The 66,471-nt window shown below is 46.0% G+C and overlaps 10 protein-coding genes across 17 annotated transcripts; 5 read left to right on the top strand and 5 right to left on the bottom strand.

Annotated features, from left to right (window-relative positions):
- Positions 1–3,202: 3,202 nt before the first annotated feature.
- LOC120656902 lies at positions 3,203–4,639 on the top strand. Its single transcript, XM_039935129.1, has one exon. The coding sequence runs from the start codon at positions 3,318–3,320 to the stop codon at positions 4,482–4,484; it is 1,167 nt and encodes a 388-aa protein (XP_039791063.1). The 5' UTR covers positions 3,203–3,317; the 3' UTR covers positions 4,485–4,639.
- Positions 4,640–5,202: 563 nt separating this feature from the next.
- Positions 5,203–7,622, bottom strand: LOC120656901 (phosphoribulokinase, chloroplastic-like). Its single transcript, XM_039935128.1, has 5 exons — positions 6,931–7,622; positions 6,578–6,662; positions 6,386–6,470; positions 5,862–6,106; positions 5,203–5,709 (listed from the first exon to the last, which is right to left on the bottom strand). The coding sequence occupies exons 1-5, from the start codon at positions 7,470–7,472 to the stop codon at positions 5,458–5,460; spliced, it is 1,209 nt and encodes a 402-aa protein (XP_039791062.1). The 5' UTR covers positions 7,473–7,622; the 3' UTR covers positions 5,203–5,457.
- A 1,180-nt stretch (positions 7,623–8,802) lies between these two features.
- LOC120656903 (secretory carrier-associated membrane protein 5-like) lies at positions 8,803–13,130 on the bottom strand. Of its 2 annotated transcripts, none has more exons than XM_039935131.1 (12): positions 12,921–13,130; positions 12,633–12,767; positions 12,469–12,531; positions 12,331–12,364; positions 12,095–12,217; positions 11,909–11,971; positions 11,616–11,709; positions 11,290–11,335; positions 11,119–11,186; positions 10,711–10,759; positions 10,467–10,532; positions 8,803–9,070 (listed from the first exon to the last, which is right to left on the bottom strand). In XM_039935131.1, the coding sequence occupies exons 1-12, from the start codon at positions 12,972–12,974 to the stop codon at positions 9,038–9,040; spliced, it is 828 nt and encodes a 275-aa protein (XP_039791065.1). In that variant the 5' UTR covers positions 12,975–13,130; the 3' UTR covers positions 8,803–9,037. The 2 variants fall into 2 exon arrangements, with proteins under 2 accessions (XP_039791065.1, XP_039791064.1); XM_039935130.1 differs by lacking the exon at positions 8,803–9,070 and adding an exon at positions 9,294–9,760 and having other exon boundaries at positions 10,363–10,532; positions 12,921–13,118.
- A 1,932-nt stretch (positions 13,131–15,062) lies between these two features.
- On the top strand, positions 15,063–17,068 carry LOC120656900. The gene is made up of 3 exons (XM_039935127.1): positions 15,063–15,238; positions 15,790–15,972; positions 16,595–17,068. The coding sequence occupies exons 1-3, from the start codon at positions 15,179–15,181 to the stop codon at positions 16,823–16,825; spliced, it is 474 nt and encodes a 157-aa protein (XP_039791061.1). The 5' UTR covers positions 15,063–15,178; the 3' UTR covers positions 16,826–17,068.
- Positions 17,069–17,316: 248 nt separating this feature from the next.
- Positions 17,317–22,305, bottom strand: LOC120656899 (ATPase family AAA domain-containing protein 3-A-like). Its single transcript, XM_039935126.1, has 7 exons — positions 21,928–22,305; positions 21,742–21,837; positions 20,389–20,809; positions 19,984–20,074; positions 19,104–19,440; positions 18,870–19,018; positions 17,317–18,188 (listed from the first exon to the last, which is right to left on the bottom strand). Exons 1-7 carry the CDS (start codon positions 22,255–22,257, stop codon positions 17,672–17,674), a joined length of 1,941 nt encoding a protein of 646 aa, XP_039791060.1. The 5' UTR covers positions 22,258–22,305; the 3' UTR covers positions 17,317–17,671.
- A 2,561-nt stretch (positions 22,306–24,866) lies between these two features.
- Positions 24,867–27,295, top strand: LOC120656898 (pentatricopeptide repeat-containing protein At1g31920-like). 2 transcript variants are annotated; one of them, XM_039935125.1, is made up of 2 exons: positions 24,867–25,713; positions 25,812–27,295. In XM_039935125.1, exons 1-2 carry the CDS (start codon positions 25,216–25,218, stop codon positions 27,168–27,170), a joined length of 1,857 nt encoding a protein of 618 aa, XP_039791059.1. In that variant the 5' UTR covers positions 24,867–25,215; the 3' UTR covers positions 27,171–27,295. The 2 variants fall into 2 exon arrangements, with proteins under 2 accessions (XP_039791059.1, XP_039791058.1); XM_039935124.1 differs by having other exon boundaries at positions 24,890–25,713; positions 25,806–27,295.
- A 5,638-nt stretch (positions 27,296–32,933) lies between these two features.
- On the top strand, positions 32,934–36,163 carry LOC120656896 (probable 4-coumarate--CoA ligase 2). The gene is made up of 6 exons (XM_039935118.1): positions 32,934–34,325; positions 34,994–35,192; positions 35,273–35,418; positions 35,506–35,573; positions 35,657–35,759; positions 35,859–36,163. The coding sequence occupies exons 1-6, from the start codon at positions 33,240–33,242 to the stop codon at positions 35,976–35,978; spliced, it is 1,722 nt and encodes a 573-aa protein (XP_039791052.1). The 5' UTR covers positions 32,934–33,239; the 3' UTR covers positions 35,979–36,163.
- A 10-nt stretch (positions 36,164–36,173) lies between these two features.
- Positions 36,174–40,803, bottom strand: LOC120656897 (TOM1-like protein 1). Of its 4 annotated transcripts, none has more exons than XM_039935123.1 (5): positions 40,688–40,803; positions 40,388–40,611; positions 39,242–39,765; positions 38,318–38,563; positions 36,174–36,846 (listed from the first exon to the last, which is right to left on the bottom strand). In XM_039935123.1, the coding sequence occupies exons 2-5, from the start codon at positions 40,557–40,559 to the stop codon at positions 36,433–36,435; spliced, it is 1,356 nt and encodes a 451-aa protein (XP_039791057.1). In that variant the 5' UTR covers positions 40,560–40,611; positions 40,688–40,803; the 3' UTR covers positions 36,174–36,432. The 4 variants fall into 4 exon arrangements, with proteins under 4 accessions (XP_039791057.1, XP_039791056.1, XP_039791054.1 ...); XM_039935122.1 differs by lacking the exon at positions 40,688–40,803 and adding an exon at positions 40,037–40,159 and having other exon boundaries at positions 40,388–40,545; XM_039935120.1 differs by lacking the exons at positions 40,388–40,611; positions 40,688–40,803 and adding exons at positions 40,037–40,209; positions 40,243–40,362.
- A 5,280-nt stretch (positions 40,804–46,083) lies between these two features.
- LOC120656895 lies at positions 46,084–49,975 on the bottom strand. 3 transcript variants are annotated; one of them, XR_005668033.1, is made up of 6 exons: positions 49,784–49,975; positions 49,366–49,472; positions 47,624–48,132; positions 47,346–47,520; positions 46,980–47,112; positions 46,084–46,467 (listed from the first exon to the last, which is right to left on the bottom strand). XR_005668033.1 is itself a non-coding variant. In XM_039935115.1 (6 exons), exons 1-6 carry the CDS (start codon positions 49,856–49,858, stop codon positions 46,428–46,430), a joined length of 1,035 nt encoding a protein of 344 aa, XP_039791049.1. In that variant the 5' UTR covers positions 49,859–49,975; the 3' UTR covers positions 46,084–46,427. The 3 variants fall into 3 exon arrangements, 2 of the variants coding, with proteins under 2 accessions (XP_039791049.1, XP_039791050.1); XM_039935115.1 differs by having other exon boundaries at positions 47,350–47,520; XM_039935116.1 differs by having other exon boundaries at positions 47,401–47,520.
- Positions 49,976–53,150: 3,175 nt separating this feature from the next.
- Positions 53,151–54,257, top strand: LOC120653708. The gene is made up of 2 exons (XM_039931391.1): positions 53,151–53,606; positions 53,706–54,257. The coding sequence occupies exons 1-2, from the start codon at positions 53,151–53,153 to the stop codon at positions 54,255–54,257; spliced, it is 1,008 nt and encodes a 335-aa protein (XP_039787325.1).
- Positions 54,258–66,471: the final 12,214 nt, after the last annotated feature.

The following is a 66,471-nucleotide window of genomic DNA, read 5'->3' as shown; positions in this document are numbered from 1 at the left end:
ATGATGTTTTGAGCTATACATCTCATTTCATCCAAACACCAAAATCCAAAATACACCCTGTTTTTCTAGATTCTCTGGGTTAGCTTTTCATCAAACATTAGCATGCATTTTCCCAAACAAATAGATCCTAAAATCATCTCGCAGTTCCCCAATAAACATCTCCCAATAAGATAGTATTGTGATATTCCAATACCACTTTCACATATTATTAGGGAAGATGTTTTACAGTTCCCCAATAATCTTATCCTAATACAACCAACATTTTGGGGAGAGTAGAATTTGTTTCTTAATTTAATTTGAGAGGAGTTGGGGGGTGAAATATTAGAAATTTAGGACAACCCAATAATTATTGGAGAAAAGGAGAGGTTTTGGGAACTGCTGGAGTATATCTTTTCATATTGACATAATATTGAAAAAAGGGAGACTATTGAAGATGCTCTAAGTACTCTTATTACTGACTTTTAGCAATTTATGTAAATCCCGTCCGGGAGTACTACCTCTAGTCATCCCCGATAAGTGATGTTCTGGACACTAACACGGAAGGAAACGCGATTTTGACTAGTATATTTTTATTACAAATATATGTAATAAGGTACATTAAAGTATGTCTTTATGAAACTACATTATTTCAAAGCAAATCTGCTCGTATCATTTTCTCAAGTATGCTTGAAACACATAGAAAACAATATGCAACCAAAATTTACTTTCAAATGTTTGACTTAAGATAACCTCTAAACTTTACTTGTGACGAGCAGTTTATAGGAACATGTATCACCTCCCTTGATTCACGTATGTTTAATTTTACCATCATCAGATCTAGCAATTAATACGCAATATTTTGGATTAGTAAGCTACTAGAGGTGGCCAGCATATATAGGCAATCGTACTGTAGTAGTTTAATTAGTGTCAAGGATAACTGTCTAGCTAGCTAGCTAGCTAAGCATCACATATTATACATACTGAATATTTAGATTATCCCTTGCTAGTAGGTAGGGAGTATAAAATAAAACTAACGAGTGGGGCACATCACCTATCCTGTCCACGCGTCGATGCCCAGTTCACACCTGACTGAGTGCACGGGTTGTCATGCTAGCTGCGTGTTGCTTCCGTGACATTGCTCGATCAATCAACTTAATTGCGACGCCAATTCTCAATACGTGTAGCTAATTAAAAAAACAGGTACTTGAAAAATAAAGTTATCAAAACTACCCATGAAGTCTCGCGCGTACGCGGCATGCGCAAAGACTCGGACCGATGGATCGATCGATCTGTCCCTGTCCGTCGGTCCTTGGAATTTTCGGTGTGTGCGGAACTCCTGATTAATACGACGACGCGTGGATCCAAGTGCCTTGTGACGAGACAAATCCAGGCTTGGGAGGCGTGTGAGTACATGTGAAGCACGCACTTGATTTTACTAATGAGGTAAGGTAGCCGGGTTAGCTAGCAACAGGACAGTGCGGATCACCTTTGCTTCCACTGACAGGCATCTTCCCCCCTCGATTTCAGCTTCTCGAAGTGAGCACCCGATCCTTAAAAATCGTTGACTAGGCGGGCCGGGAGCAGGAGTCAACCCAAAAGTTCATCGGGCTGGGCTTTCGCAGGTGAACCCAACCCAAGTAGTATTATCATGGAACGATCCCGGCCCATGTATATATAGACAACCGCGGCCAGCCTCACGGCCCAAAACGTGACCTCGGACGGGTTTTTTTTTTTCATTTTTATATTTAAAACAATACAAAATTTCAAAAATATATGTCAAATAGGGAAATTTTTAAAAATGGGTGCCTGTCGCCCCCCTAATGGCCCCCTAATGGTCACCCTGTCGCCCATCCAGTGGGCGACAGGACCTAAATGTAAAAAAATTTACATTTAGGTCCTGGCGCTCAGGGCGCATTAAACAGTGAATTTGTAAAATCGATATAAAATCGTAGAAAAATCAAAAAAATACAAACTCAACTGTTATGGATTCTATGAAACAATATCTACAACTTTTGTTACATAAAGTTTTTCATTTGATCAATGTATCTTGCTCTATTTTAAATACCAGTTTAATGCATTTTTATTTAAATCTCAAGATCCATCTTTTGGATGTATGTCATATTTGGCCAGAGTGTTGCATATGGTGAGCATAGGCTTGTAAAAAATTGGTAGGACCAGAAAATATTTCTAGAATAAGTTTTTAAATTAGATCTTGCAATATGTCTAATTTAAATGGGTTATTTATCCATGCTGCTATACTGAGTATTAGAATCCATAACTTTTAAAGTACCATTATTTTATTTCCTAAGAGCTATAAAAAAGTTTGGTAAATTTTAGATAAGCACAACTAGACCAAATGAATTATTTCAGATTTTTTAGGTACAAAAACTATTTTTCTTGATTTAGATACATTGATCAAATGAAAAACTTTATGTAACAAAAGTTGTAGATATTATTTCATAGAATCCAGAACAGTTGAGTTTGTATTTTTCAGTTTTTTCTACAATTTTATATCGATTTTACAAATTCACTGTTTAATATGCCCTGGGCGCCAGGACCTAAATGTAAATTTTTTTTATATTTAGGTCCTGTCGCCCAGACACCCTGTCGCCCACGGGCAACAGACACCCATTTTTGAAAATTTCCCAATTCGATATATATTTTTGAAATTTTGTTTTTTTTTAAATATAAAAATGAAAAAAAGGCCTCGGACGGAGTGGCCAGTTTGGCCCTGCACCAAGTCGTGGCCCGCGCGCGGCGGTTGTGCTGTGCTGGGGATGTCTCCAGTGCTCCCAGCCCACGAGGTGCTCCCATGCTCCCATTAAAAAAATACAAAGAAAAAGTTCTTGGTAAATTCAACAAAAAATATGTGTGGATACATGATTACAGGTTCTACATTGTTGCAAAATTCCAAATCCAACGAACTTTTGTGTAAAGAGTAACAAAAAAGAAAAAATCAGCATGTTGTTAGCGGGCACGATAAACAGTAAAAACGGACCCGTTTACATGCTGATTTTGTCTTGTTCCTTGCTCCGTGCACGAATATTCATTGGATCTGAAATTTTGCAACAATGTAGAGAATTGAATCATCTATCCACATATATTTTTGGTTGAATTTACCGTGCACTTTTCCTCTGCATTTTTTTGTGGGAGCATGGGAGTACCTATGGGTGCGGGAGCACCGGAGACGTTCTCGTGCTGTGCTGTGCTGTGCGTGGTCGTGGTGGGCAGTGACGACCGCGGGCTGCACCAAACCCGGCTCGTGGAGACCATCGGCAGCGTCATCCCCGGCGGCCAGATCCTTTTTACACTCCCCCGCGACGCGATGCCACGATGAAATGAAACCGCCGGAGGCACGCCCGCCCGCCGCCGCCGCCGTGCCCGCGATGCCGGAGTTCCGCGACTGGGGCGGCCTGCCGGAGCTGCCGCTCTCGGAGGTGCTGCGGCGCCTCCTCCCCTGCCTCCGCTCCATCTACGCCTTCGCGGCCGTCTGCCGCCCCTGGCGCCTCCTCCTCCGCGCCTGCGCCGCCGACCTCCTCCGCCCCGGCCTGCCCCCGCTCCTCCTCAACCCCAGATCCAGCGTCGTCTCCGCCTTCTACAAGCTCGTCCTCGCGCAGCCGCTCGCCTATCGCACCGATCTCCGCGCGGAGGGCGCGGTCCTCCTGTCAGCCTCTCGCGGCCACCTCCTCCTCCGCCCCCGCGGCCCGTCCGCCCGCATCATCATCATCGACGCTTTCACCGGCGCCGAGCGCCGGGAGATCACGCTCCCGTCCCCTCGCTTCGCATGCCACCACGCCGCCCTCTCGCCGACCCACCTCCTCGTCTTCCACTCAAAGCACGCCTTCTTCTCCCTCCCCTTCCCCAACCCAAACCCCAATCCCAGCTCCTCCAGTCCCCACTGGACCAAGCACACCCTCCCCCGCTCCGCCTCCTTCGTCACGGGCGTCCTCGAATTCCGCGGCCGCTTCCTTGGCTTGACCGACCGCGCGCAGCTGCTCGAGTTCCGCCTCTGCACCAGCCCTCAAGGCCAGGGCCAGACAGTCCAGATGCTTCCCGCCGCCGGCCTCCCAGACGCCACCACGTTCGATCGGTGGCACTTTGGGCCCCGTCTGGTCGCCGCCGGGGATCGGCTACTGCTGGTGCTCTTCATGCTGGAGCCAAAATCGCCCTCCTTGTTTCAGAATACAAGGGGAGTAACGAAGGTGGCCGTTTACGGGCTTGACATGACACAGATGAGATGGGAGGAAGTGGAGAACATTGGTGCGTACAGCTTGTTTGTGGACTGTGCCAGCAAGAGTGCTGCTGCGTGCATAGGTGTGAGAAGCTGTGGCGTGGAGGAGAATCGAGTTTATGTTGTGGCTCCTGGGTGTCCCTGGAGATCATTTCCACCAGGGTGGGAGGCGTCTCTCGATAATGCCAACAATGAACTATTTAGCAGAAGAGCGATGATGGATCGGCATCCGTGGCCGTCAAACATATGGGTTTATCCACAGCTCTTCTTTTGATTATATGTGTGTGTCAATGCTTGCATCAGATGTAGAACAGCAGAAGAGCGATGTTCAGCCGCTGTTTCGATTGCTGTAGATGTTTGCTTATATGGTATGTGATTTGTGATACTGCAATAATGAGCAATGTAGCAGTTTGTTGCTATGATCCAACATTTACTGACTTAAAACACTACTAATAGCAAAGCTATATTATAACAACATACTGAAACACTAAAACAGTATTAGACATGCTATTAAGTTATTTGTGTGCCTATATGTGATTTTGCTCTCCTGTTCTTTTGGAACATTTTTCTTTCACATTTAATTTGTTCTAAAGTTCTCTTATGGTTTTCCATTTAGGAGAAAAGATCACCTATACTTTTGTTGTTTGAAATAAAAACAATTAGCCACACTTGTTTGACTCCTCTTCACCGAACTCGAGGTGCTTTAGTCCTTTATCTGAAACATATTGTGTTCTGTATGACCTCTGTATGGAGGGTAACTCCATAAGTTTTAAGCCTTTTGTCACTAATGATCCATGGTTGGTATCCATCGTTATGCTGATTTACAAATAGGATGTGTTGGCCAGAACACCATGCTCCTTATTGGGCCACTTATAAATTTACTCTATGTAATTCATCAAAATAGATGTTCTATCTCGATCCCTCTTGACTGTTCTTGCATGAACATTGGGTCCTGGTCAGATAAATAACCGACACTAGAAGCACACCTACACTTGATAGTAGCAGGCAGCTGTATTTCTTTCTGCATAAAAGCATGGAAGAAGATATACATTTGAACATGTGAAGAAGAGATGTAAGAGCACCCCCATGGCGAGGTATTTCTAGAAATTCCATTGCATGTTTTCCTGAGTACTGCAATGACATTTCTACCTCCTAGTCGTGATATATCCGAACTAATTACAAGAATTTCGAGGATTCTCATTCTCATTGAGTTTGAAGAGGTGTAGGAAATCTGAATGTGTAGATCATTAAACTTTCGCTGCTTCAGCTGGTACACCAGCCCTCTCAGCAACTATCTGCTCATAGAGATCTCTAATCTTCAGTCCAACAATGGTCTGGAAGAGACCTGTTCCGTTGTTGCTTCCTGGGAAATCTGCATGCTTTAGCATTTGCTGTGTCACTTCTCCGTAGAATTTAGTTGAGAGGTTGCTTAGATGGCTCTCCACATAGATGAGCTCATCTAGTCTGTCGAATTGCCCATCCATCTCCAACACTGATACCTGAATACATCAATCAAATGCTAACTCTTTAAAACTTCGGGTCAGTTAGAGACTGATTAACAGTTATAGTTGGTCAGCCAAGCAAATTCTTGACCACAGAACTAACTTTTTCCTGAGGGACTGAAGAGGATAAATAATCAGGGATGAATTACCTCGTGGCCGAAGTAACTGTCTGGGCCATAGGCAAATTTGATGCCAGGGTAAGAGCATGTGAGCTTTCTTCCGCAAGGCACCCAGTTGATACTTGATCCTTCATCGAAGAGGTAAACTGGGTTGAAGTGCTTCACGCCTTCTTTCATGATCAATTTAACACGTAGCACCTTTCCTTCATTGTCATCGGGAATCAACTGTGTCGGCAGAACTTCAATCACAGCATCAGCATATTGCTTCTGCGGATCTGTCACACCGAATGGTAAGCGCGCTTAGTATGTCTTCATTTGTTTTTTCTTTTTTTGAAGGAAAACTGTGGGGGAGTTCGCCACAGCAATTTTGTATTAAAAAAGGGGAAAATCTGTACATGAAGTATGTCTTCATTTGTTGAGTTTGAGTTTCATTAGTTGTAGTGGCATTTTATTGTATAATCTTTGCTTGTTCATAAATAACTTAGGCTGATCTTATCATATCAACATAGTTAGCGACCTCAATTAAAAATAACATAGTTGGGAGAATGCTATACCAATGAAGGCATCAAAATCTGGTTTCCTAGCTTCGATACTAGCCTGGATGCTTTCAAGGCTGTGCCCGCGCTCTGCCATGTCCCGCTGCCAAAGTACCGGTGATATTTTAGAGGATAGAAAACAGCATACAATCCTTTAATGACTCATGAGGAACAAGAAAAAAAATCTATAATTATTGCTGTTCAGCTGACCTGAATTTTCCATGCAAACTTAACCTCATCACTGATGTCCAAGTAGATACTGAAATCTAGGAGGTCTCTCACACGCTCATCAAACCTGGTTGAAACATATAAAAGTGGTAATTATATATTATAAATAGAAAATAATTCTGCTTGTTGTTATGGCTTATAAAAAAATCTTGTTACTTTGACTTGTTCTTTTAACTCTTCAAGGCGCCAGAGAATTAAAATTTGTCTAGGGAAAAGCTTATCGTAGCCATTTACCTGAATACAATGAAGAAATAAAAGAACAAACACCATATAGCATGAGAGAATGAGACAGAGTAGTAGCACATGTGGAGCATAGGCATAGAATGTGAGCTTACATTGGGTGCAAGCCCTCAATGACAAAAATCTTTGGGGGTGTGATAACCTCCGGTGGGTCGAGGAGGCCAGTGACATGGTTGTAGATCGGCTTCTCAATTGTCTGGCCTTCTTTCATCGCCTTCACCTGCTCATACATGAGATCAAAGTTGTTCGCCCTTGGGTCGAGGGCGGTAACACCCTTCTCCTTTCTCCCGGTTCTGTCCAAGGAATGGTAGTCATCAAGGCATATCACCGTCGTGGTGTCACTGATGAGGGTGTTGGAGTCCGGGTTACCACCCTTGGGTGGCTCTGCAGCACCACCAAACACACTGGTGAGACGGCGCATGAAGGTACTCTTCCCGCATCCTGAGTCTGCCGCCAGGCCAATCACCACTGGCTTCTCCACGGAGCATGAAACCTGAAAGGTTCTTGCCCCTCCATGCCTTCTGCCACTTCTCCTGTTGCTGGTGAAGAAGATGACTTGCTTCTGCCTGAAGCCTGTGTTTGAGACTGTGCATGGGGAGTGCAGGGAGGTGGTGGTGTGCGTGCTGCAGATCGCCATTTTGCTTGCCGGCTTTGGTTCTGGGCTGCTAAGCTCTCTCTTCTTCCCTCCAAGCCTTATGGGTGGGACTTGAAGAGAAGAGGGAAAATGGGATGCTGGATGTGGAGCTAGAAGAACATAAGAAGGAAAAGAGGGTGGCGATCATGTGATGTGATGTCCCTATTTTTCACTCTTTTTTTTTTATATAATATCAAGGGCAGCTTATACTGAGCTGAAAATGAGTTCTCCCTTTCAGTCTTAACCAGTGTATTTTGTCAGTATTCTTCCTCCGAATGCTGAAGTTTCTTCAGAATAGTTAAAATGTTTTTTAGTGGCCAGTATTCCCGGTGATGTTCTTAACATGCCACAGCTGGTTTTAGAATGTTCTTTATATGTCTAAAATTATTCCTTTTATTGCTCGTCTGCAAAAGCTGCTAAGATACTACGTATTTGAGATTTTCATACATGTCTTGGATTTTGTGCCTTGGAGAAGGAATACTTGGGCTTGTTTTGTCGTTGCTGATTGCTGATTCCTGAGTTGTGAGATTCCTGACTTGATGATCAGGCCAGGGGGCGCACGAGCAAAAGCTTGGTTGTGGTTCCATGATTTTAGATATGGTTCTGCCACGTGACGGCGCAAGGATGGCTGGCTGCCGATGAGGGAATGATGGGTGGCTGGAGATGGACCTGGGACTGGGAGGGCTTCGGGAGGCTGCTGATGATGATCCCCACCGGTACCATGCTGTGCACCAGTGTACGTTCTTGGTCTCAGAACGCAGGTAAGCAGCCGCGTCACCGTCACTCGACAGCCAGAACTAGTCAGCATCCACATCGCCTCATGTCCAAGTCCAGGACCAGGACCTGTGATTGTGAGGGATTTCCCTCTCTCTTTCCGAATACGCCAATCAGAAACATATGTGCTGTCTTCATCGAGGGAAATGCATTCATCTGGATTCATGAGCCCAAGCAATATTCGCTACTACACTGCCAATGCGTCACAGAAAATCCTCAAGAACAAAAAGGTTGCATAATTGTGTCTCGGCAGTGGACAGCTATGCTGACCCTGTGGCAATAGTTGCATCCATGCTGCTGGCATAAAATGCGAGAACCAGAATTTTACGGAGGGAGTCTCACCTGACTGGCAGACTCCTTGGTGGTGTTAACAAATAAGTACAGTCGGAAACATTGAGAAGCACGACCCTATGCTGTTTGGCAGAAGCTGAATCTCCAAGAAAGACTGGGAGTTTCGTTCAACGTCACAGAACACATAAATGAGATCCCAGGAGGCCAGAATGGCTGCTGTCTTGGGTTCCAACAAGTCAACCATGGCTCTTGCTGTAAGGTACCAACAGACCAATCAAACCGCTCAGCCACATTAGCAAACATAAGTGGACACAAAGTGCAATTTGTATATGGGTACAAAAATAAATCAGTCAGAAACGACACTACTATATAATGGTATACCCCTCAACTTCAAAGTCAAAAAAATATACATTGTCATAACATACAACAATGGACATGTACTTATGTGTATGCACAGAACCGCAGCACGATCAGATGGTATTGGTAGTAAATCCTTCCATGGCCTACTTGTGCCCTCTGAAGTACATGTATACTTTCTGCATGCACCAAATGAAACGAAGATCAAAAAAAATTTCAAAAAAAAAAAAGAAACGAAGATAAAAAAACTGTTGGTCCTGGTCTAAACTCTAAAATGAACAGTGTTGGTATTAGCAGAATGTATCATACAGACCAAAGATCTTCACACATGTTGACAGTTTAAACAAAAAGGCAAAGTTACATAACATTTTTCACAATTCACTCCTGATGTGACAAGCTTGCTCAACCTTCAATTTTTCATGACAATATGTGTATTCAATTGTGTACATTTGTACATTCCTTTGTTGAAACAAATACAATGAAGAAAAACTAACATAGAAACTACAAAGACAAGGATTAGAAACAGATTCGCTGACTAAGAAAAGCAAAGGCACTGATACTCTATTAGGAACTTATGTGCCATCCAAAAATTGCTTGTGATTGTGAGAACCCACAAATTCATAGATGTAGAAACTATAGCGATATTTATTTTTTCTGAGAGAAACTGTAACTATGTAGGAGCCTATTTTTAAATTTTTTTAAGGAGAATAGCTAGAGCCTGGAGATAAAGGTAGTCATAGATAACAAAAAGGATACTTATCCTACATAAGTTTATATTTAAAAGGAACTAAGGATTTAAAATTCGAACATTTCCAGTAGTTCAGTGTGCAACTATATTGATTGAAATGCCCATGTAGCCCACGTGCATTCCAAGTTCAGCTAGGCGGCGCCTAGACGGTGACTAGGCGCGACTAACCGGTAGTCGAGGGGGTTCCGCCTCGCCTATGGGGGTAGGCGGACCCCTAGGCGGGCGGAGGTCGCCGGTGAGGTCGGACGGCGGGTGCGGGCGGCGTTGGACGGCGGGCGCGGGCGGCGGCGGGATCGGACTGAGGGAGAGAGATGCGGGAGAGGAACTGGCGGCGGGGACGCGGGCGCATGGGTGCGGCGGCGGGGACGCGGGCGCAGGGATGCGGCGGCGCGAGCGCTGGGATGTGGCGGCGCGGGATGCGGCGCTGGCGCAGGGAGCGGAAGTGGCGGCGTGCGGGAGAGGATGCGGAAGAGAGATGCAAGTTGGGCCTTTAAATGGGCCTTTCCCCATTCTTCTCATTTCATGAGCACTGATCTTCTATTTTTTTTCTTTTCTTTTAAGTATTTGTGCATGTATTCTACTAAAAAAAATATTTGTACATGTATTAATCACCGCCTAGAAAAACGCCTAGGAACGCCTAGGCGCGATTAATCCCGCCTAGGCGCTAGGCAGTGGGTCAGCGCCTAGAATCCGCCTAGCGCCTAGCTGAACTATGCGTGCATTAATTACCAAGAGATAACCGAACCATGAAAATTGAGAAAGAAAAGGAAAATGCATAGGAGGGAAGGGATGGAATGGCAAACATGCAATGTGGATAAGTCACAGACCTGAAGAACCCATATGCTCACAAGTGTCTCCAAGCAAAACAAGGCAAATCCGACAAAGTAAAAGATCTGAAGGGAAAGAAAATTGATTTATATGTCAGATACTCATCTTTGACCTCCTAAACTGTAATGAAAACTTTTGCAGACTAAAAGTGTAAAATTGCTTCAGAAAGCAAGTGAAACAGCTCTTTTATAGCTTTGAGCTGCAAAAGGAGAAAAATTATATATAAAAAAATGATGTACTCACCCCAACTATCGCATGATCAGAGAAGGTGTCAATTGCAGCCAGTATACCCCTGATGGCAAACAAAGATTATTTTTCTTAACGAGACAGATGAACTAAAAATCATGTGAATCTTGCAGAAGTATAATGAGATAAATAATCCATATGAATAGTAAGGACTAAGAAAGGCAAATCAAGATTAAGTACATATAGAATACTAGAGCGGAATGAAGTTCAAAACTTAACAAGCACGGCCTAGTTTTGGAAAGCTCATGCCAAGGCCTTTCATGGGCATATAGGTGCCCTAATTGCACTATGTAACAGCGAACATAAGCAAATACTGCTAGTGTTTATTAAAGAAAAGAGTCAAATGATGGTAGTTAATAAAAAATTCTTTACTCTAACAAATGCTAAATGTGTAAGGAAGCTTACGTTAATGACTTTCCACGGAATATAATTGGAGGAGCAATGGCAGCAAATATGCAAAAGCCAATGTGGAGCTGTGCACAAACAGAGATATATAAAGTGAATAAATCAGGTTCATAGCAGAAATAGCATTTCAATATCAAGAACGCAGAAGCCATGATTTGATCAACAAATTACCAGGTAACATAGGAAAAACCATCCAAAGCTGAAAGCACTGTCAGTTCTGTTAAACAAGTTAGCAGAGAATTAGTACAAAACCACTGTTAGAGCCAGAAAACATAAAGCAGAAGGTCTGTCCGGTAACTTAAAGCTAAACACATCTGGCGAGATTTGTATCCTACTTCAGTCAGACAAGAATATGAACAATGTTTTACTGCCTATTAATAATGCTATGCATGCTCAGCTGACAGTAAATGAAATACATAAATTAGCACTGACAACTAGAGTAGAGCAGTAGACTAATTAGTATTTATAGCACGAAGCATTAACCAATAGCCACATACCTCATTGCTCGGTAGAGAGGCCTATACCACATCAAGTAGGACAAAGGGATGCCAAGCATACCATAGATTGTAGCCAGGAAAAATAGCTTGGAATCTGCAAGCATAAGAATACCCAAGATTTAGTGGTCTGCTGCACTAATAAAGGATAATAGTACAAGAAAAATGAGCACTGTCTGTGCTTAAACCAGGTCAGGTATGAGCTGCAGTAAATGTGGATGTGTATGGAAAAAAAAGAGAGTAAAAAACAGTATATATGAAGGACAGAAACTAGCTAGAAGAAATGCTGAGCTCACCTCCCCCTCTGATCCAACAGACAATGACAGCAATAAAATTCCAGAAGAGACAAAGCACTATGCCTGTACATCATAAAAAAAATCTCGTTAAGATGGTAAGTACAACTGTACAAGCAATGCAAACTCCTGAAACACTAAATGTGCACATCACGCATTATGAACAACAATTCAGGGATGCATGTATACCAAGCCAGCTCGCGAACGCAAGATACTGCAACTTCTGAGCGTTTGGTGGTATCTCATTGGCAATGTCGTGGTGGATGATTGGGAAGAATGGCGGCCAGTTCTTGTCCTCCATGGGCACCCCAGCTACGACATCGAATTATAAGTCAGTGAAAAAACACGATTAATTGTTCCATGCGAATCATAATGAAAGATAACCATTGAGCTAAGTTCAATTTGTGTATAACGCGGAAGCATACCACTCTTGAGAGCTTCCTCCCTCCTCCTGATATCCTTGACCCCCAAAAGATTCCACCGAAGAATAAAAAATTCAGTCAAGATCCATGTAATGAATAATTAATAGTGAGAATCCAAGGGGACAGCACAGCAACGCGTACCGCCCCTCGCCTCCTGAGATCTGATTCCCACTGCGACAGCTCCTTCGCTTTGCCCTTCGAATCCTTCATCCCAAAGGCAGCCACATTACCACACACGCTCGCTCGATTAATAAGCACGCAACGAAGTACTAGTAAGGAGAAGGAGCAGCAGCATCCTCTCTTACGTTCATGGTGTCGAGGGGGATGTCGACGGTCGCGTCGCCCCTGCCGCCGCCGAACCCGACGGGCTCCGCCGGCCGGAACCCGAACTGCGACTTGCCGCCTCCACCACGCGCTCCTGCACCTCCTCCTCCTCCATTCTACACCGCACCAAACCGGAACCTCGTTCAGCACGCGCCCGATCCAAGCGAGGAGATCTCTCGCGGCCGAGATCTGCCACGCCGCTCGTGCCAAACCCACGCGGAATGGGGGGGGAGGGGGAGAGAGCAGAGCAGGGGGCGGTCGGGGGTTACCGAGAAGGGGTTGTCGTCGGCGCCCTCATCGAAGGGGTTGGGATCGTGGTGCATGCTCGCTGCCGGTGACGGCGGCTGGCGGGCGGAGCGGCGAACGGGCTGCCTTGATCGCGGTGGTCGTTGTTGCGTGGAAACTGGACTAGGGCCTAGGGGGGAGGGAAGCGGTGGGAGGGGTGGGCGCGTCGGGCGTGGTGGGAGTGGACTGACCGACTACTCGAGTCGCTTCCGGTTCAAGTTGCTTTCATCTCTCTGTGTTTTCCCCGTTCATTCGCAGACTTCGCTGGCAGTTGGGACCAGGGTTAAATTTTTCGGTCGAATTTCACCGAAATTCGGTGTTTTTTTTCGTTTTCGCTGGTGACCGGGAAGAGAAATTTCGGTATTTTTCGGTATTTTTCGTTTTCAAATTTAAAAATTCAAAAATATTTATAAAAAATTCGAAAAAAATATGATAAAAAACTAGGTGTTCTTCTGAGCAAATAGGACTAGAACACACTCAAATCTAAAATCATTTGCTAGGCTAAAATTACATTTTAGTTGAAAAACAAGGTTATTTGTAGTCTAATGAGTTAGAATTTATAGTTTTTTAGTATCCGATGCAGCTTGGCATTTCTCCAGACCCCTCCTCGCTCTATACAAATTACATTTTAGGAATTCTCTATACAAATTGAATCAAACAAAAAATTCAAACACTGTCACATGAATTGATAACCAATTCAAATCATGTTTGTCCTGGATTTAAAACAACTTTCAATTGGATCAACTAATGTCCCTAAAAATTTATAGAAATATCCACCATAACAAGAATAATAAAAGTCCAGTTGAGGCCTAAGAGAGAAAATGAAAGTTGTCACATGAAATGACAAGACTTTTAATTGGTAGTTTTTGAAATAATTAAATAACTTTCAAACCATTACTCAAATGAAAAAGTTCCTGAAACAAAAGTTGTAGATCTCGAAAAACTGAACAAAGTTGGTATTCAAAAGTTTTTCATTTGACCTCGGGAACAGTACGAAAATCACAACGGACATCATTTTCCGGTCGAAATCACCGAAATTTCGGTCGAAATCACCGAAATTTCGGTCGGAATTCACCGAAATTTCGTTTTTGAATTTGAATTCTCTTTCCGTTCGGAATTAGCGAAATTCGGCGAAATTTCGGCCGAAATTTCGTTTCCGGCAAATGGCGGGATTCGGAAAAAAAACGAAAAGGTAAACCCTGGTTGGGACCGGACACCTTACCGTCTCTTTGTCAGATCAGATAATTTTGAGGCTTGAAAGGGAAATTTAAAAGACGCGCTCGCGTATGTTCTGTGCCTTTTTCTCTTGAAATTCCGTGTTAAAACGGCAAGATTTCGATTTTGTAGTGCGAATGCAATGGTTATCATGATTTTAATATCGTAAAGATAGCTGGTTTTAAGAGATGTAGGAAAAACATATGTTGATGTTAGTTATTAGATGCGGTAAAGAAGAGTTGGATGAATAATGCCAGAACGAGGCTGAGCAAATATAACCTGATAATTTTATTGAGACATAGAGCACACTAAGTTAAGAGTTAAGACAGAGCAAATCTCGAGCACGATGAGCACAATCTGTATAACATGAATTTTTATTCCTTACTTTGTATAGTCATGTTGTTGGAGTAATAGGCATTCACCTTCTTTTTAACGTAACACGTAGCTCTTCTACCGGTTCATTTAAACGAATTAAGACAGAGCAGAGAGATATGAAAACATCGACCAACCGTTTTGTTTTTTAATGAGAAAAGGAGGGGAAAGATAAGTACTGTAACTAACTATAGCGTCTTTTCTTATCCTTTGAAACCATCTGTGTAAGGGTTAATTATTGAAAATTTATGTTTGGTCTAGAAAGCTCACCCTTTTTTCCCGCAATATCATGAGGATAAGTGGAGGAGCCTAAACAAACAATCAGAGGTCAGCTTTTGTTAATTGAACCGCTAAATGAATGATGGAATTTTTGCATGGCAACTTGGCAAGGGAGCATATGGCGTAAACAAGGGGAGGGTACACCCCTTTTAAAAGCTTACCCACTTATCTGTCAGACTGTCACATACTACTTTATTCTAATGTTAGTTAAGCAATAATCAAACTTAATAAGAAAGAGAGAGAGAAAAATAGGGTCATAATAAAAACCACTCCGACAGGAAAATCACTTCTGCATCGACCCGTGCTCCCGCAACACAAGAAAAGCGGCCAGCTTCGTTCAGCTCCGAGAAAGCTTCAAGCCAGGGCCGAGGAGGCGATGGTCGGAATCTTCTCCAGGTTCTCCGCCGGCACCCATCGCCGCTCCAAGAGCGTAGCCGTGAGTTCTCCCTTCGCCTCCTCCTTTCCCTATGGCGCCCACTAGTACTTTCATGTCGTTTCTGCTGTAATTTACTTCCCCAAGTCCAAGAAGGGATCTGCATATATAACTGTCGGTTATCAGGTCAACCCCAGGTTAGCGTTAGTTTTGTGAAGCCGTCCGAGGCTCCGATTTGAGCTGGTTTGGTTTGATCCCGTTCTCGTTCATGGGTAGATTCTGCTGTCTCCAGCACTCGGTAGCTCGCCTTTTCTGTTCCTCTTCTGATTCTTCAAAATCGGGATGCTTTTAGCATGTTTTTTCTTTCGGTTTTAGGTGATGTTAGTTCGGAAGGATAGAATTAGTATTGATCGACCTTGTTGCTTCCCAAAAATTGGAGAAAGTTGCGAGCTTGTTTTGTCTCCATATTTGTCCATGAGAAATTTACGCAGTCAAGTTGTTGGTTTGTTTGTTTTGACTCGATTAAGCAAGGAATCTCATTTGTTTGTTTGTTTAAGGATCTTATTTGGATTAATCTTGCCTGATTGCTGGGGAATTTCGTTTTGATGGTGCAGAAGGTTGTGGAGACGCTGGCCCCAAACACGAGTACCGGAGAGGCTGACCCAGCAGCTGTTCCTGCAGAGAGTCCTCACGGTATTGAGGTTGGCGTTGAGTTCAAGCCGGTGGAGCGCCCTGTGGAGCCTGTCAATCTCGATCAACCATTGAAATGCCCGCTTCCTGAGCCATCTATACTGCATGTAAGCCATCCTCTTGGTGCCCATAGCCCAAATTGCATGAGAAAATCACATTGCTGACAAAGGCACTTTTCAGTGAACTTCATATGTTGCAGTATTTAGAATTAAACCCATATTAGCTAACTTTCTTGTGGTGCAGGATGTAGTATTAAACCGTATTAGTGCACTTTCTCGTGTTGCAGAATTTAGTGTTACACTAACAACAAGCTTTCAATTCTTATGTTACCTTTGCTCTTATATGCTTGAAGTTCAGCATTTCCCTTTTAGCAGAAGCATCGTACAATGCAAACTTATTGTTGCCTAATTGGTCTTACTTGATCGATGTATGCTAGTATAGGATGGGAGGATATGAAAAGAAACATGTCTTCAGTGTTAAGTAGAGACCATATTTTACTTTCTTGTGTTGCAGACTTCAGTGTTGAATCATATAAGCAAAATTCCTTTTGTTGCAGAATGTAGTGTTACAACAACAACAAACATGCCAGATCTTATCTTACCTTTCTCATTTACAATCTGCTCTCTTATATACTTAAAGTTCAACTTTTCCTTTGTAGCAAAACATCGGATCATTCAAACTTATTGCTCCCTTAATGGTTTTCATTGATGATGGTCTGATGGATGCTAGGATGGGAGGATATGGAAGGAGAAAATGTCTTCAGTCAGCAGCGCGAGGGTGAGGACGGACTTGCCGGTGGTGCAGGAAGGGTTGCAGCTCGAGTCTGACAGAAGCAGTACAAGGTCGAGATCTGCAGTTCCAAGACGCGCGATATTGCCCTCCATAAGTGCCCCTGAGCACAACATCCGAGCTCTTCTTGATGAGTGTGATGTCCCTGTGAGCCACGGTTCAGCTGAATGAGCTTGAGTTGGGCGTTACCAATGATATTGTAGTTTCCATCTTGACTGTGTTGTGCCTCCGGCATGTATCTCTTCCACTTGTCAGGTGGCACCAGCTGAGCTGTATACAGCAATGTTATGTCTGAAAAATCCGGAACTAGACCGCATAATTTTTGTGTGGATTGTATCTATAAAATACGATTAAGGGCATTTGGGGAAAGATACAGCGCATGTATTGAAGGCAATGGTTACTGAGATGCTTTGTGTTGTGTTGGCCTGTTGGGTGATTCTGTTGTTTGTAATTTTACTTTGTTGAGTGCCATCGTGTATGCAGCTCAGTGAAACTCGCCATGTTTTTGCAACCTGTACAAGCAAAATTGGTGCCGTCTTGCCTTATGGCGATGCGGATTCTCGGTTGAGACAATAAGTGGAAACGTTGTTTGTTATCTTTCTTTGTGCTAATGATTCAACCTGCACAACATTGTTGTGGATGAGTGCGCCGCAGAACATTGGTGGAAGAAACTGATCATTCATTCAATGCCTGATCGGTGATACAGCTACAAAAAACTGTAAGACAACGCCCAGACAGAAGTCACAAAACAGCCACTATTGATTATTTGTCAGTGAATTCAGACCATTGCAGGCAAATGTACGTTCACCAAAACTGCCGGCTTGTTGTGCGTGACCTACCGCCAAAGTTTCTGTCACCACATGTAATCCTCATCTCTTATAAGTTACCATCGCCTACCACCAACATACCCCCTAGTGGGGCAAGAGAGTGCAGCAAAGAATAACGGAGCAGATATGCGCCTGCTCCATTAGGCAATCTTATCCAGGGGAAAAAAAACACAGTATGCCATCCTAACTCCTAAGCATTCTGCTTCGGCTCTTCACCAGCCAGTCTTCTCCGCTGCTGGTGCTCGGCAACCTTGTAATCCACGACCTCACGGAACAGGCCTGGAGTGAGCTCACAGTCCTTGCTGCCATACACCGCAGCCTGGACGCTCGCCATCATCTTTGCAATCTCTCTACCAGAGAAGCCCTCAGTTTTCGCAGCTGCCTCGCGGATCAGGTCATCCGAGATGCCCTTCACCTCAATCTTCTGGGGCTGGCCTCGGAAGAACCGGAGCCAGCTCTTCTCGTGTTTGTCGCTGGCTTTGACAATGTACTTGTCCAGGTACAGTTTCAGGATCTTGAATCGCTCGTCTTCCCCAGGCAGGGGGAATTCAAGGACCTCATCAATACGGTCAGCAACAGCAGAGTCAAGATCACCAGGCCTATTGGTGGCCAGTGCAAGGACAACATCCTTGGATTGATCACCTGTGCGGAAGAGGAGAGCGTTCAGGGCACTCCTTTGAGCTTCACTCATGTAAGTCTTGTTCCGCCTGCAGGGTAGAAAAAAATCAGTCTGAGAAAGTATATAAAAAAATCAGTCTGAGATATCACTACAGTTTGCAAGTGAAGAATGAGAAAAGAGGCCTGAAATATAGTAAGATCTTATAACATGCTATATCTAGACAGTTCAATTCTTTTGGTATATATAGGGAGATGACAATATAGTTGAATAGCGCCGGAAAATAATTTGTGCACTATGCTTCTTTTGCAATATACTAAAAGAGGCCTTACAGAGCCACACACAATTATTACAAGTTGCAACTTCTTTTATCTGATAGATAAAGGAGAGCAAATAGAGATATGCTGGTATGCATGAGGCGTTATTCTGTTAACCAATGTGAACTGGGCTACGTTTGACTGTACAGCACTAGGTATTTTCCACAAAACTAAGCTGTGAAAAGACCATACTGGCAAAAGCAAGCAGCAAACTCGTTTATATTGGAAGGTGACTGCGATTGTGATGTGATGAGTGATTACGTACAAGCATTTGAAATATCGATGATAGACTTGAATTATCAATCAATCATGAAAATTATATTGTATCAGCCATGCTATAAGAATAGCATCTTAGAAGAGAATTTCAGGACTCTGAAATAATTATGATACTGCAAATTTAAATGGTGTCATGGAGGTTCAAACAAGAGAAGTATCTGAAGATTTGGTTCACCTACTCGCACAAGAAAGCATCAGCTTCATCAATGAAGAGGAGTAAACCCCTATTAGATTTCTTCGCCCAGTCAAACAACTGATGAATCTTGGTGACTGCTTGTGATCCCAATGGTGCAACATCTCCACCAGTCATTAGTGCATAATCTAATCCCTGTAAATGGTCACAACATTAGAGGGATAGCAATAATAGCAGCATTTTCATTAGTGTTAACATGGGTACAGTCTATGAAGCATACAGATTTGCGAGCTAGTTCTCGTGCTGCCATTGTTTTCCCTGTGCCAGGAGGCCCGTAGAAAAGCATGTTCCTGAAAGGAGCTTGATGAAGTTTTGTATTGGCTGTCGCATTAGCAAGCTGCTTCACTCTCTTTTGGAGAGAGGGATTTAGAATAACATCACCAAACCCATTCCCATTCTTCCCTGGGTTGCTTCCATTCTTCAGTTTACTAGTCAGGGTACTTGTAGCACGTGAGAAGGAACCAGACCAGGGATACCTCCCTCTTGATGACTCCCTTACCAATGATGGCTGACCTAGAATACGGTCAACATAGCCCCAGATTACTCTTGCACCCTCCCTGGGGAATATGCAAGGGTATTAAAATTAGCAAAAAAGAAAAAAAAACGAAAAATAGTTAAGGTGCAAATGAAAAGTAAAAAAATGACTCCAAGAAAAATGATGATACAGTATTCATTAATAATTAAACATGAAGAATAAGACCTTTATCCTTGTTCTAAAATGCATGCCTTGAAACCTTGATGAAAAATGTGGTCAATACAGGAAACCATACAAAGCAAACAAAAGGAGCAAATTTAGTTGAAGCATGGTGAGATGTTACAATGTGACTGTATTTCTAATTCTGGTGTAATTCTAGCATCATAGTTGATATTCCTTGACTTAAATGTGGACTACAGCAGCAGTTCCGTACAATACCTTATGAGCTCTAATGCATATATACATGTAAGATTTCCTTCACTGCTACCTACAAACACTATCAAAGTTATTACAACTAAAGCCTGCTTCAAACTACAGGGCATGCATTAGCACTATGGCTTTTCAGCCTCTACACAGCTAGAATACCAAAAATCACAATATAGACCACACTGTCTATGAACTTTACCTCGTTGTGTATATCCCCGCGGCAAGTGCTGTTAAACCTCCAACGGCTACAGCTAGCTTATTTTGATCAGTCAATATCGTTCGCAAACCACCTGAAGGGAAAAACGGAAAGATATCACATAACAAAGGCATGACCACCACTGATGCTTCATAATATAAGCATATAAAAACCTCTAGCTTCACAAGGTTGTATACAATATAAATTAGGTAACATTATGTTTGTACCCACAATACTATTGCTTAGGTGATACCTGATCCAAATACCAGTTTTAAACTAAAAGTAATAAATCTGGGAAGTTTTATTAAATCACCTTAATTTTTGTTACATAAGCGGTAAAATTAGCTTATGATAAAGTAAGAACTGCAGAAATATCCAATAAGGAACTGTTCGCTGAGTGAGGCATACCTCCTATATGCTCAAAGGTTGTATTTATCACTTCGATCCACTTCTCCCTGTCAGCTTTTATCTGCTCCAAAAGCAATCGCCTCTTCACATCTTCAGTTTGTTTTGTTTCAATTATTCTTGCCTCCGCATCTGCCAGGGATTTTTGTTTAATAGTCTCCCGCACTATGTCTGCCTTTTCCTTCTCTGTCTGTCTTCGCTGTTCCTGGATTTGCTCCTCAGTCGCACGCCGGATCTGCTCTAGCCTAATTGCAGAGTCCTCTTGCATCTTCACAAGCTCCTGGTTCCTCACCCTCTGTAATTCGTGCTCCGCCAGAATTCGCTTCCTTTTAAGTTCATCCTCATATTGAGCCGTCTGTGAATTTATTTTAGCTCGCTGTTGTTCAAGTTTTTTAGTTTCTTCATAATCTATCCGTTTTTTCTCCTGCAAAATGGCTCATGTTACGAAAGAAGGCATCTAATCCACGACCTAACAAGCACAAATGAGAATACAAGTTACACTATTGTAATTGAACTCCCTCCAATAAAAAAAATGTGCTTTCCTAGGATGTTTGCCGCAAAAAAAAACACTTTCACCAAAATATTTTACAAAAATACAGACACATGAAAATCATAGGAAAAAAAAAGACTTCCTGCGTGCAAAATGACACATTAAACATCAATTTACTGTAAACATCAATTTAGCATCTCTGCATCACAGATCCACACGATTCGTTGAATAATTATGCTTGGCATGATCTGAAATATTTTTAATGAGTAAGAGACCAATGCACAGACATGAACTCAATTCAAGTTAATTATGCTAGCATAAGGCCAGACTTGTAAAATACCACCAAAAAGGAAGAGTAATGAATAATATATGTAACATTTCATGTGCTGATTCCTGCATTTGTATGACAATCAGTCAAGAAGCTAAAGCCAAACAGGTTGTACATCTAATATGGTCGCACAAACCAGAATATCATAAAGAATCATTTGAAGCAGTTTGGTAGCTACAACACAAAATAAAATCAGAGCATCAACAGGAATGCACTATGGTGCCCTCAAAAAAAAAACAGGAATGCACTATGGCTATTGGAGTAGATGACTAAAGATTTATCCATGGCGATTACGTACTTGCAACAGTCAATGTGGAGATTCCATGAAGACATAGGATACACTAGAATTGTCCCTTGGCAATCTTAAAACTTCGAAACTATTTTTTACACAATAATCCTCCAAACTAGCTTGCCTCAATTTCCTTGGGACTAAAAGGCTTTGCTTCTGTTAAGTTAGTTGGATGGAGTGCTAATTCGTTCAAATCATCATGAACAACAAATGTAATGGCCAACAGTGATGGGACGAGAGATTTCTCACAATCTCGAGCTGGGCGAGTGCCCTCTGCTCCTCGGCTTTCCTCGCAATGAATTCCTGCTGGCGCGTCTCCTCCTGCTTCTTCAGAAGCTCGAACAACTGCACGACCACGGGTCAGCACAGCCTCGCGTCAAAATCCCGCCACGGAACAAAAAATAAATAATAAAATGAACTACCGAGGAATCCCACCTTTTTGGGGTCCGACGCCTGCTTTAGCTTATTCAGCGCCTCCACCCCGCGCTCCAGCGGCGCGGGATCGAACCCTGCGGCACTCGTGCGAGGGTGCTGAGTCGAAACCCTCGGCGCCTCCTCCGCGGCTTCCTCTCCCCGCCCTCCCGCCGGCGCCGGGGGCTGCTGATGCGGCGGCGGCGCGGCGGGGGCGGGGATGGAGAAGCCCGGGAAGCGGAACGTGGGGCCGCCCCCATCGGCGTGGGCACGCTCAGAGCAGAGCGCGACGGCGGCCCCCGCGGAGATGGCCGCAGCCGCGGCCTTCGCGGCGGCGGCGGCGGCGGCGGCCATGGCTGGTGGTCGTGGGTTTGGGCGCGTAGGGTTTAAGGCTGGCCGTCCGTCTCGATCAAAACCGCGGTGGGGAGATGCGGCGTACTTGTGCCTTGCGGCGGGCGGGGGCGTTCCTATATACCGTCCGGAAGATGTTAAGCAACCTGTCGCACAGCCGTCCACCTGCTGAGTAACGCACAGCCCATAGCGAATAAAGAAACAGCGGGAGAGAGAGGAGGCGGCGTTGCGATGGCCTGAACTGCTGAACAAAGCAGCACTGCAGCATTCGACTCACTCAGAAGCTAACATCTAATAGACTAGTCTAGTATTTTCTAGTTTTACATACTCCCTCCGTTTCAAATTATAAATCATTCCAAAAATCATGGAGAGTCAAAGTTTTTTAAATTTGACCAAATTTATCTAGCAATATAATAATATTTATGATACCAATTAAGTATCATTAGATTTTTTGTTAGCTATATTTTCATAGTGCACATATTTGATGTCATAAATCTTTATATTTTTACTATAATTTTGGTCAAACTTTGAGATGGTTTGACTCTCTAAAATTCTTGGAATGACTTATAATTTGGAACGGAGGGAGTAACTCTTTTAATGGAGTCAACATTACTGACAAATGGATTCAACATTCTAAGAAAACTAATTCAACAGTTTGAAAAAATTAATTCAACATTTTTCTAAAAAAATGTTGAAACAGTATATTACAAATGTTAAAAATCATAAATTAAATTGTTGAACTAGTATATTAAAATATTGAATTGTTAGATAAAAGATTAAAATAGCATATTGGATCTTATTTTCTTGCATTAATTTCAACGGATATTATGGTCCAAACGGATTTTTAATCGGATGTATGGTTGAAGAGAAAAGATCAATTGAAGTTTCGAATATGTGTAACTTTCCATCCTCTCCCTACACTTGCTGGCGTGGCATCCCACCACTGCTAGTCTGTTCCAATCAACACGCCGCTGTGTGCACGGCCCACGCGCCCATGTGCTAGGCTATTCGGATATAATCGTAGCCACTGCACCAATATCAAATAGTGGAAGATATATGGACTAAAAATCTAATGGAAGATGGATAGGATTTCCGGTGCCGGTTCGGCAGGTCGGCTTGCAGCCCAAGAAGGCCGGCTTTTTTTGCTTTCTTGTCTTGGGACCCAAAGGAGGAGCAGCCGAGCCCGAGCAGGAGAGGGGCTCTCTAGAGTTCGCTTCTGATTTTTTTTAAAGAAGAAAAACTTGTGATATTTTTCAAGACTTTGTTGTTAGTGGCATATTGCGTCACATTACGATTCATGGTTAATCTCTATTATTTTAATCATTCAAATGTTTCCCGTATGTAAACATTTTTTACAGTTGATACGCAACGTCATTGCCAGCTTGACTATAAACTGTTCTGTTCTGTGTTGGTATATTGGTAGTAACACTCTGTTGCATAACAAAAGGAACACTTCGTTTGTTTACTCTGTATAAACCTCTTCACCAGTAGTGTTATGTTCGGTTCTCTAACAAACCCAGCGGCACGTAACAGTGTTGAATGATAAAGTTCTGCTCCAGTTATACTTTTAGGTAACTATAATAAATTGACCATAGAGCGTTTTAATAGGACAGTAGTCCTGAAAAAGGAGAAGAGAATGAGAATTAGGGCCAATGGAGCTCTGGTTGGGCTTCTTTCCACTTGTCATGTTTACTACATGAACTTTGTCTAATCCGGCCCATCTCAACAATCCTTTTCACTTTCCTCTAAAAAAACAATCCTTTTCACTATTGCCTTTTTTATTTTATTTTTTTTAGGCTGGGCTTGGAGGTGTGGCATTTTGTAAAGAAAAATGTATGAATAGCAATCCTATCTGCTGACCCCTATCCTAAGGTAGGAGTTTTTTATTTAAAAAACAGGAAATACAACACATTGTTGATAAGATAGCCCATTAACAAACCTCACAAACACATAGCCCACTGATAAATTCTGATCACCCTACCACAAGGCACTGCATGTTGTTACGTCTCTTATTCTTAACATTCTCAGTGAACAGGTTTGCTTTCCTTTTAACATAGGCAAACTTTTGGGTGAAGCCGTGAAAATATGATTCACACGCAAGGATTCGAATTATGAAAGATGTATGTAGCCGTTACTTGGAGTATCAGATACAACCATAACAAAATTTGTTTTCATGAGCAAGAGCGAAAATAAAACATCTTACAATTATGTGATTGGCAGCTAAAATTTGCTGACCCTTTTCTGAAAGAGAAAATAGAGAAAAGAAAACGTCATGATCAATTCGTTTGTCTCTGTCTAAAGAATTGGGAGGGCAATTCAGTGACTGGTGCTTGCACCCGTTTCAGTAAAAGAAGTTTCTAGGTTTCTACTATATTGGTTCCAAATTTGTGCGAAAACTTTCCCTAAAACGATAAAGATGTGCCTAGAACTGTGGCATTCCATCCTCGCAGAAAAGTGCGCCACAGTGTCTAAATAATACAAAGTCTCAGGACTCACAGTGGCAATGGGCAAACATGTCTACTATAGCGCTGGTAGATGGGCCCATATTGTCAGCCTCCAGCCTGGGCTGCTTTTGGTGCTTGCCCCGCTGGCCATGGACCGTACCTTATCCTCAGCCTAATCAGTTCGCCCCGGCGTCGTCTCCGCCCAGCTGCCATTTGCCCGCTCCAACTCCTGGATGACATCCAACACCTCAAGAAAATCCCAGCGCTACTCCTCAGCCACAAATCCCTTGCATGTGGGACCCATGTTGGGCGGTGCCCATGTCTGCAACTCTGCGTCCAGTTCGGTGAGATCGAGCAAGACGACCATGGTGGCGAGAGAGACATGGGATTTTTTTTTTTACTCGCCGCGGTAACCGATTCTTGTGCCCACTAGAGCTCCATGTGGCCACCGGCCGCGGTTGGGCGATGGTAGTTTCGTCACACCGCCAGCGCTGCAACGCACGCCAATGGTGCTAGCATGGTGGGAGGTTTAGTTTTGTCCCAGGCGCAGTCGCACCAGGTCGCCACGCCGAGAACCGCCGCGCCGGCGCCGGTGCCGGCGCAGGCCCTGGAGAAGAGGCTGAGGGAGCAGGCGGCGCCATGTGGTACGGCGGCGGCGGCGGCGGCCGTCTCGGTGCGGAGCGTGGACGATGTCAGGAAGGCGCACGCGCGGCACATCAAGCTGGGCCTCGACCGCTCCCCGCGGCACGCGCGGCCGCTGCTCGCGGCGTGCGCGCTCTCGGGCTGGCCAGGCGGCACGGAGCTCGCGGCCTCCATCTTCGACTCGCTCGACGAGCCGGAGGCCTTCGACTACAACACCCTGATGCGAGGCCACGTCAGCGGCGGCCGCGACCCGGCGGCCGCGCTGCGGCTGTACGCTGACATGCTGGAGGCCGGCGTGGAGCCCGACAACTACACGTTCCCGTTCGTCCTCAAGGCGTGCGCGAAGCTCGCGGCCTTGCAAGAAGGGAGGCAGGTGACGGGTTCAGCTCGCACTCTACCAACCAGCGTGCCCTTCTGCAATCGATGACCAGCTGGGGCGTGACATTTCTTAGTTTCCACTGGCAGCTGCAGGCGCACATCGTGAAGCTCGGGTTCCAGCACGACGAGCACGTTCAGAACAGCCTCATCAGCTTCTACGGCAAGTGCGGCGAGCCGGCGATGGCTCGCCTGGCGTTCGACCGGACGGAGGCCGGGGAGCGGACGGCGGCCTCCTGGAGCGCGCTTCTCGAGGCGTACACGAGGGCCGGGCTGTGGGGCGAGTGCCTCGAGTCGTTCGGTGCGATGGTGCGGGAGGGGTGGAGGCCCGACGAGAGCTCCATGGTCAGCGCGCTCTCGGCGTGCGCGCACCTGGGCGCCTACGACGTCGGGCGGAGCATCCACTGCGCGCTGCTGAGGAACGCCGCGAGGCTGAACACCATCATGGAGACGTCCCTGGTGGACATGTACGCCAAGTGCGGCTGCATCGAGAAGGCCGCGGCGGTGTTCGACGCGATGGGCGGCAAGAACGCGTGGGCGTACAGCGCCATGGTGTCCGGCCTGGCGCTGCACGGGGACGGGCGGAGGGCGCTGCAGGTGCTCGACGCGATGGTCCGGGAGGGCCACGCGCCCGACGCCGCCGTGTACGTCGGCGTGCTCAACGCCTGCAGCCGCGCCGGGCTGCTCGAGGACGGGCTGCGGTGCTTCGACCGGATGCGGCTGGAGCACAAGGTCGCCCCCAACGCGCAGCACTACGGCTGCATGGTGGACCTGATGGCCCGCGCGGGGAGGCTGGGCGACGCGCGCGCGCTCATCGGGAGCATGCCCACAGGGCCGACGGACACGGCCTGGCGGAGCCTGCTCAACGCGTGCCGGATCCACGGCGACCTGGGCCTCGCCGAGCACGCCCTGCAGGAGCTGGGGAGCCTCGGCGCCGCCAACGCCGGCGACTACGTCATCGTCGCGGGCATGCACGCCAGGGCCAAGAACTGGGACGCCGCGGCCGCGCTCCGGACAGAGGCGGTGGACGGGGGCCTCGCGCCGTCCCCCGGGTTCAGCGCCGTGGAGGTGCGCGGCGAGGTGCACCGGTTCGTGTCGCAGGACATGTCGCACCCGCGGAGGCGCGACATCTACGAGATGCTCCACCAGATGGAGTGGCAGCTCCGGTTCGAAGGCTACAAGCCCGACACGTCGGAGGTGGCGCTGGCCGTAGGCGAGGAGGAGAAGCTGCGAGTGGTCGCCGCGCACAGCCAGAAGCTGGCCATGGCGTTCGGCCTGCTGAGCACGCCGGAGGGGGCGCCGGTGAGGATCGTGACCAACCTCCGGATGAGCAAGGAGTGCCACGCGTACAGCGCGCTGATCTCGGAGATCTTCGGGCGGGAGATCGTCGTCAGGGACCGGAGCCGGTTCCACCGGTTCAGGCGCGGCGCGTGCACCTGCAGGGATCACTGGTAACAGCCTGGCTAATCTGATGGGTGGTGTAAATAAGAACAACAATTTCTTCCTTTTTTTCAATTATTATCAGTGTATGATTCCTTTTGCTGTGAATGGATTGCACGGTACACATATCTATTATCTTATTATCTATCTATTATCTTATTATTTGGCCAACAAACGGAGTCTCCACGTTCGCTTTCAAGGCCTAAAAATTCCCACGTTAATCGGAGAAAAATAGAAAAATAAAAATTACTCACCACTGCCATTATGATAAAATTAGCCCAAAATACCCATGTGTCTAATTAAAATCACCCACCAATGTCATTATGAAAAATTAAATATAAAATACCATTTAGCTATGTATTAGTTACAAACATATACTATTAATAAAAACTAACGCTAACAACAATTAATCAAAATAAAACAAAAATAAGAATAATTATATGCATAATATTATTAAAGCTCAGCAAATAAAATTGTTATTATAGATAAATCATATTTGAATGGTTTTAACTAATAATAAGATATAATTTACGATAATGAACAGAGTAATGTATGGTAAAAAATAGTATAATCTTTACGTAAGGATACAAAGACATACGAATTTTTGAATTTTTAATATTAGCCGCGCAAATGCGCGGGCTATACGCTTAGTTTGAAGAAAATGACCATCAGAATATAGTTCTTTTAAGTCTCTTCGATCATTTATAAAGTGTTAGATGTATCCGCATGCATGTCTCCACCGGCACAATGCAAATCACTCGAGAAGCTGAGGCCGGAATGCTTGATGACATCTGGGTTAAGAGAGGTATAACAAATTTCTTTAGCCAACCAAAAACCAGAGCCACAAGATCCTGCTGCTATAAGGACCAGCATTTGAAGGCTGTGTTGGCAAACAGAGCACCTCAAACAGACGCACTGTGTTTGGGCACGACACCTGAACCTAAACTAACCAACCCCCTCGAGCTGATCCTAAACTAACCAACCCCCACGTCGGCCTAGCTACTGTTAGGAGTCAATTTGTGGAGACAATAGAATAGTGACAATGGCTAATTTTCATTGATCTCATAGTTACGTATATATATGGAGATTACAAAGTCACTAACTCCAGGAATTAGTGTAGCCCATTAATTCACTTTGTAACAGCAACAATAAAAACTTTAATTTTATGGCTGTTACAAAGGTGAGTGTTACCATGACCTTAACCTTAACTTCATGGCTGCTGCATTAGTGAGGGGCAAATAATGCTGTGTTGTAACAGCTACCACTCCCACCCCACCTCGATGCTTATGAAAATTAAAAGGCAACCCATCCTAACCCAAAACCCAAACTAAATAAACCACCCAGCACCCACCCTGTTCGATATTTAAAGGTATTGGTTGGCTAGCCCTACTAACTAAAACTCTGAGTAAAATATAAGTCCGGTCCTCGAATTTGTCAGGGTATGTGAGCCCGGTCTCCTAACTTCTAAAATCAGATATTCGGGTCCTTAAACTTGTTAGGGTGTGTCATCCCGATCCCTAAACTTAGAAAACCAAAAATCCAGATCCATGCAATGACTAAAAGTGATTTTGGACCATGTTTTTAGTTAAAAAACAAACCCAACAAATAATAGAGTTTTTAAACCATAAAAATATCTCCAGCCTCTAAAATTCTCATGAAAATATTTTGAAACTAATTAGAGCTCATGAAAATATTTTTGTAAACTTGTAAAATTAGATTTAACTCTAGAAGAATGTCAAAATATATTTTTATCAGATATTTTTATGAGCTCCAATTATTTTTATTTAGGCTCCACTGTATCTCAATTATATTTTTTAGAATTTTTGGAGGCTTAGAGATATTTTTATGGTTGAAAAACTATATCTATTATTTGTTGGATTTGTGTTTTAACTAATAATATGGTTTGAAACCACTTTTAGACATTGCATGGATCCGAATTTCTAATTTTCTAAATTTAGAGATTGGGATGACACACTCTGACAAGTCTAAGGACCCGAATTCCTAGTTTTATAAGTTTAGGGACCGGGATACACCCTGACAAGTTTAAGAACCAGCCATGTATTTTACTCTAAAACTCTCCAACCTATAATTAACTATATATAGAGAAATTTAGTGGCTCCAACCCGATTCTATTTCCTAATACAACTCATTATAACTTATCCAAACATACTCCACACCAAAACTCACTCTATAATAAAATATATTTCCACCCACCCTACTAGCAGGCCTATGTTTAGGTTTACGGTAGCGCACTTTCACTAAACAAAAGTACGCACTGCGCAATTTTTTTTTTGCGACCGATGTTCTCGACGCAGTATTGGTTTTGCGGTCGACCGCACGCAGCCCCTTGCAGTGGTCGACACGCTATTAGAGGGCACGTGGGTGGACCCCACAAAAACTGCCGCGTGACCCGTGCCCACTCTTTCCTCCTTCCATCTTTCCATTCCCCTCGTTGCTTTCCCCTTCTCCTTTCGTTTTTCTCCAGCCAGATCTACAACCTGCTAGCAAGAGCGGATGCAACGATGGAGTGCGGGGCCGGCGCGCTACTGCTTGCAGCTTGCAGTTGGAGCGGGACGTCATCTTTGGCGTTGAGAGGGGGGTGTGGAGCAGCACGAGCGCGACGAGATGGAGCGGAGCCGAGCCGAGCTGCGAGGCGGCGCGTGGCGGGCTTCCCGCAGCGAGCTCCGCGCGCGGTGCGGCGGCGTGCTCCCCTGGCCTCGCCCTCGGCGGTGGGGACCTGCCCAGGCACTCGCCAGCAGCGGCGGCGCCGAGCCCTCCGAGTAGTGTTTTGTTTCTTTTTTTGTTTCCTGATTTTTAGATGCAAAAGTTTTTGTTACAATTTTTTTCGATTTGAGATGCAAATTTTTTTCTTTAAATTTTTACGCATCAAAGTTTTCCGGTCTCTCTAAATTTTTTTGCAAAATTTTTCCACTGCAAATTTTTTTTCTATTGAAGGTTCCCTGTTTCCTAATTTTGTTTTCAAAAAATTTTCTGCTCTCCAATTTTTTTCTTTGATTTTCCATCTTAATTTTTTTTCTCAAATTTTTCTGTCTTTTTTTTTCTCAAAATTTTTTTTTAAAAAAAACTTCTTGAAATCAGAAAACGACAAAAAACTTACTAAAATAAGAAAAAAACCAACGGTCGTAAAATCGACTGTACGGAGCTCCTCCGTACGGTTGACCGTAAATTAGCGGTTCCCTGTTCTCGATCCTGTAGTCGCGCTTCAAGAATCGTTAGGCCATTCCGGCAGCATCAATAATTCTGCAGCAAACTTTTCAAGAAACAATAATAATTCAACAGTGACCGCAGAGCTGGGAGCACAGATTCAGTACTAGGAATGGACCATGCGACCATGCCTAGCTTCAGTCCCGCAGCACCTTCATACAGTACTACTCCAGTAATCAATACTTGGTTTCATAAAAAAAAAAGGCAAACGGTTACTGGGGGAAAACCGTTACCGGAGAGGTGAGGCAACGACTGGCAGCGTTGCAGACGGAGTCGCATCGCCGCCGCTCTGGCGCTCTGTCGAGATCGGATCTCGTCATCTCGCAGCTGCGGGAATGCACAGTGCGCCTCTGCGTTGGGTTTTAACTTTAGCACCAGCTCATCCAAACGGAGATGCTAATAGAGTAGGCTAAATTTTAAATAAAATTTCAAAATTTAGCATATGTATAAGCGCTAATATATGCTACAATTTAGCACTCAACTACTCCGAACAGGATCTCAATACACATGGTCTTTCTATACGATACGAGTACATCATAGGAATCTGACCAAGAAGAGGACAAAAAAAAGCTGCATTTTCGGTCCTGCCTGTAACTGAAACGATGCATCATGCCTGGCATCTCCTGGGGAGTAGCCTGCACCTGGCATCTTCGTTCGGCTCGCCATATCAGCATATCTACTGTCGTTTCGTCACAGGCAGAGCATGGCAGATTGACGTGGCTCCCCAGGATGTCTTGTCGACTTCTTTGCGATCGTATACGTTGGTCTCAGCCTCAGCCGGAGAGTGGAGCACGAGGTCGACCTGCAGGCTGCAGCAGCGCGCAGGGCTTGTGCAACACGAGCTGAGCTGTGAGCTTGCCGAGCAGCTGCAGACAGATTTTTGCTGCGGGCAAAATGGCACCCAGCGCGTGAGGGTAAGTATAGGCGCAGCCAGACGCACGGGCGCGCCGGCGGGCATGGCATTGACGGTGGACGGCGATGGTAAGTCATACGTGGGAAGACAGGCGCCAAACCCTGCGAGAAGCAAGTAACAAGCGAGTAACGGCTCTCTCTCTCTCTCGATCTCTCTCTCTCTCGACAGGTCAGAGAAGAACAGAAGTTGCATTTGGGACTACAAAATCTGCGCAATTTTGTAGATGCGGCTAATATGTAGCCTATACTTTTCTTAAGACCACCTATACTCTACACAATCACTTTTCGTTTCTACAACCTAAGGAAAATATACTAGGGTTTCGGCACGAGGGGTAGAGAGAAAAGAAAAAAAACAAATAATGTTAACACATGCATGCACATCAGACTCTCACCCGCCGGATGCCTCATCCTTCCAGCAATTCGAGGAAGCTTTCTTTTCCTCCCTCACTGTTTCGCACTGTGAGGCCTTGGATGCTTTGTTGCCGGCGGGGATGGGCACTCTGGCAACCGGAGCGTGACACCCGTGACTGTGTCATAGATCTTGGGTAGATTACCAGGTCGCACGTTGACTGCCGTGTAATAGTCTAACTCTGTGTACTAGGTTGGTTTCCATTCTCTGAAACCAACTTGTATGTTGTACTTTGCTTCTCTTCCTCTTAATGAAAAACGTGCTCAGGCACGGTCGCGAAAAAAGAAAGGAGAAAAAGGACAAATGATGTTAGCATATGCATGCAACATGCATATATGAGAAGGAGAAAAGGAATGGATAGGCATGTAGATGCACATAACTTCAAACATGGAAAATATCATAGTTTCAAAATCGAGTGTGCAAATCAAAATCCGGTGACACGATTGTGCTCGTTTCAATAAGAGCGAGGTTTAGAACAAGATCCCACGTCACTATGTTTCAATGATATATTTTTTTGCGTGAGAAAATACTTTTGGGTGTATTCTACTACTCCATTTGTTCATTGAAATCAACTGGACTTGAATTTGATGTGTGGTTGACTTGACTTCTTCCTTGTACCGTAAGACTTTGCTTATAACTTTTTGCAAAATTACCTGATTTTGAGAAGATAGAGGATGATGGCAAACAATTATGTTAGGGTAGGTGAATGTTTATTGCATGATCATTGATGGGAAACTTTAGCGAGCCAATTGAGCATTTTTTTGGGTATTTTTCTAATCTATATAACCAATTTATATGTTTTTTTAAAAATAGTATCGAAACATGGCAAGTTTCAATCAGAATTTTTTATGTCTTATTTTGAAGATCTTTTAAAAAGAAATACAGTTTTGCAATCACAATTTGAATGCGATAGCCTGTTTAAGAACTGCAACTTTTTTAAATTTTAAAGTTGCTTGCATGCGCTGTCGTGGAAGATAAAAATTCCCCACCCTATTTGAGCCGTTGTCGCTGATGCAATGGGTGTCGTAGGTAGAACTAAAATTTTAGCCGGCTCTTGTGAAGTCATTACCCGATTTTATTGATGGAAAAATGTACCTGTCGCTGATGCAAAGGGTGTGTAGGTAGAAATAAAATTTTATGCGGCTGTTGTGATTTGTGAAGTCATTACCTGATTTCATTGATGGAAAAATGTGCTCATTTTTTAAGAGGCAAGGTCATGCCGGAGGCCGGCTGTGTACGCACCCCGTCCACATGCATCTCTTTGCCCTCTCGTCCTATACCTACCCCCTCCAGTGCGCGCGGCCGCGCGCTCTCTCCTCCTCCCTCGCCTATCTCCGGTCCCTGCTTGCTAGTCTGTTGCTGTATTTATTTCCACCTCCCCCTCTTCTTCTCCAGCTCAATGCTCAAGCACCATTCCAAGAAGCCCGATCGCTGATACGAACTCGCAAGAAAGAGATTTCTTGTGCAGTTCCGTGCGAAGTCTCCGGTTCGTCGTCGGCCGTTCCAAGAAGGTCTCTGCTTCGTCAAAAGCGGAGGAGATGATCACGGTGGCGGCACCGGAGGGGCAGCCGCAAGCGGCGGCGGCGGCAGCGGAGGTGGTGGCGCCGGAGGAGACCGTGTTCCGGTCGAAGCTGCCGGACATCGAGATCCCCAGCCACCTGCCCCTGCACGAGTACTGCTTTGCTCGGGCGGCGGAGCTCCCGGACGCGCCGTGCCTCATCGCGGCGGCCACGGGGACGACGTACACGTACGCCGAGACGCGCCTCCTGTGCCGCAAGGCCGCCGCGTCGCTGCACGGGCTCGGCGTCGGCCAGGGCGACCGCGTCATGATCCTGCTCCAGAACTCCGTGGAGTTCGTGCTCACCTTCTTCGGCGCGTCGTTCCTGGGCGCGGTCACCACCGCCGCCAACCCGTTCTGCACGCCCCAGGAGATCCACAAGCAGTTCAAGGCGTCCGGCGCGAGGCTCATCGTCACCCAGTCCGCCTACGTCGACAAGCTCCGCCACGAGGCCTTCCCGAGGATCGATGCGGCGAGGAGCGACGGCGAGGGCAGCGTCCTCACCGTCGTCACCGTCGACGACGCGGCGAGCACCCCGGAAGGCTGCCTGGCGTTCTGGGAGCTGGTGGCGTCCGCCGACGAGGCCGCCCTCCCTGCGGTGTCCATATCCCCGGACGACCCCGTGGCGCTGCCCTTCTCGTCGGGCACGACGGGGCTGCCCAAGGGCGTGGTGCTGACGCACGGCGGGCAGGTGTCCGGCGTGGCGCAGCAGGTGGACGGCGCGAACCCGAACCTGTACATGCGGGAGGGCGACGTGGCGCTCTGCGTGCTGCCGCTGTTCCACATCTTCTCGCTCAACTCGGTGCTGCTGTGCGCGCTGCGGGCCGGCGCGGCGGTGATGCTGATGCCCAGGTTCGAGATGGGCGCGATGCTGGAGGGCATCCAGCGGTGGCGCGTGACGGTGGCCGCCGTCGTGCCGCCGCTGGTGCTCGCGCTGGCCAAGAACCCCGCGCTGGAGAAGTACGACCTGAGCTCCATCCGGATCGTGCTCTCCGGCGCCGCGCCGCTCGGCAAGGAGCTCGTCGACGCGCTCCGCGCGCGCGTGCCTCAGGCCATCTTCGGGCAGGTCAGTGTCTACCGCCACGATGGTGCCTCTGCTTCACCGATTCACTCAGATTACAGCCATCGAGTCCATCGTTTGGGGGGGAAAACAACTTCAATTAAAAATCTCAATTAACATAGAATTTGTAGCCAAATGTTGCCTATCATTGCGCATGATATGAACTTTTACACCCCCAGATGCCTGTAGATAGGCTGGAGTACTATTATTCAAAGACTTTCACCGGAACCAGACATTGGACCGACACGGAGAATACTCCAAGTAGACCTTGAGCTACTGAGCTACCATCCCAGCAAGAACGCCTCGAGCCATTGGATCCCATCCCTAGCTACAACATTTTTCACAAAGTGCTGCTGCCTTGCTGGACGGAGACGTGCACGCCGTGACAATTTTTTCACAAAGTGCCAACGCCTGGACGTACGCGCCGCAGGCCATGGCATGGATGCTGGCTGATCGCAACGTGTAGCCTGGGGTCCAGGGGCCAAAAACCATCACTGCGCCTGGTACCCACCCCTCCACATGACCGCATCTGAGCCTCCCGTTCCACCTACCACCACGGCACCACCCAGCTCGGCACGGCCACACGGTCCAACCCGTCGCCGCGGTCGGGCGCCGCGAAACCGAGCTCGGTTTTGCCGGGGATTTTTGACGAACCGGACGTGATCTGCGAGCAGGGGTACGGGATGACGGAGGCCGGGCCGGTGCTGTCCATGTGCCCGGCGTTCGCTAAGGAGCCGTCGCCCGCCAAGCCGGGGTCGTGCGGCACGGTGGTGCGCAACGCGGAGCTCAAGGTGGTGGACCCGGACACGGGCCTCTCGCTCGGCCGCAACCTCCCCGGCGAGATCTGCATCCGGGGGCCCCAGATCATGAAAGGTAGGTGTGCCCGTTCCGCTAGCAGTTTCGACGCGCCACCGTGGGCCACCAGTGACCGACCGATGCCGATGCCGGCGCAGGGTACCTGAACGACCCGGAGGCCACCGCGAGGACGATCGACGTCGACGGCTGGCTCCACACCGGCGACATCGGCTACGTCGACGACGACGAGGAGGTCTTCATCGTCGACCGCGTCAAGGAGCTCATCAAGTTCAAGGGCTTCCAGGTACGCAGCAAGCCCTGGCAGCCACGAGTTCACGGCTGTTCCAGCCTTCCGCGTTTCTGAGAAGTGTGTCTGTGACATCCCGTGCAGGTGCCGCCGGCCGAGCTCGAGGCTCTGCTGCTCGCCCACCCTTCCATCGCCGACGCGGCCGTCGTCCCGTAAGACCGCCGTTTCGGTTGCTCCGCAATCATCAAATTAAATCACATGCAGGAGGAATTGACCGGATGTATGCGCATGGCAGGCAAAAGGATGACGCCGCCGGCGAGGTCCCGGTCGCCTTCGTGGTCCGCGCCGCCAACTCCGACATCGCAGAGGATGCCATCAAGGAGTACATATCCAAGCAGGTATGCCATGGTTTGCGTCGTCGAACTACACGCACGTCACGGTTGGACAACAGTACAACACTGACCACATTTCTGTGGACGCGCGTGCCCCGTTTTCAGGTGGTGTTTTACAAGAGGCTGCACAGGGTGTACTTCACCCACTCCATCCCCAAGTCGGCGGCGGGGAAGATACTGAGGAGAGAGCTGCGGGCCAAGCTCGCCGCAGCCGAGACCGCCTGAGCAGCTGCAGGCTCAGACCCTTGCCTTGCTACGTGCATTCATCTGGTATTGGCATTGTAGTACCATTCAGTGTGTGTGCGTGTGTACGACCGTACAGATATTGCAAGATGTATTCATATGCTTTGTAAGCGAATGCATTTATTTGGTGACGATGTGGCATCAATAAGATTGGCAGATTTTGACCCCATCTCAAAGTTCACATCGCTGGCATAGTGGCATATATAGAGAGACCAGTGATAAACAACACTATGTTCCAGACCTGCTCGATTAGCCAAACCAGAACAGATGATTGAGAGAGTGCAGCAACTTAACAACTGGACAAACTGAGAAAAGGGGCAGGTATGATCGTATCAGAATAAACAAGCGATCCAAATCCTACAGAATCTGCAATCTTCTACCAACTGAGTACAGCACCATAAAATAGCAAGTTCGAGGTGCGATTACGGGAAGGTCCTTAAAAGCTGATCAGGTCATCTTTCTTCGGATCCGGCTTTTTGGGCGCTTCATGCGAACTGCTACCCCCCTTCTTGCCAAATATCATCTCATCGAGATCATCAAGGATATCGTCATCTCCACCTGACCTTGCCCTAGCAGCAGCTGGTTTTCTGACCAGGGCATCTTCAGTGCCAGCAGCAGTGGAATCCTCGTGTTCTGTGGCAATCGGTATGACCACTGGACGCTGTTCTGCTTGCTCCGAGGCCATGGGTTGCTTCATCTCTTCATATTTGGATAGCACTTTCTGGATCTCATCATTCACACTCAAGGCCTCAAAGAGCACAGCTTCATTGTCACCAACTGTCTCAACGATTCTCTGGATAGTGTGCTGAGATTGGTAGCATTGTTGCACAAGAGTGGCTGTTAAGTCATCCTACAACAGCAACAAAACTAGTCAGAACACCATTTTTAAAGGATTTAATTTGTATTTGCTTAATAAATGATGGTGCTTACTAAATTCCTCATGAGTCTTCCATGCCCTTAGTAAAGCATGGTAAAGCACAATACAAAATGAGTAAAATGCACCAGAGGTCCACCAACTTGTAAGGGTGTGCCATTTAGGCCCACGAACTCCAAAAGTGCCTTTTTAGATCCATCAACTTGTAATTCGTGTCACCTAGGTCCATAAATTATGAAAGTGCATTTTTAGGTCCATAAACTTGTAGTTTGTATCACTTAGGTCCATAAACTCCGAAAGTGCATTTTTAGGTTCATGAACTTCATCCATGAGCAATCGTGTGGCTATAGACCCTTAAAGGTTGCCCTGATATAGCTGTCAATGAATATCTTTCAACCCCTCACCGAGAACCACTTTGGGTTGACCCAAGTCTAACATCGTCACAAGATTTTTCGTCACAACTTACACCACCATATCCGGCCACCCACGCCACGGAGGATATAATATCCCCTACCACGGTACACATGCTGTTGAGTCCCTCTATAACCTCCTCCATCTTTCCAAAGCAATCACCCCCTACTCTCCACTCATATTATGGGGTTATATCTAGATATAAGCTCCCGAACTCACCAATGGCATTCCGGAAGCCCCCTTTGAATCCCAATACATGTCAATAACCTCCAAAATAAGTCTTTCATCCCTCCCTCTCCCCTCCCTATGCACTTGATTTGAAATTAGGGCTCAAATTTCACCATTCTGACGAAACTCCAGCAATGTGTGGGAATCGTGTAGATTTATGTTGGCGCGATATCAGTGCATGAAGGTTAGGTGGAGGGGTATGGACCTAGGTGACACAAATTACAAGTTTATGGACCTAGGAATGAACTTTCAGAGTTCGTGGACCTAAGTGACACAAATTACAAGTTTATGGACCCAAAAATACAATTTTGAAGTTGATGGACCTAAGTGACACTCTCCTACAAGTTGATGGACCTCTGGTGCATTTTACGCATACAAAATCTACCAATTCAGGATGCACAACAGAAAAAGTGTAAATGTTTCAACATGCCCTCCCTAATCCTGCAACAGATGCAGGTGCTAGAATGCAGTGAGTGTTATTGTAACAGGGAAAGCAGTTAGCACAAAGCTCAACAAGCAACATGGAGTACTTTACCAGTCATTCTGATTTCTAAAGAAACTGCGCAAAGTATGCATTATATTAGATTAACAATCAACATGGACAACAAAATATCCACTTGTAAATATGAAGTACAGGATCACTTTGTCACCATAGTTCAGGAACAGCAAGAGAAACACATTCACCTGTCCAAACTTACTCACATATGGAAATTGCTATTCACGTCATGATGCTAGAAAAAGTAGTAGGAAAATAGAGTAAAAGAAAAATTAAATGAATTTGGGACACAGCTACAGAAAATGTAGTTACCTGCAAAGCATCCTGCTCAGGGGAAGAGGAAAGAACAGTTGAAAGAAGTTCTATGCTGTTACGAGCAACATCAAATGCTTCTTTTGTTTCTTCGGCAGTATATGTATGAACATGCACGTCTTCAAAAGCCTGCTGGGGCAAGTTTGCATGAATGTCAGCTTCAGCAACTGATCGTGGGGGAGTAAATATGGGAGCCAAGCTCTCATTGTCACGTCCAGGAAACCGCACTCCTCTTGATTTCAAGCTCTACACAAGAAGGAAATGATCATGTTATAATATAGAAATTGGCAAGGACTACGTTGAATATGCGCAACCAAACTTTTAAAACTTTGACAGCAAATATATTTCGAAGAACAGCATCACATGCACTGCCATGTCATCATAGTTTTTTCTTCTACAATATTGTCAGAAGTGATATTGAGTGACATGAATTAAATATTGTGTAGATGTCTAAAATAATCAGGTAAGATATAGAGGAAGTGATAACATCAAATGCGGTATGAAAACAACCTGTAACCAATATAGCTAGAACTATAGGAATGATACTGATGCTGCATAAGGTCTACCAATTAAGTACTTGGTGACCTAGCTGTAGAAAACTATAACCATAAATAAGATGTCCATAAATCCAATGTACAAAAAGTATGAAATCCATGTGAAGCATAAATATCCCAGTGAATGAAGCAATGTATGCTCTAGAGCAAACTTACTTCAGCATGTTGCTCTTAAATTGGATTGTTCTCTAATCTCTATACTAGCATCATGGATAAACACATACTAGTTTTACTTTCTTGGTGGCATGAAGTAGCAGAAGAAAATGAACCGCTGCTGTATAATACTAGTATGAGTTGATTGAAACAGACACAAGTCATGCAGTTTATTTGGTTGAAACAAGGGTAACCAAAATGAAGGGTGTTGGCATACCTTGTAGGTTTCCTCATAGACTGGCAGGTAGCGTAGTTCATCACCAGACTCCCCCCATGCTTCAATCAGCATAAGGGCCTTGTTCCTGTTATTGACAACTGTCTGAGGGTCATCAATCAGCCTAACCATCTCATCAAGAACCCGTTCAGCCGCAACCTCTGAGAAGGCCTTCTCGCAGTTCTTCACAATAGTCTCGAGCAGGATCAAGGAGAGGTACTGGATCCTTGCATCCTTCAGCATGATCCGCTTCTTGATGCCACGGATGAGCTCCACATTGTTAACCTTCTCGGTGTTAATCATGTCACATATCTCCAAGTTCAAGTTCCAGTCAGGCCCATCAAGGTTCTCAGAAGTGGCGTCCTCGACGATCTTGTCGGCCGGAGTCTGCCCCTGGAACAATTCCTTCATCTTGAAGCTCATGGAGCTCATGCCGGCCGTCATCTTCTTGCTGACCTCCGTCCCGGTGATCTTGAGGCGCTCGCCAAAGGCGCTAACCTTGTCCATCAGGTTGTCACTCATTTTCGCTGCAGAACCCCCAAATTAGTCGGCAAAAAGGCATCTCACAGTAAGATAACACATAGACATGATGATTAGTCTAATTCCCAGGGACCATGGCGAATTTCACGCGGGCGTTGAAATTGAAACACCTCCAAATTATGGGAACTAAATTGCGCCTTGGGAGGACTAATGTTACGCACTACGGAAGAAAAACCAACTGGACAGTTTCGATTAGCAAATCCGCAAAGCAAGACGAACGCCTAGAAGATTCCTCCAAGGAGGCTAGGGTTTACTCACCACCACCAACAAACTAAACGAAGAGTTGATTCAAGCCGATCTCCACCCCACGGCAGTCCAGCACCGGTAGAGAGCGGCGGATAAGAGGGCGCCGACGATCCCCGAGGAGAGAAGACTCCGGTCCTGGAGCGCGGCGGCGGCGGACGCGAGAGGAGACAGCGCGGCGGCGGCGGCGGACGCGAGAGGAGACAGCGCGGCGGCGGCGGACGCGAGAGGAGACGAAACGGGTTGTGAGGAAAATCGGGGGAAGCGGCAGGAGAAGATCCGAGTACTTGGACGCGGAATTTCCGCGGGAGCAGGGGAGAGGCGGATTCGGAGCAGGGGTTGGGTGGGGTGGGGTGCGTAGTGTACCTCCGCGAGGGAATCGAAGAACGGAACAATCCAACAGGGGCGAGCGGCTTCTCTTGGCTTGGCCCCTGGATTTGCCTTTTCCGCTACGTTGCTTCCTGGCGAGTTCTTGTACGGTGCCTTGCAGTTGCGGTCTCTTTTCTGTCACTTCGGTTATTGCCTCTAGACCAACCATAAACCCCGTTGCTCTCCGTCCTTTTCAATCCAAGATCTTTGTTTATACACCACTATAGAATTGAAAACGTTTTTAGTGATATTTGCGTATTTTGAACCATAGTAGATGAGCGAGGAAATTGCGAACACCTTCCTTCAATTCTTCTCTTCGCAGGGGTGTATGTGTATACAGCATTCACCGCAGGCTCCGACTTGGCAGTTTGGAGAAGACGCACAAGCAGGGTCAAGGCGCCCAACGCGTACTGCGTACACAGAGGATGCAGAGCATTATTCCCTCGTCGGCGGCTAACGAGTCACACATGCCACGACTTTTTGAAAGGTGCCTTGTACCGACCACCACCTCCAAACATCACGACGAGCGGGGCAGGCACGGCCGGTCGGCAGGCAATATCACAACAGCTCCGGCTGACCGGTTTAAAAGAAATAGTAAAATGTACTGGGGTCCTTAAATTAGTGAGGGTGTGTCAAGTAGGTCCACGAACTCCGAAAATATAGATTCGGCCCCCTAAACTAATTAAGTGTGTCACTGGAGGTCCAAAACCCCCTCTGACCGGGTCTGGCCGCCTATGTGGCCCTCCACGTCGGTCCTACCTGGACACAACAGTTGACGGAGCGGGGAATATATGCAAATGAGCCCTCCCTCGATGTTTGAATTAGCATTCGTCCACCCCACCCGTTCGTCTTCCGCCGTCGTCGACGAGGCGGAAGGGCGGCGATTAGGGCTCCGGCGATCGTCGGGGGTTGGAGAGAAGCGACGGCTGAAGTTCACCTCGGAGATCGAAAGGGAGCAGAGCTGGCCCAGTCGCGGCGACGAAAGGCCCAGGATGGCTCCTCGATTGCGTGGAAAAGGGGAGCCTGCGCCGGAGTACGGTGAGTCGATTCTAGCCCCGATGTTTGAGATTGCTAGGTTTCGGTGATGGATTTGTTTGATTAGACCTTGTTTTGTATGGAAAGAGAGAGTATTTTGTGGATTGTTTATAGATTGTTAGTGTTACAGTATCAGTTTTGGATTTAGTGGGGAATGTGGGGCTCTGAATTTTGATTCTTGCGGCATACCTTGTACTATAGGTGCTGGTTCTGACGAGTTCACGGTAGAGGTTCACCATGGAGGGTTCTTTGTTGGAAGTGGGCAACTAAGGAGTTATATAGATGGCAAGGTTTCTTGGTATGATTTCTGTGATGCTGACACATGGTCACCATTGTGGTTTGATGATTTTGTCGAGGAACTTGGGTATGACAAGTCTGAAAGGCTGAGGTTTTACTGGTTGTTACCCGGGAAGGAACTTGCAGAAGGACTTAGGGTCATTAGTAGTGATTCAGACACTCGTGTGATGGTGTCAGTGGTTGACAGAGTGAAAAACTTAGTGGTGTACTTTGATCATGATGACAATATTGCAGGCCTAGACTTCGATGATATTATAGTGAACCCAGTTTCAGAGTTGCCCAAGGTTCTTAGTCCACAGAAAGTGCAATATGTGCCAAAGAAAGTTAATGAGAAGCTGCCTGCGTTTTACAGTGATATTCAGAGCACCAGCAGAGTGAATGATCAAGACATGGAGAGTATGAATGATGGCACATCTGATGATTCAGAAGATTCAGACTTTGTGGATAGTGAGTATGACATGGAGGATGGGGATGATGACTTATTTGCTGACAATGTGGATGAAGAAGTGGCACATGAAGGTACATCTAAAAGGCAGAAACTTGGTAGTCAAAAGATGAGAAGTGCAAAATGTGATGATTTGTCCACAGATGAGGAGTACTTGGACCTTCCAGACTCTGATGGTGAAGGAGAAGTGACGATGAGATTTAGGTCATTCATGCCAGAGGATTTAAGCAATCCAGTGTTTAAAGTTGGAATAGTTTTTCCTTCAGTTGAGGTCCTAAGAAAGATAATTACAGAGTACAGTTTGAAGAACAGGGTTGAGATTAAGATGCCAAGGAATGACAGAACAAGGATTGGGGCCCACTGTGCTGAAGGATGCCCATGGAAATTGTATGCTTCACATGATAGTAGGGCTAAAGGCTTCATGGTGAAAACATACCAGGGTGAGCACAACTGTCAGAAAGAGTGGGTTCTAAAGAGGTGCACTTCTAAGTGGCTAGCAGACAAGTACATTGAGGTCTTCAGGAGTGATGACAAGTTGAGTTTGTCCAACTTTGCTAAGGTTGTGCATAGGGAATGGAACCTTACCCCTTCTAGGAGCAAGTTGGCAAGAGCCAGGAGGATTGCACTAAAAAAAGGTTCATGGAGATGAGGAAGAACAGTACAACCATTTGTGGGATTATGGTCAGGAGTTGAGAAGAAGCAACCCTGGCACATCATTCTATTTGAAAGTAGTTGACAATGTGTTCAGCATTTGCTACTTTTCATTGGATGCTTGCAAGAGAGGCTTCTTGAGTGCTTGTAGGCCATTCATTTGCTTAGATGGGTGCCACATGAAGACCAAGACTGGAGGCATTTTATTGACTGCTGTAGGGATAGATCCTAATGACTGCATATATCCTATTGCAGTGGCAGTGGTTGAGGTGGAGTGCAAGGAATCATGGAAATGGTTCCTGAACACACTAAAGGATGATCTTGGAATTCGGAACACTTATCCATGGACCATAATGACTGACAAACAAAAAGTAAGTATGTTAATATTTGTGCTGATTTATCCATGCTTAATTTATAGCTGTACTGATTTGTATCATGTTTACAGGGTCTAATCCCAGCAGTGAAACAAGTGTTTCCAGATGCAGAACACAGGTTCTGTGTGAGACATTTGTACTCCAATTTTCAGCAGCATTTCAAAGGTGAGATATTGAAGAATCAGTTCTGGATTTGTGCAAGATCTACTACTGTCATGGAATGGAACAACAACATGGAGCACATGAAGACACTAAACAAAGATGCATATGATTGGTTAGAGAAAATGCCTCCAAACACATGGGTGAAAGCTTTTTTCTCAGAGTACCCTAAGTGTGATCTCTTACTAAACAACACTTGTGAGGTGTTCAACAAATATATCCTAGAAGCAAGGGAGCTACCAATACTGAGCATGTTTGAGAAGATCAAGTGTCAGCTCATGACCAGAATTGTGAACAAATAGAATGAGATGAATGACAAGTTCCAAGGCCCATTGTGCCCAAAGATTAGAAAGAAGATTCTAAGGAGATCTGAATGGGCCAATTTGTGTTATGCTTTGCCAGCAGGCCATGGTGTTTTCCAAGTGAATGAGAGAGATAATCAGTACATTGTTGAGTTGGCCACCAAGCATTGTGACTGAAGAAGGTGGGACTTGACAGGGATCCCTTGTAATCATGCTATAGCTGCCTTAAGACATGAGAGGATTCCTACTGAATCTGTTGTTCCTGCATGCTATTCTGTTGACAGTTTCAACAAAGCATATGAATTTAACATATGGCCATGCAGAGATCAAAGGGAATGGGAGCATGTGAATGGGCCACAAGTAGGACCCCTGTATATGAGAAGAAGGTAGGCAGGCCCAAGAAGTCTAGGAGGAAGCAACCCTATGAAGTTCAGGGCAAAAATGGGCCTAAAATGACAAAGCATGGTGTGGTCATGCATTGTAGGTATTGTCAGTCAGACCAGCACAACCAGGCTACATGTGAGTTGAAGAAGCTAGGTTTGAGGCCCAAGTAGCAACCCAAAAGAAAGCATTCACTCCAGGTGGATGATGCAGCCCAACCCAGTTTTGAGGCCCAAGATTCATATGAGTTCTACAATGATGCATCTGTGCCACAAGGAAGCTCTCAGCTTTTGTCACAAATGAGTACAACAATGCTGAGCCAAATGACAAATGAGGTAATTTCAACCTAAATTCAGAGCTCATTAACATTCCATAAAAACACTGCTCTAACTTTGATTACTTGTTAGGGATCCATTCCTAGCCGACTTGTTCAGAACCTGGGACCTCTGCCAGATGCTGAGTTTGTTGTGTCAAACTCACCCACTGAGAGACCTGGAGTACCAATGACAACGGCAACTAAAGCTGGAAAGCATGCTACAACAAAGAAGAAGAAGACCACAAAACAAGGAGCACATGGTGGAGATAAGCAGAATCAAGCCAAGAAAAAGAAGTCCACTAAGAAGGTAGCTGTCAAGTGACAAGCATGTTCTGCTTCTGTGCATGGATGGTTCTTTTGTAATTCCTTTTGTGGTAGTGTTGGTGATTCATGCAACCCAACAAAACTTGTTCTGCTTCTGTGGATGGATGGTTCTCTAGACTCTGTGTAATTATTTAGTGCTGGTTCTGTGGATGGTTCTCTAGACTGTAGGAGAAACCAAATTATTTTGTGTTGGTTCTGTCAAAGCACTATTATGAATGGTTCTCAAGTTATCTGTGCTCATTTTCTCTAATTTGTTGGCTCATTTGTCCTCCTTTAATTGTATCATGTTATCTGATCATGTTCACCAAGTGAAAAGTGACAAACATAAACTGAACTGCATATCATATCTTCTCATTACATACTTGGCAAAACACTAAGCCATTCAGTACCATAGATTTCATTCTCAGTTCACCTCTTTAGCAAATGAACAAACAACATGACAACTTGCACTACCAGGATGCAATAACACAGCATACATATTGACCTCAAGAGCCTAACTACTTCTGCACTACTGTCTTCTTCCTTCCTTGATGTTCCACCATTTCCAAGCATCGTCTTCTCATCATCATCCTTGATATTGCCCTTCCGACTAAATTCTCCACCATTCAGAATCCCAATCTTCTTCAAGTGCTCCACATAGTCTTCTTTCCAAAACCAAAATGGACAGCCGGTTCCATCACGCTACAACATAGCACAAAAACAGGAGAGAGAGGAGGTCACACCTTCTCTGAAAACCACATCTCATCTCAAACCCTAACTCACCTTGTGCATTGGGCAACAATAGAACACTTGCCCGAAGCTCCATTCCTGCCGCAGCACCTTCTTACGGCCGCACTCCGTGCAAGTAATTAACGGGAGCTCCTCCGATAGCCGCGGATCGGGTGCCGACGCACTCGATTGCGAAGCCATGGCGCGGATCTGGAGAGGGGTGAGGGCGCCAGCACCTAGCACGGGAGGAGAGAGTGAGGAAGAGGATAGGGACGAGAGGGGAAACAGAGAAGGGTTTTTTTTTGTTTTTTTGCATTAGGGGTCAACATACATATAATATTCTTCCAGGGGATACACAGCAATACTGTACATGACATTATTGGGCGCCAAAACTCCCGCCAAGTCCAAGTAGGACCGACGTGGAGGGCCACGTAGGCGGCCAGACCCGGTCAGAGGGGGTTTTGGACCTCCAGTGACACACTTAATTAGTTTAGGGGGCCGAATCTGCATTTTCGGAGTTCGTGGACCTACTTGACACACCCTCACTAGTTTAAGAACCCCAGTGCATTTTACTCTAAAAGAAATTTGCACGTGGCTCAACGGACAAACCACAAGCTGACAAGCACCAAACAGTTTCTGGTCGCACCGCTTAATCCTGCAATCAACAACTGCGTCTTTTAGCTGCACAAATGGCGTCATGCTAGAGCAGGTAACAGATGGACGAGATTCATAGACATTACCACCACCAGTTAACCAATATCTTACACACGAGGCTAGAAACCTGATAATAAGTTGAGGCGAACAGTTTACTCGTTTCACCAGCTTTTCTGTTAAATAACAAGTGCATACAAGAGCATACGGTGGTTCTAGCCCGAAAAGCACTGGTAAGCACGAAACAACACACAGCTCCATCAGAATGTTCAGGTCCGTAGCAGATCGTGTTTGCTCAAGATTCAACAGTAAAATGGGGCATTGTCACCATCAGTGGAACAATAACAGTCATTTTTTTTAGAAATCTACCACACCATGGCCACAGCCTCATGAACTATTGTTTTGAATTTTTCGTAGATTGCCGAGCAAGGTACCTACAAACAGAATACAGACATTTCAGATCCATGATAGAATGTATCATAGAATGGTAACAAGCGGTGTAGAAATTGCATCAAGAATCAAGTGTCGAATAATAAATAGAATTGATGGTTTTACAGACGCGATAGAGCTTTTACAAAATTGGGCTTTAAAAGCTCAGAACTTCCTGGTTTTTAAGCTCCTATATCGAACCTTAATAGTTTATGTCAATCAATAAAACTAACCTCTTCATCTTTCCTTAATTATTAAGTGCAAATAAGTATTACCTTTTGGAAACAACGGCAGGAGCTATGCCCTATGTGTTAATGGAGAGAAGTGAATGCAAATAACAACGCAAAATGTGGGGACAGTACAGGCATTAAGAAGCGTGTATGATTGATTGATTGTTTGCAAAGGAGTACAAATTTAATGCAGAGATCCAGATGGCATCACTGCAATCTGAGCACAGTCACAACCCAAACTTCACGGGATAATCTTCAAGAAAAAAAAATCAAGTGATAGGGATTACCTGCCAGTGTAGAACCCAGCCGCATACCATGCATTTAAGAGAACAGCAAGATCACTATCTGCTCCAGTTATGTCAAGATTCGGGTTCATGCCCATACTTGTGCTTTCCTCCTTCCCAGTTTCTGACTCAGTTTCTACATTGAAGAGAAAAAGGTAACTTGTAAGACAACATAGTGCATTACTCAATGTGTCCCCATGTTCAACAAATTATATTGCAGGAGAATGTGGGTTTCTGGATCATTATACTTAAGGATAATGTGCAGTACATGCATCCAACCAGCCATTCTTGCAAACATATTTTTTGTGACAACAGAAGAAGCACAGTGCCACAGTGGACGCAATGCCACTACTGCAAACAAGAAGTTACTTACTTTGGGAGCCAGGCTGTCCAGATACTGTACTTCTCATAAAATTCAAGGCACCTTCAGCGGTCATCATTGCAGCCTTAGCAACTTGATCACCATTGGGAGATAACTTTGTCGGGGGTTGCACGAAGTTTGAAAGGCTAGGGTATGTGGTGCTTGTACCAGGGCACTGATCACCTGAAAAATGAATGACACAATGCTGTCGCATCATAGAGGCAAAGGAATAGGCACGGTCTATATGAACAGACGAACAAAGCACAGAACCGAAGTAGGCACCTACAAGTCAATGATACGCTGCAGCCACCACTAGGCGGCATACAAGCAGAACCTTCACTTGGTTGGCCAGCTGAACAGCAGGAGACAGATACCAGGGGAACATTCCAGTAGCAGCATGAGGATTGAGTGGTGGATGAGTGAGGATCTGGAGCTGTGGCACTATAAGCAGGAATTTGCTGCTGTTGGGTTGTAGAAGCATATCCGGATGCTTGATAATTCCAGTAGTTTGTTTGTTGGAGTTGCTGAAGAACATTCCGACTCTTCTCCTCAAGCTCATAGTACTGTCTGAGCAGTTCATTGTACTCCCATGTTTGCTGGCTTGAGCTCACATTTCCATCAGCATCAGTAGCATCTGAAGAGAGTGTCTTAGACTCTGAAACATGTGTCTCTTTGACTGGATCAGTTTCTTGAAGAGGAACTTGTTGAACTGCTTGTCTTTCTTCAGAGGGCAGCTGTGGTGTCTCCACCAGACCACAGGATGTGTTGTCACAGTTGTCATCTTTCTCTTGTCGCCTTTAAATGTAGAAATGAAATTAAACTTGATCACTTATCACAATAACACAAGAAAATACCACAAGAGTTTAATATACTTAGTCCGCTGCGCATCCATATGTATTAAAACTGAAAATAAAATACGGAAATTGCAAAATCCCAAAAGCAAGTGAATGGGGTTTTCAAATACCAACATGCACAATCTCATATCCGCAATTTTATGTGTTTTCAGGTTCCCCCATGTGCCAGTTGACCAGCCAATGTAGCTATAGTTTGACCTATAGCATCATCCGACTCCTCTCATGCATCATGAGGTGCTAGAGAGTAGAGAACTAGAGATGCTCCATGCACGAATAATTGTGCCGAAACTTACTCATGACTCAAGTAGGACAATCATGTAGGGATGTGACAGCACCCAAACTTGAGCGAAAAGCAAAAACAGGACTGGTCTTCATTGGCGAGTGCACAAAATTCTGAGAGAACTCTTTCGCAAGCTTATAAGGGAAAAGCAAAATCATTTGCGAGACTATGCAAAATCACATCGGTTGGTCAATGGGCACATGGGGGTATTTACATATAAACTTGCAGTAATTGAGATGCAGGTGGGATTTAAACCCCATAGCTTGCAGGTGGTTTTGCAATTTTCCCAAACAAATAACTCATCGCCTCCAGTTATCTGACACGTAGCACTTTTGATACTAATCAGATAAGTTGGTTTACTACAAACTGTCTAGCAGCATCTTGTATTCTGGTGATTAGTTTCCCCAAAGAAAGGAGTTGGATTTGGCAAACCTAAGAACAAATGATGAAATGTGGCTTCTTCTAAGGATTTTCTTCACCGATGGACATGCTCTACAATATTCGAATATTGGGTGGACATTTAGTAGACAAAATGAAATGGTGTTAAAAAATATTTTGTGATGTTCAGGTTCTAACAAAATACATGTCCAGTTGATGATTGCATAACATTGTCATCCCGAAGCTAAATTCTCTCTCATTAATCAAAAAGTGAGCTCCAAATAGAACATTCAGAAACAAAGATGGTAACAGCAAACAGCTGTCTTTTTCTTTTCATCTGGCTACCCCTCTTTATACAGAACCTGACAACCATGAAATTCTAAGCATTACCATCGGTAATTACAATACTCATGTAACACTGCACTTGCTTCAAACAGCATCGACACGGACTAGCAACTAGTATACCACTAACAAATTGTCAACACGGAGTGAAGCTAAAAGCATCAGTCTACTTACTCATCCTCTGCTTCAGCAACGATGGGTCCCTCTACTTCTGCAGTAGCAGCTGCAGCAGGCTTTTCATCCTCACATGGCGTTGTCCGGTTGCTCTTGCCATGCATTTCCTGCAAATCAACAACATTAGCCCGATGCAAGCAAACATCCCAACTAGTGGCAAAAAGGGGAGATACACGAACATTATATTCCCTATAAATGAATTCGTAAGCACGAAGCCAATGAAGTAAAATCGACTCAGCTCTCCAACCCCCAATCTAAATCTCCAGCGCCCACCCCACCTACCCGACCATCCACCTACAACGTAGCCGGCCCATTCCAATACGTCCCGCGAAGCCCTCAAAACCCTAAACCCTAGCAGCAGCTGCGCCGAGAGGCGGCGATCCGCGAAGCCGTCGGGACCGGTGACGAGCAAGCGTACCTTGTAGGTGGCGACGGCGCGGTCGAAGGCGTCCACCAGCGCGGAGTCGTCCCACAGCTCGCCGCCCTTGCCCATCTCCGAATCGCGCCGACCTCTCTCGCCCTCGCGGCTTCCTCGCACACTGCTGCTGGCTGCTGCTAACACGCCTACACCCAAATGGAGGGCAAGGAAGGGAAAGGCGCATTCGCGAAGGAAGCCAGAAAAATCGCCGCACCTGGCAGGTTAGCCCAGTTAGGCCCACCATAACGCCCATATGAGTTGGTCCTACACAGCCCATCAGCATCGAGTCTCATCTCATACTGGGCCGTGGGGGCTGTGTTTGGTGGGCTATGCAGCAGGTAGACCCAACGGCCCATTAGAACTCGACGCCGAGGGCTGTCCTGATTTGCTGTGGCCTCGTGAGTAATTTGCAGAACACTGGGGAGCAACGCGTCATGTCACGGAGGCGCCAGGAAAAAAAAAAAAGGAGAAGGGAGGCGACCGCGACCGGCCCGCCACGCGAAGGTCACGTCGCATCCACGGTAATGGGACGGCCACCCGTGCATTTGCGCGACTAGTATCGCTAATGTTATATTTTTAAATTATTTGTATTTATTATTTGTGCGGTTAGGTATTTTGTGTCGCTTTTATTATAATGGCAGTGGTGGGTATTTTAATTTCTTTTATTTTCTCTAATTAATGTGAAAATTTCAATGCCTTGAGAGCGAACGTGGAAGCTCCGTTTATTGGTCAAATAATAAGATAATAGATGTTCGCGCCCGTGCTCCACTCCCTCTCGTGCGCGCATGTGAGCAGAGCACGGTGGGCGTCCGTACAGTGGCGGAAATGGGCGGCGATCAGTTTCCAAACAAAGAGGATGGTGGTGGCTAGTCATGATATGGGCCAAAAGGGGGAGGCCGAGCCCGTGGCGTGCAGAGCGGGTGTTTGATTTACTTGGCCCGGATTGGGAGCCTGGCCTGCGGCGTGCAAAATCCCTTCTCTCTCCTGGCTCTGGCCATACGCTCTAGGTTTTCGTTTCTCCTCGGCCATGCTCTTGCGGCGCTCACGCTGGCGATTCTGGCGGCTGCGCGCGGCTCTGGCGGGCTCGCGGGGGAAGAGGGAAACTTCCGCGCGCTTCCTTCCCCACCGAAATCCATGGCCTATATTAACCCCCTTCTCCCTTTCTCTGCTCTTCTCCTCCTCTCCACACTCCACTCCCGTTGAGATACTGTCGTCGAGGTGAGCTCCGTTGCCGGCGCGTCGGTTGCGTTCCGCGGGGTTCGTCTTCGTTCTCCCGGTGTGGATCTGCGTCCAGGCGGCGCGGCTCCCTCTGTTGGCGGGCTCCGGCGAGGCGGGCTTCTTCCTTCTTCTTCTTCTCCGGCGAGGCGGTGTTTCTGTTCGTGGATCTTGCGTCTCTTGTGCTTCGTCGTCCAGATCTGCTCCTTCCTCCCCACCACCTTCCGATTTGAGCAGCATCTGCACCCCTCCGACTCACCCGAGGTGAAATCGGTTTTTCCCCCAACCTTCTCGGTCTACTTTTAATGTTTGCCTCGGATCTCTGTACTTTTTGTTGATGTTTACTATACTCATGGTAAATCCTGCCTATTGTCGTCCATGGTTACTTGTTCTTATTGTTGGTACTTCGTTGATTTGTTTCATAGTGATACTATTCTTGTCGATGTTCATGTTTTGTTGGTACTGGGAGATGAATGGTCGATGATGAATAGCTTATGTGGCACAGGGAGGCATTTTTTATGCGGGCCGTGCCTTTTTGTGAATGCTTCCACTACCATGCAGAGGCCAGCCAAGGTCTACCTAAATTACTTATACATTTGTGAATGAATGTAGATGGATGCAAATGCACAATATGCTTTGATGGCTAGGCAAGCAGCTGGGATGGTTGTTGTGATGGTGACCTTTGTAGTAAATAGGCTTAGAAGGATTAGGGGAGAAGAGGCAATCCCTTATGGCCCTAGGACTCATGCTGAGAGGCATAGGCAGAGCACACTGCAATTGATGTACAATTACAACGATGTTGAATGCGTTGCAATGCTGCGCATGAGAAGAGTCCCATTTTTTTCTTTATGTAACCTGCTCAGAAATAGAGGCCTTGTACCTGAGACAGTAGGGTGTCCTGTGGAAGAGCAGGTGGCAATGTTTTTGCATGTGGTTGGTCACAACCAGAGATTTAGGGTAGTGCGCCAATCTTTTAGGAGGTCCATTGAGACTGTGAGTAGAGTCTTTCACCAAGTGTTGTATGCAATTGGTGAGTTAAGGACTGACATGATGAAGCCTCCTTCCACTGCCACACATCCAAAGATTTTGGGGAGCCACAGATGGTTTCCTTTTTTGAAGGTACTTGTTCATTAGATGCACATCTCATTAGGTTGGCGACACTTGGTACACTTGTTGCTTAAATGCACTTCGCCAATTTTTTGTAGAATTGCATTGGTGCCATTGATGGCACACATGTGTTGGCAAGGGTTCCTAGACACATGCAACAAGCTTTCAGGGGTAGACACAAGCATCCAACACAGAATATGATGGCTGCAGTGAGCTTTGACCTAAAGTTTACATATGTTCTTGCTGGCTGGGAGGGCTCAGCCCATGATGCACTAATCCTGGCTGATGCCATTGAGAGAAATGATGGCTTCACTGTCCCTGCAGGTAACTGCATTAGCTAGAGATTTACTTATGCCCACTGCAACCTAGTACACATTTTGACACTGCTTCTCCACACATTGTAGGTCATTTTTACCTGGTAGATGGTGGATATGCATGCAGACTTGGCTTCTTGCCTCCATTTAGGGGGGTCAGATACCACTTGAGTGAGTTTGGGAACAGAAACCACCCCGCCACTGCAAAAGAGCTATTCAATATTAGGCACTCCTCTCTCAGGGTATCAGTTGAGAGGGCCTTTGGTGCACTTAAGGGTCGGTTCAGAATTATTGACAACAAATCTTTCCACAAGTACAAGAGTCAAGTTAAGCTTGTACTGGCTTGCTGCATTCTGCACAATTGGATCATTGGGTTTGGCCTAGATGAGATTGTACCAGTAGAGGAAGGTTTTCATGGTGACCTGCCTGAGGATGATGAGGGAGAGGTGCCTCTAGACTCACCTACCATGGTGACTCTTAGGGATGAGATTTGCAATGCTATGTGGGCTGCTAGGGGGACATCTAGGACTTGATTTACTTGTATGTCATGGATGTGTAAAATAATTTGTAGACCCTGGATATGGAACTAATGTGTGGTGGATTGTTGATGTAGTCTTACAATGCTATGTCTGAGACCATGTTGCAATTTGATTATTTTTGCTTCATTGCTTCTGTACCTTTTACAGTGGTTATTTGTGCTTCATTGCTTCTGTACCTTTTACAATGGTAGGATGGCTGCTAGTAATGGTGATGTCGATGCTGTATTTGTGCCTGCTGCTACCTTGATGCAAGGTGCAGCGGCACTTGGTCAGCCAGCACAACCTGCTTTGGTTGACCTGGATGGGGGACCACCTAATGGTGAGCCTGCAGTTGCTGTAGGACAGCAAGGACCCATGAGGTGGAATAACAACACTTCTGGTTTTGTCCTAATGAGGATGGCCCAGATTGTGTCTGAGGGGTCTAGGACTGACAAGACATACAAAGATAAGGATGTCAATGCTGTAGCTAAGGCTCTTAGGGACTATAGTGGGGTGGCTGTTAGTCCAACTCAGGTGTACAATCATCTGAGAAAGTGGAAACAAAAGTGGGCTAAGGTAGCCAAGTTGAAGGACCTTAGTGGGGCAACATTTGATGATGATGTCCATGCCATAATGCTTGAGCAGGACCACTACCTTGGTCATTGCAAGGTACTAAGTAATGTATGACAGCCTGTACAATTCTCTTCTTAACTCTGGCCTCTCTTCTTAACTGTCTGGTATCTTCTTCACTTTGTGGACTCACTACAGGACCACCCTAAGGATGCTGAATACCTCAACACCCCCATCAGGTTCTACAAAGAGATGGAGGCCCTCTTTGGTAGCACTTTGGCAACTGGTAGGTTTGCCTTAGGGTCCAATGAACCATTGGGGGTGAACAATGCAGACAGTGTGGCTGCTAAGCTTGAGGGGCAGGACTTCTCTTGTGGTACTTCTGAGTTTGGGGAGGGCAGCAAGGCCACATCACCTGTGTTTGGGGAGGGCAGCAAAGACAACATTGTAGGGGCTAAGAGGAAGAGGGCCAACTTTAGTGAGGAAGAGATGCTTATGATGACCAACATGACAGATGCTGTCAACAATGTTGCCAATGCTATGCTGAAAACAGGTGCTGCACATGTCGATCCAGACCTCTACCTTGCTGTCATGGAGATGGAGATGCCTGACTTCTCCACTGAGGCCTTGATTGTTGCCTACACCCATCTCCTTGAGAACAAGGCTGTTGCAACTGGTTTTGTCAACATGTCCACCCCCCATAGGGCCATATGGCTAAGGACCTACCTGGCCAAGAACTACTATTTGTAGTTCTGTCCATGTTGTGCAGACAGCACTTAGAGGGGGTTGACTGTTGAGAAGTATAGTTCCTCCACCTCCCTCCCCCACTCTCTTCTCTTTTGGGTTCCATCTTAGCTAGAAACTGTGCATGGTAGATGGCTGACCAGCACCTGTTCTTTTGGGTTTAATTAGCAGGAGGGTGGCTAACTAAGGATAGTGTACTTATATTTCAACTTGTTGTATTCAAATGCAGCCTCTGTTGGCTTGCTGTTGCACTGATATGAAGTTGTATGCTATTTATATCCATTCATGTTTCATTACTTCATAATATGTTTACTCATGCCACCTGATTATTTTTTACACCCATGATGATTAGTTGATGATAACTGTGTGATGATGAAAACTGGTGTTATTTTGAAATGGCCGATGATGTTGGGTAATTAGCTTAGGCTATTATTTCAGACCTGATCATGTGAACTTTGTTATTTTCATGTGTTGCTGTTGAAATATGTTGAGTTTTGACTCCATGGGCCATGCTGGATTGGCTGGAATCAAACACCATCTCGTTTTGGTAGTTGGGGTTGGGCCAGGCTGCTGGCTGTGAATCAAGCACAGAAAAGTAATAACCTTGCCCAAATGCTGCATGCAAATCAAACAAGAACACTTGTGCACTGCAGGCCGGGCCGTGGCTGGCCTGGGCCCGGCTCGCTGGCCAGGCCTTGCACAGCCCTAATATCAAACACGCCGTTCACTCGCTCAGTCTCACATCACGCGTAATTTTTTTCCCTTTTTTTTGTCGAGCAGTGTCCAAAACTGTGAGTCGCACGCCTCCTCTCGATGCCTATCATCATGATCTATTGATCTCGCTCACTTGACCGTGGCTAGTGACTAGTGCTGATTTGTTATGAAAGAAATTACTGTTGATTGATAATTAGTACTAATTTAGTGTGAGAAAAAAATACTGTTGATAGGTTGGCTGACAAGTCAAATGAATGGAGCTATATCTTTTCAGTGTACTTTTTCAAAAAAAATCTTTTCAGTGTGAAGTAAAACTCCATTTTTTGTACAGCTTGGAACCTACTGCTTGCATTTTTCCTACTTTTTACCTGCACATTTTAACCTTGGTGATGGCAGAGAGAGAGATATGGCAGAGCAGAAAAGGAGGACAGGGGTTGGGGCCTTGAATGCCGGGCGAGCGGGCTGGTGGACAGATCCGACAGAGGCATGTCTGGTCGCCGTCTGGGCTCGGGACGGACGGACGGGTGGTATCCCCATTGGTCGCCAACGCTGCGCCGGCCTGCCGCTGCCTTTCAATCGCAGCGACCGAGGCGGCCACAGCGCCAGCTCCCATCCCACTGCGGCCCGGCACTCCGCCCGCGTCGCCTTCGCTTGACGTGATGAGACGGACCCTCTCGCCCTCCTCTGTCCTCTCCCTCTCGTCGGCCATGGCCATGCACGGCCCACGGCCACTGTTGCGCCTGCACCTGCCGCTGCCTGCCCCTACCGGGCAGGCTAGCAGCAATTGTACTAGGCGCTAGTGCTGCTGCCTGCAGCTGTAGCTGCTGCTACTCGATCGCTTGTTCCTTCTCCTTGGGGCGCCCCCAATCATAGCGTAATGGAGTGCCTCATCATTCAGGCCTTGTTTAGATCAAAATCCGTAAATCCTGTACAGGTAAAAAAATATCACATCAAATATTTGTTGGAGTAATGGGCTTGGCCCATTTATTCTAAAGCATTAAAAGAATTTAAAGCCCACTATTAATGCTAGAGAATCAATGTTTAATTCCGTACCGGGAATTGAGGAGGATCTCAACCGACTTAAAAGGTGGACTTCTTGTACACCACTTGTGAAGCCGGTAAGAGGAGGACGGTGAACCACACGCGCGCGCGCGCTCGCTCGCCTCGCGCCACGGCCCGGCCGGACGGGCGGTGCGGCGCGGCGCGGCGCGGCGCGGCGCGGTGTGATGTGATGGCTATTTTGCCGTTGACAGCAATTAATCGTGCGATTAAACGTGCAATTAAATCTGTAATTAATGGCCATAACCGCATCACCTAAATGACTCTGATGGTGTCCAGGTTCAACGAACCTGAGCACCTGAGTCACTATATAAGGAGTGCCATTCCCCTCATCCATCCTGCACCAGAGCACTGAGACAACTCGGCTCCTCTCTTCTCCCTCTCCAGTTGCAACAACTGAGTTCCCCAACGCTAATTTCTGCGCGCACAGAATTAGCGTGAGCAGGCCTCCGAAACCTTGCTCGCCTTGAGATCCTGCACGGGATAGGCGGACAATCAGGTTTTTGGGTAACGCTTTAGCGTGACTGCTCAAAAATACTAAGGCTTTGCCCGATTGTACGACTACTTCCTGGTGGACGAGCCGAACGACTACGTCGACTACATTCTGGTGGCCGAACGACTACGTCGACTACATCTTGGTGACCGTTCGTGAGACTGCACTGCGAACTTCTTCCTGCACCGATTTAGTTCGACTACTTCAACTGAGGCCAACCGAGTAGATGTCTACTCCAGTTGGTAACAGCGCAGCCAATGCCTCCGGCAACGGCCCCGCTTTAGGGTACTCCCTGAAACTTTGGTTATTTATATTGTTTATGCTTATATGTGTGATAAGTATAAACATGTTCACATGTTTTATTTTACTCCTTAAAGTCATAGAAATATTGCTAGTTTATACATTTAATTTTGGAATTAAAATATACCGAAAATTGCCTAGATGTCTAACAATCCAAAAACCTGATTATGTTAATAGGCTTTCGGTATCTAGCTTTGCTGCATCAATCAAACCATCACCTTTTGATGGTTCAAATTACAAACGTTGGCAAGAGCGGCTTATACTGTGGTTAACATTATCGAGAGTGATCCATGTGAAAGAGGGTAAGCCTGAACAATTCTCTCCAGAGGAAGGGAGTGCGTTCGATGAGGCTGATATCCTCTTTCGAGGCTTGATCATTAGTGTTCTCGGTGATAACCTGGTGGATTCTTATATCCGGCTGCCAACTGGCAAAGCTTTGTGGGATGCTCTTGAGGCTCAATATGGAGTATCTGACGCCGGGAGTGAGTTGTATATCATGGAGCAGTTCCTTGAGTACAGGATGGTCGAAGACCGTTCTGTAGTGGAACAGGCTCATGAAATACATACTCTGGCAAAAGATCTCAAAAATTGCAGCAAAGAGTCCCCATGTGTGTTACCCAATAAGTTTGTGGCTGGAGGTATAATCTCTAAGCTGCCACCTTCTTGGAGGGACTTTGCTACTTCTCTAAAACATAAGAGACAGGAGTTCACAATAGATGGACTCATAGGGACTCTTGATGTTGAGGAGAAGGCGAGAGCAAAGGACATACGTGGGAAAGGAGTTGTTGGTGCTTCAAGTGCCAATCTTGTTCAGAAGAACAACTCCAACAAGAACAAGAAAAAGCCACCGCAGAACCAACCAAAGACTAAGAAGACAACCACTTTTAAGAAGAAGAAGAAGACGGGAGCTTGCTATGTGTGCGCTAGTACGGATCACTTTGCTGCAAAGTGTCCGAACCGCAAAGGCAACAACTCCGCCAACATGGTTATTAGCGAGCCTGGAGGAACTTCGGGGTACGGTAATTTATTACCTACTGTTCTTTCAGTCTTTGGTTCACCCGAGTGGTGGGTTGATACTGGTGCTAATATTCATGTTTGTGCTGATGCTTCTTTGTTCTCTTCTTACCAGACCGGCGGGACTTCCTCCTTGCTGATGGGGAACGGATCACATGCGCGTGTTCTTGGTGTTGGTACGGTAAATCTGAAGTTTACTTCGGGGAAGACCGTGCAGCTGAAGAACGTGCAGCATGTCCCCACCATCAAGAAGAATTTAGTCAGCGGCTCTCTACTGTGTAGAGATGGTTTCAAATTAGTCTTTGAGTCCAATAAATGTATCTTGTCTAAGTTTGGTACTTTTGTTGGAAAAGGTTATGAAAGCGGAGGTTTGTTCCGTCTTTCTTTGTCAGATGTTTGTAATAAAATTGCATACAATGTTATTAACGTTGATGAAACAAATGTTTGGCATTCGAGGCTTTGTCACGTTAATTTTGGTTGTATGATGCGCTTAGCTAATTTGAGCTTAATTCCAAAGTTCACTTTTGTCAAAAATTCTAAGTGTCATGTATGTGTTGAATCAAAACAAACTCGTAAGCCTCATAAGATCGCGGAGGCAAGGAGCTTGGCACCCTTAGAATTAATTCATTCCGATTTGTGCGAAATGAATGGAGTGTTGACAAAAGGTGGTAAAAAATATTTCATGACTTTGATTGATGATAGTACTAGATTTTGTTACATCTATTTGTTGAAGTCAAAAGATGAAGCTTTACACTACTTTAAAATCTATAAAGCTGAAGTAGAAAACCAACTTGAGAGAAAGATCAAAAGAGTTAGGTCAGATCGTGGTAGCGAGTATTTCTCAAATTTATTTACTTTATTCTGCGAGGAACATGGTATTATTCATGAGAGGACGCCTCCCTATTCACCTCAGTCAAATGGGGTTGCCGAAAGAAAGAACCGCACTCTAACGGATTTGGTTAACGCCATGTTAGATACAGCGGGACTTTCCAAGGAATGGTGGGGTGAGGCTATATTGACTGCATGTCATGTCCTAAACCGTGTTCCTACAAAGAATAAAGAGATAACTCCTTTCGAGGAATGGGAGAAGAAAAGGCCAACACTGTCATACTTACGTACTTGGGGTTGTTTGGCAAAAGTGAGTGTGCCAATAACCAAGAAACGTAAGCTTGGACCTAAAACTGTGGATTGTATCTTTCTAGGTTATGCTATTCACAGCGTTGGATATAGATTTTTAATAGTGAAATCTGGAGTACCTGACATGCATGTTGGTACTATAATGGAGTCCAGAGATGCTACATTTTTTGAAAACATTTTTCCCATGAGAGATGAAACAAGTTCATCTAGGCAAGAGTTCATCAAGGATGATGGCTCTGCTGAGCCGATAGAACACAATGAACATACACTTGTAGAAAATTCTGAGGAGGATAACAATGATGCTCCGAGAAAGAGCAAGAGACAAAGGACTGTAAAGTCTTTTGGTGATGATTTCATTGTATACCTCATAGATGATACACCCAGAACCATTGAAGAGGCATATTCATCTCCTGATGCTGACTATTGGAAGGAAGCAGTAAGGAGTGAGATGGATTCTATTATGTCTAATGGAACCTGGGAGGTCGTTGAACGTCCTTATGGATGTAAACCGGTTGGATGCAAGTGGGTGTTCAAGAAAAAGCTTAGGCCAGATGGTACTATTGAAAAGTACAAGGCTAGGCTTGTGGCCAAGGGTTATACACAAAAAGAAGGAGAAGATTTCTTTGACACTTATTCACCAGTTGCCCGATTGACCACAATTCGAGTGTTACTTTCCTTGGCAGCCTCTTATGGTCTTCTCATTCATCAGATGGACGTTAAGACGGCTTTCCTCAATGGAGAGTTAGAAGAGGAGATCTATATGGATCAGCCGGATGGGTTTGTATCAAAGGGTCAAGAAGGAATGGTTTGTAAGTTGTTAAAATCTTTATATGGTCTCAAGCAAGCGCCTAAGCAGTGGCATGAAAAGTTTGATAGAACTTTGACCTCTGCCGGCTTTGTTGTGAATGAAGCTGACAGATGTGTGTACTATCGCTATGGTGGGGCTGAAGGAGTGATTTTGTGCTTGTATGTGGATGACATACTGATCTTTGGCACTAGCCTTAATGTGATTAAGGAAGTCAAAGAGTTTTTATCTCAAAATTTTGAGATGAAGGATCTGGGAGAAGCTGATGTTATCCTTAATATAAAGCTGGTAAAAGAGATCAATGGTGGGGTGATTCTTACACAGTCTCACTATGTGGAGAAGGTGTTAAGTCGCTTTGGTTATAGTGACTATAAACCTGTCTCAACACCATATGATGCCAGTTTAATTCTTAGAAAGAACAAAAGGATAATGCGAGATCAGCTGAGATATTCTCAGATCATTGGTTCATTAATATATTTAGCGAGCGCTACAAGACCTGATATCTCGTTTGCTGTAAGCAAACTGAGCCGGTTTGTTTCAAACCCGGGAGATGATCATTGGAAGGGTCTTGAAAGAGTAATGCGCTATCTGAAGGGGACAATGAACTATGGAATTCACTACACCGGGTACCCAAGGGTACTAGAAGGGTATAGTGATTCAAATTGGATTTCTGATGCTGATGAGATAAAGGCCACAAGTGGATATGTGTTTACACTTGGTGGTGGAGCTGTTTCCTGGAAGTCTTGCAAGCAGACCATCTTAACGAGGTCAACTATGGAAGCAGAACTCACAGCATTAGATACCGCCACTGTTGACGCTGAGTGGCTTCGTGAGCTCCTTATGGACTTGCCGATAGTTGAAAAACCGTTACCGGCAATCCTAATGAACTGTGACAATCAAACGGTAATTGTCAAGGTGAATAGTTCAAAGGATAACATGAAGTCATCTAGACATGTGAAAAGGCGGTTGAAATCTGTCAGAAAATTGAGAAACTCCGGAGTTATAGCCCTGGACTATGTTCAGACGGCTAAAAATCTGGCAGATCAGTTTACAAAGGGTCTTTCACGAAATGTGATAGACAATGCATCTATGGAATTGGGCTTGAGACCCACGTGAGTCATTCTATAGTGGAAACCTGTCCTATGTGATCGGAGATCCCGTGAATTAGGATGGTGAAACAAACTAAAGTCTGACTGTGAGAAGAGAACCTTTGTGAAAAGGGCTCATTCCGTGTATAAGGTGCATTTCTCTTCTAATCTGTATGGCAGGTTGGTCTATACCTTAATGTGTGCCAGGTGGTTTCTTTTAAACAAATGAGTTGTTTTCTTGAAACAAAGATGTTGTCCTACAGAACGTCTGAAAGGAACACACCTATATGAGTTTGACCACTGGTCATGGTCTATGAGAATTGGGTATTCTCTAGAAACTCATGAAGGGCCTGGAGTATGACTTATAAGCTCCAAACCGCGGGGATGCTTTTGCAGCCTAGTACCAGTGTAGGGCTCTGGTCAAATTTGTTTGCACAAAACTGGCAATTCAAGGCATAGTCCATTGCACAGTTGTGAATAAGTGTAGCCTTTGTCCTAGATGGAAGTTCAACTTAACAGTCTCTGTCGAATACTGGTATATCAATGAGAGAATGAGGGTATTTCTAGTGTGGCTTAAATTTCTTGGTGGGGATTGTTGGAGTAATGGGCTTGGCCCATTTATTCTAAAGCATTAAAAGAATTTAAAGCCCACTATTAATCCTAGGGAATCAATGTTTAATTCCGTACCGGGAATTGAGGAGGATCTCAACCGACTTAAAAGGTGGACTTCTTGTACACCACTTGTGAAGCCGGTAAGAGGAGGACGGTGAACCACACGCGCGCGCGCTCGCTCGCCTCGCCGGGCCGGGCCGGGCCGTGGCCGTGGCCGTGGCCGAGGCCGAGGCCGAGGCCGAGGCGAGGCGCGGCGCGGCGCGGCCGGCCGGACGGGCGGTGCGGCGCGGCGCGGTGTGATGTGATGGCTATTTTGCCGTTGACAGCAATTAATCGTGCGATTAAACGTGCAATTAAATCTGTAATTAATGGCCATAACTTTGGTTATTTATATTGTTTATGCTTATATGTGTGATAAGTATAAACATGTTCACATGTTTTATTTTACTCCTTAAAGTCATAGAAATATTGCTAGTTTATACATTTAATTTTGGAATTAAAATATACCGAAAATTGCCTAGATGTCTTTTTATATGAATGGGCTGTAAATCGCGAGACGAATCTAATGAGCCTATTTAATCCACGATTTGCAACAATAATGCTACAGTTACCATCTGCTAATTATAAATTAATCATGAATTAATTAGCATCATTAGATTCGTCTCGTGATTTACAACTCATCTGTGCAAAAAGTTTTGTAAGTAGATTTCATTTAATACTTTAAATTAGTAAAATTCTATCAATTTGTTTTGCTTTTCATCTAAACACGCCCTCGTTTCCCCCCGACTTCTCCTCTGCGCGCGTCTCCTCTGACTGCTCAACGCCTTTCCTTCCTCGGCCGCCGTGCAGTCTCTGCTCCGCCCCGTCCGTCCCCGCCCGCAGATTCTTCCGCCTCCGCCTCCTCTTCTTCAGTTCTTCTCGACAGAAAAAAAAAACTACAAGAACCAACACCTGCTGTAGCTTACTTAAAAAAACACACACAACTGCTGTAGCTACCACCTCAACCCTTTCTTTTTTTTTTCCTTTTGATAAGGGACCTCAGCTTGTTAGATTATTCATGCAAATTCGTCGGAGGAGTAATCAACCCATCGTGCCAAACCAGAATCAAGTTTGAGTTTTCTTTGCGACACAGACACAGATCGTCCTGATGACCGCATGGATATGATCGAGCTCGATGGATGACCACGTGCTGCGTGCATCTTCTGTCACGCCATGCGAGGGCTGCTGGTAGCTTTCGGTGCTTCAAAGTCAGTGCGAGTTCGAACGCAGCAGGCGGCGACCGCAAGGCAAGGCCAAGGCAGGCAGCCGAGGATCGGACGGAGCAAGTGGCCGGCTCCGTCCAGTCCCGTCCCTCGATCGCGGACACGTACCTGACCCAAGAGAGGAAGCCACCAAGCCCCAAGGCCAGTGCAAGGCGACCTGCTGCGACTGGCAAGGCCTAGCCGGCTAGCCGGAGCTGGAGCCCAGAGGCGAGGCGACCAAGCGAGCGGGGCGTCTGGCTGCCGGCGGGCCCCCGGCCCTGCCCTGGCGCCCCGCATGCATGCGTGCACGGGGTGGGGGAGTGCATGGATCCCGCGGAAATCACGCGCCCTCTTCTACCTGGTCGCCTCGGTGCGTGCGTGGCGGGTCGCGACGCGGTCAACCACGCAAGCTCCCTCGCTCTCGCAGAGTCTGCGGCCTCTGCGTGTGCTGTGCTTGCTTGCGCTGCTTGGCTTTGTAGCAGTACGGACTGCCGGCCATGGCCGGCCTGACCTACCTTCATGCAAACATGCTCGTGGTCGTGACTTTTTTCTGAGGGGGCGTTTAGTTCCTTTGGTGAATTTTTTTAGTGTCACGTCAATGTTTGACCAGATATCGGGAGGATTTTTCGAATACTAATTAAAAAATTAATTTCAGAATTCACTTGGAAACCGTGAAACGAATCTTTTGAGACATTTGACCACATCATTAGCACATGTGGATTACTATAGCACTTATGGCTAATCATGCACTTGAAAATTTTTGGTAACTAAACGGGCTCTGAGTCTTCGCAAGCAGCATGCTGGACCGATCGACGAGAAGAGACCAAGATAATGGATGCATCTGGTCAGACACCGATCATCAGGTAATTTCGAGATGGTAAAAAAACTCTGTGGACGGAGGATCGGAGCGCTGGGCTCGGGCATCGATCCATGGAGGGCCGAGCCGAGGAACGAGCGGGGGGCTAGGAAACAAAAGTAGGCTGCTAGAGGGTAGGAGTAGGTGGCTAGTGAAGAGGCCGGCCGGCCGGGTAAACGGAGGTGGTCAGATCAAGGCTTTCCAAGAGAGGTCACTTCGGCCGGTCGATCCATCAGATTCAGGCGCGTCCATCCATCCATCCACCCATCCATCCATGTGTCGTCGTCGTCCATCAGCTCGCCCGGCGTCGACGATGTCCCAGCAGGCCAGCAGCCTCCCTCGTCGTCGTCCTCCGCTCCGGCCTCCGGTCCTGAAAAGATTTGACTTCAATTCTTCTTCCTTCCTCGGGTGTGTTTAGATGAGGTGAAAAAGGAAGAAAAAGTCACATCAGTCACTGTAGCACACTGTAGCACTTTTTGTTTGTTTGTGGTAAATATTGTCCTACCATGACCTAACTAGGCTCAAAAGATTCGTCTCGTAACGTACATCAAAATTATGCAATTAGTTTTTTTATTTAACTACATTTAATACTCCATGCATGTGTTATTTACTATATTTAATGTTTCGATGTGATAGGAGATGTGATGGATGTGATGAAAAATTTGAAAATTTGGTGGGAACTAAACACACCCCTCCACGCACGCCCGCCTTTTCCCGATCCCCTCCCCCCTCGCTTCTTCTTCTTTATTGATTGACGCGGACAACTGCATGCGCGCATCCACTCCATGCTGTAGGGGTGTTCCCCAAATGGCCAAATTGACGGGAAAAATGATCTGTACACCTGCAGTTGTGGTGGAACTTATCATGACCCTCCATTTTGTGACCAACGGTGTGATCTCATATCCCATTTGAATGTATAAGAGATGTATTTGAATTTTTTTATCGTATACCACCTGCCAGCATGCAAAGTTTAGACTGATGGTGACATAAAGTTGTTTTTTCACCAACCCGGAGCGACATAAAGCTGAATCACTGGTGACATAAAGTTGCTTTTTCACCCATCCGTATGACATAAAGCCGAATCACCCTGCTAATCTATTTTTAAAGCTGAATCACCTGTTAGTTCATTTTCAACCCGTGAGGTACTCATTTCAAATTTTAAAAAGCTACCGTTGCACATAACCATCTTCTAATTTTTTTTATTTTGACTAATAACACGTTTATTTGAATGTACCTCATGATACCATTTTTTGATATACACCGTGATATTGCGTATGAAAAATCCATGAACACACATCTTACTTTTAAAATGCAATATCAAATCTAAAATTGAATCATGATCATATTAATAATGTTCACCAAATCGAAGTACAAAGGAGGGTACGCAACTGTACCACTGCTCTTTAGTGCTGTACCAAATATAGTCTAAATATATATTTGATCCCACTGTAGCATGGTGTAGTACTCTCTTCTACACCGTGGTACACCATATGAAGAACACATAAACATAGGTTTTGCTTATGATATAAATTAATAAATTCTTTTAGTAATATACACCATGGTACCAACGAAATCAAAAGTAAATATTGATGTGTTCTAATTTTTCATGACAGATTGAAGAACCCATGAATACACATCTTGTTCAAGAAAAGCAATATCCAGTGAAATAAAAATAAAATTTTCATGTTCCAGTTGTTCAACTGAAATAAACATGAATCAGTAGCAAGTGAATTCATGAATCTATAGCAATCACTAATCCATGCAATTTTTTTCACCCGCATACCACAAAGCAGAGATGCAACTGACTAATCATTGCATCCATCAGAGAGATCAGGGACTAGGCTTCCCTCCATGAAGAATAGAACCAGAAACAGAAGGCAAGAACAAGAGCCAGAGCAAAGTCCGACGAGGGAGAACAAGAATCGGAGGAGCTGGCGGCGGCCCGGGCCGTGATCAAGCAGTCGCCGTGTGCCCGTGCGTGCTCAAGGGAGCACCAGGAACTGCCTCCTCGGCGGCAACATTGAGTGGTCGTTTATGGTGCCGACCTTGTCGCCGACCTCGAGGGCCTCCGCGGCCAAGAACGCGGCACCAAGGGCGGCCACCATGGCGTTCTTTAACTTGCCGGTGACGGCCACCTCCACCTCGAACACCCCCCGTCGCGTTCTCCTTCTTAAACTCCGCCTCGCCGGCGTTTCCCAGCGCCACTGCCCGGCCCTCCGAGCCTGAGGCGAGGCGGTACACCACCGTCTTCCGGGCGCCCAGCTTGTCGCCCTTTGTCGGCGACCTGCACACGCTCGAACTGCTGCCCGTCGAAGCGGTACGCCGCCTCCAGCGGCTAGTTGTGCTTGATGCCGATGGCCAAGGGGTTGCAGACAGCCAGCGCCGTCGTCGCCGGCGGCATGCTCACCAGCGCGAAGTGGGTGAGAGACACGCCCTCCACGGTGATCCACACATGGCGGAGGGGCCCGCCGAAGATGAAGATGACGATGCCCACGCCGGCCTCGAACATCACCTATTCATGGATGAGAGATTTCTTTAGAAACTGTGCAAGAACATTGGAATCATAGTGTACACGCACGAAGTCAAGCAGATGACCTTGGTGGCCTTCGGCTCGAGAAGCAAGTGCGCCGCGAGCGCCAGCTCGACCCCGCACGCCATGGCGTAGAAGTACATCGGGTACAGCTTGCTCTGCAGCACCGGAGCCGAGCTCGAGGACGCTGCCCTTGCCCGGGAGGAAGACGACGGTGCGGAGCCCCGCAGACGCACCACCCGAGCGCAGCCTCGCCGGCGCCGGCTCCGCGCTAGCGTGGGTCCACAGCGGCCCAGGTGTGCGCTGGCGTCCGGCCGCGCGCGTCCCCGGGAACGAGAAGTACATGGACGCCAGGAAGTTCATCTCGGCGC

This window comes from Panicum virgatum, chromosome 1N (genome assembly GCF_016808335.1).
Source record: "Panicum virgatum strain AP13 chromosome 1N, P.virgatum_v5, whole genome shotgun sequence".
In the NCBI taxonomy this organism is placed as follows: domain Eukaryota; kingdom Viridiplantae; phylum Streptophyta; class Magnoliopsida; order Poales; family Poaceae; genus Panicum; species Panicum virgatum.
The sequence above is the reverse complement of the archived record's forward strand: the minus strand, read 5'-3'. Positions and strand labels throughout refer to the sequence as shown.

What these genes read in the sequence shown, in the direction of transcription:
- LOC120656902 (XM_039935129.1), top strand. Translation starts at nt 3,318, where the DNA reads ATGAAACCGCCGGAGGCACGCCCGCCCGCCGCCGCCGCCGTGCCCGCG.
- LOC120656901 (XM_039935128.1), bottom strand. Translation starts at nt 7,472, where the DNA reads ATGGCGATCTGCAGCACGCACACCACCACCTCCCTGCACTCCCCATGC. An exon ending in ATTGAGGGCTTGCACCCAAT is followed by an intron (nt 6,663 to 6,930) that starts GTAAGCTCACAT and finishes TGTTTCAACCAG; the next exon opens with GTTTGATGAGCGTGTGAGAG. An exon ending in ACAGTTACTTCGGCCACGAG is followed by an intron (nt 5,710 to 5,861) that starts GTAATTCATCCC and finishes TGATGTATTCAG; the next exon opens with GTATCAGTGTTGGAGATGGA.
- LOC120656903 (XM_039935130.1), bottom strand. Translation starts at nt 12,974, where the DNA reads ATGCACCACGATCCCAACCCCTTCGATGAGGGCGCCGACGACAACCCC. An exon ending in ATCTCAGGAGGCGAGGGGCG is followed by an intron (nt 12,365 to 12,468) that starts GTACGCGTTGCT and finishes TTGGGGGTCAAG; the next exon opens with GATATCAGGAGGAGGGAGGA. An exon ending in GGTTTTTCCTATGTTACCTG is followed by an intron (nt 11,187 to 11,289) that starts GTAATTTGTTGA and finishes GTTTGTGCACAG; the next exon opens with CTCCACATTGGCTTTTGCAT.
- LOC120656900 (XM_039935127.1), top strand. Translation starts at nt 15,179, where the DNA reads ATGGTCGGAATCTTCTCCAGGTTCTCCGCCGGCACCCATCGCCGCTCC. An exon ending in GCCGCTCCAAGAGCGTAGCC is followed by an intron (nt 15,239 to 15,789) that starts GTGAGTTCTCCC and finishes TTGATGGTGCAG; the next exon opens with AAGGTTGTGGAGACGCTGGC. An exon ending in CTGAGCCATCTATACTGCAT is followed by an intron (nt 15,973 to 16,594) that starts GTAAGCCATCCT and finishes GATGGATGCTAG; the next exon opens with GATGGGAGGATATGGAAGGA.
- LOC120656899 (XM_039935126.1), bottom strand. Translation starts at nt 22,257, where the DNA reads ATGGCCGCCGCCGCCGCCGCCGCCGCGAAGGCCGCGGCTGCGGCCATC. An exon ending in CACTCGCCCAGCTCGAGATT is followed by an intron (nt 20,810 to 21,741) that starts GTGAGAAATCTC and finishes GCCATTTTGCAG; the next exon opens with GAGAAAAAACGGATAGATTA. An exon ending in AACCTTTGAGCATATAGGAG is followed by an intron (nt 20,075 to 20,388) that starts GTATGCCTCACT and finishes TTTTCCCTTCAG; the next exon opens with GTGGTTTGCGAACGATATTG.
- LOC120656898 (XM_039935124.1), top strand. Translation starts at nt 25,216, where the DNA reads ATGGTGGGAGGTTTAGTTTTGTCCCAGGCGCAGTCGCACCAGGTCGCC. An exon ending in CCTTGCAAGAAGGGAGGCAG is followed by an intron (nt 25,714 to 25,805) that starts GTGACGGGTTCA and finishes TTCCACTGGCAG; the next exon opens with CTGCAGGCGCACATCGTGAA.
- LOC120656896 (XM_039935118.1), top strand. Translation starts at nt 33,240, where the DNA reads ATGATCACGGTGGCGGCACCGGAGGGGCAGCCGCAAGCGGCGGCGGCG. An exon ending in CTCAGGCCATCTTCGGGCAG is followed by an intron (nt 34,326 to 34,993) that starts GTCAGTGTCTAC and finishes ATCTGCGAGCAG; the next exon opens with GGGTACGGGATGACGGAGGC. An exon ending in GGGGCCCCAGATCATGAAAG is followed by an intron (nt 35,193 to 35,272) that starts GTAGGTGTGCCC and finishes ATGCCGGCGCAG; the next exon opens with GGTACCTGAACGACCCGGAG.
- LOC120656897 (XM_039935123.1), bottom strand. Translation starts at nt 40,559, where the DNA reads ATGGTTGGTCTAGAGGCAATAACCGAAGTGACAGAAAAGAGACCGCAA. An exon ending in TCTTCGATTCCCTCGCGGAG is followed by an intron (nt 39,766 to 40,387) that starts GTACACTACGCA and finishes GGGGTTCTGCAG; the next exon opens with CGAAAATGAGTGACAACCTG. An exon ending in TCTATGAGGAAACCTACAAG is followed by an intron (nt 38,564 to 39,241) that starts GTATGCCAACAC and finishes CTTCTTGTGTAG; the next exon opens with AGCTTGAAATCAAGAGGAGT.
- LOC120656895 (XM_039935115.1), bottom strand. Translation starts at nt 49,858, where the DNA reads ATGGGCAAGGGCGGCGAGCTGTGGGACGACTCCGCGCTGGTGGACGCC. An exon ending in GCGCCGTCGCCACCTACAAG is followed by an intron (nt 49,473 to 49,783) that starts GTACGCTTGCTC and finishes GTTGATTTGCAG; the next exon opens with GAAATGCATGGCAAGAGCAA. An exon ending in GTTGCTGAAGCAGAGGATGA is followed by an intron (nt 48,133 to 49,365) that starts GTAAGTAGACTG and finishes CTACATTTAAAG; the next exon opens with GCGACAAGAGAAAGATGACA.
- LOC120653708 (XM_039931391.1), top strand. Translation starts at nt 53,151, where the DNA reads ATGGCTGCTAGTAATGGTGATGTCGATGCTGTATTTGTGCCTGCTGCT. An exon ending in ACTACCTTGGTCATTGCAAG is followed by an intron (nt 53,607 to 53,705) that starts GTACTAAGTAAT and finishes GACTCACTACAG; the next exon opens with GACCACCCTAAGGATGCTGA.